The 72089-nt window shown below is 39.4% G+C and overlaps 1 protein-coding gene across 1 annotated transcript; it reads left to right on the plus strand.

The window, feature by feature from the left end:
* The first annotated feature begins 11048 nt into the window (after positions 1-11048).
* On the plus strand, positions 11049-50325 carry PPP1R3A (protein phosphatase 1 regulatory subunit 3A). The gene is given in 7 exon segments (XM_072872172.1): positions 11049-11147; positions 11149-11181; positions 11183-11208; positions 23664-24323; positions 45236-45294; positions 45403-45539; positions 47776-50325. Coding segments are annotated over 7 exon segments (3564 nt in total).
* Positions 50326-72089: the final 21764 nt, after the last annotated feature.

A 72089-nucleotide genomic window follows, 5' to 3' on the forward strand; every position in this document is an offset into this window, starting at 1 on the left:
CGCCCCCCCGCCCCGCACCCGTCCCGGTGTTCAATTACTCCTTGCCGTACTAGCGCAGCGGAGCAAGGACGTGTCGTTTCCAGGATGAGCCTGTGCGGGACGCCCAGGGAAAGATTCCAGGATTCAACAGCACTTCACAAGAAAATTCTTTGGGTTTTTTTTTTTTTGTGTGTGTAGAATTACATAAAACTTTGAAGAGCGGGGCCTGCTAATGCCCAAGGAGATGTGCTGGCTGCCGGTAATGGGATTGCAGCTTTGCTTCAGCGGTAGTTGAAGCGCAGGTTGGGTCATGGTGCAGCCCCGCAATAAGGCACCGCTCTGCACGCAGATGATCCATTACCAGCAGTCGCGGTTTCGAGTGGAGGTTTGGGCAGTCCGTGGTGCCTGGAGTGCAGCAGACTCCAGAAGAAAGTCTGGAGAAGTGCAGAAGAAAGTCATCTTCTTTGTCTACTTTTCTTTTTGCAAAGTACATATTCTCATTTTTTGCAAACTGTATATTCTCAGGGTGCATCTTTTAGAAGCATTGAGTGCAGTGTTTCTCTTAACATTGTGACAGAGGTCAGGGATTGCTTCTGAAATGTTACAAAACTAGAGAACCCGGAAGAAATCTCAGGGTAAATTTTGACTTCTGGAATTGGAAGAGTCTTGAGGTGAGTCAGGTGTGTGCCACCTCCTAAGTGTTTCATCTGGAAACCCGGAACCTAGTTCCGAGAGTGTGTTAAAGGTGGTGTAATTTGGGCTGTTTCTCTCCACTCCATTTATTGCGATAAACAATGTCTGAGTAAAGTCCAACAGAGAAACTAGGAGTAAGCATAATGCTTGCTGGGGAAAGAAGAGTGACCACTATTTTATGGTGCATCTGTACAGAGAGTAGCAAAAGCTTCTCATAGTGCAGCCATTTACCTATCCGGCCCAGCTCTTCCCCTTCCTTCGAGGCAATTAGTGTCTGAAGAGCAGTATCAACCTTCTCTTCGCAGTTAGGGCATGCAGAAAATCCTGTGGGCAACTGGTTAAAGGATTATGGGGGCCCTGAATCCTCTTTATTACAGACTCCATTCTTGGACCTTTAGAGTTGAAACTTAAAGTCTGAGTTCCTACTGCTGAAAGCATATTTCAAGTGTTACTTGCTGTGTGCAAATATTGAGGATGTTAAGTGTAACTCAAGGCTGCCTTTTCTGGATTTTTTAGGGGTTTTTTTCCCTTTTTTTTTTTTTTTTTGAAAAAATTCCTTTGTTTCTGAGCCATATTTTGTGACTATGATCTAAATTTAAGAAAACAGACTGTAAGGCTAAATCCAACAGTACAAAGTAAAACTTGCTGTAAGTTCAGTGGCGAATTTTGTTTGTGCCCCGGAAATTCTGGTCCTGTTGAAGGCAATGACAGAAGTTCTAGTGTTTTCAAGAGTGCAAGAATTTCCCGCTATCCTTTGTTTATATAAAACTGCCCAGAAAAAGTGACAAATATTGCAGAGTTTCAGAGTTATTTCTGGAAATAAATTCACCAGAAATTCACAGGTGTTATGTATACTCCTGTGTATTATTTCAACATATGAATCAGTTTGGGGACTGAAGAAAAAGACTCTATGTGCCTTATTCTAAGGTTACAGTTCACGTATAGTAGTGTAAAGGTTATATACTATCTATCTCAATCCCTGTGTACATCTTCTAGTTTATGAACAAAGCCACTTGTTCATAGCAATGGAAAAATGCATAAAAAGATTCATATTGGAACAAATGCAGACTGCAAGCCAAGAGAGAAAGATACAATGCTATGTATTGCCTCCAAGTGGAAAGCCAGGACCCATCGTATTCTGGAATTCAGCGATGACCCATCTTGCATATCTGAACATCTCCACACTACTTAGAGTTGGCACTAGCTGAGTCACTTGCTACTTTCAGTTATAGCTACCTCATAGAGAAGGTACATTAGAAAAATCGATAGAGAAATCAATAAATTTTACCCAGTTATCAGATGTGCTCCAGATGCTTAAGCTTCTAAATAGCATTTGATTCAAATAAAACGTATCTCACATCCTTTGTATTAAAGTGAGAGTTGGCATATATTTCTCTTCCCTCCCTCTCCATTCCCAGTTGAGTAGCATTTGCACTCTGGCACCAATTTCTGTGGAATTCAATGTGGTTTTGAAATAAAATTGATTAGCATTTTCTGTCCTGAAAAACTGTCTTAACATCATCCCAACAATTATGGGAAATTAGGTTGTATAAAAATACTTTTTAGTTTTATTTCCCAAATAAAGAAATAATGCAGCGTAATGAAGGGGCGTGCAAGAGAGCTCTAGGAGTACTTTGGAAAAGCAACAGTCAGTGAAGTGGAAAAATGAGGGAACAAAGACTGGATTTCACAGTAAGCTGTTTCCATTGGATTTCATCTCTAGGTATTACATTGATATTTTATGTGCATACAAATTATATTCCATAGGAACACTACAAGGTAAATTAACAGTGCATTGCACACAGATTAGACATGCAAATGACAAAAATGGGAGGTAAGTATGTAGAAAATGTATCCCTAAATCAGCATGTACTTAACTCATCGACAAACAGGAGCATCAGGAAAGCATCAGTAGCATTTTAAGACGTACGACATTTTGCAGGAAGGTGCATAGCGTTTGGTAGACGTTGGTAATGCTCTTCTCAAATTCTCTCACAACAGCATTAGTCTTTAATGCAAGACTGATAAGCACCTTTTTGGCAAGCTAATTCTTACAGTAAATCTATACAGAAAGCCAAATTCAGGGTTGCATGGTTCCATGGTAGTAATAGGACACAGGACCTCTCATCTGTAGGTTAGAATCACACCTTGGTACCCTGTTAGTGAACTTCCAGTGACATGGGAGTTTCAGTTGTTTCCAAAGGTTAATAACCATGTCACCAAAGAAACCCACCACTGCAATTTGCCCTGATGATAAGCCTTGCTGACAGGTCTAACCAAGTGACCAATATCTGAAGGAATGGGAACACTGACTCTGTGAAAGTCGGGGGGAAAGGAGGAGATTATCTACATGTGTAGTTCACCCATGCAGTATGAATTGCATCTGTTTAAATAGACTTGCATCAATGCACTATAATTGCAATGATGTAGCTATCAGATTACTCTGGTGGTTTTACTCCACTGGAGTCATCAGAGATTTCATCTTACAGTAAGTTAGCTAGTACTGATGATTTCTGAGGCTGGTATTCACTGTAAACTCTTGTCCTGTTTTGACCAGCTGGTCTGTTTACCTGAATGATCTTTACTACTCCATCATCATAGTGGCTAGAAGTTACATCTCATTAAGTGCTGGCTCATATCTGGATGTCATATCTACATTTGTGCTTCCAGTGAGAGCTCTGTGAGCATCTTGAAGCTCCTCAATTTCTTTGTAAAATTAGAGACAAGGAATTCATGGAGCTCAGAGGTAGTCGCTCAAACATTTTGGAGGAAGTTGCTAAGAAAACGGCAGTGCAAAGTCTTCACTGCAATGTCATACAGAGCTCTGCTGAAACAAAGGGTATGAAGATGTTCTCAGAGAAAGCTAAGGACTCGTCATGTTTGAGCAGTTAGTTAGACTGTTGTTGACACAGACTGCCAGCATCAGCCAGTATCTTGTTTCAGACACGGTCAATGCACAAAAGGATTGTGTCTCTTGTCTCAGTCTCTTGTGTCAGTCTTGTGTCACTTGCTTCCATGACGAAGACTGATATCAGGCACAACTTTGTACACCAGGATGCTATTGATTCACCCAGACCGAACTGGGACCTCAGAAAGATTGACCTAGCACCCTCCCTTCAGACCCATTGCCAACCAGTCTTCTGCCACTGGAAATATCTCATTTTGAGCTGAGTATCACTGCTGAGAGGACTGAAGAGCATGATTGCACATGCTTTAATTAAAGGTCACAGGTCTGACAGGCTGTGACATTATCTAATATCTAGCTTTTCCTTTAGAGCTGCAGATCACCGTTTTGTGAGCCAGTACTTTTTCTGAGCACTGTCCCCCATTCCCTGACTCACACCATTGATATGATGGACCCATAGTAGTGATGAAACTTTGTGAGAATGCAGTAGCTCAGCTCCTGCTTGTGCCAGGTCACTGCCACTCTTCTCTTTTCTCCTGTCCTTCTGACTGAACAAGGTTTTCGAGAGGCATCTGGAGTCTGTGATAAGCCAGAGAGTGAGCAAGCTCACTGATTCGGGAATGGACTTTCTGCCAGAGCCTATCCCTCTTCACCCCATTTTCTCTCTTCTCCCCACTGAACAAGTGTCCTTATCCCTGCCACAGGCTCAGTGCAGTGGCTCTATCTGTATAAAAGCTTGTTTGTCGGAAGTGCTGTTCTTGGTTCCCTCAATTCCCCTTACACTGACCATGCTGTACACCCATGTGATAACTGCAAAATATTAAAGAAGAAAAAAACAACAGAAGCTCGTGGAGGCTTCTGAATCCAAGTCCAAAGAGAAGAGAATTTCTCAAAGACAATAGTTCAAAGGAGACAGAAGGAGAAAGGGCTTTCCCCCCTCCCAGGGCCTCTTTGTGGACAGGTAGCTGCCAGGGAAAGGATGCACTGCAACCAGGACTGGAGTCCTGCCATGGCACAGGAAAATGCCATGAAAGGCCAGAAAGATGCTAAGGCAGCTGATGAAATAAAATACGGGGAAACTTTACTGAGGAACATGCAGCTGTGTGCTGCTGTTGTCCTCTGCATCCCTTCACTTCAGCATTCCTAGAAAGTCACATCAATCTCGACCCTCACTGGCTCCCTTTCTACAAACTTGGGAGCATTTCTTTTGTTATCAGCCTTCAGTGCACATGCTGTCCTTACTTCTGTTTCCCTCATGACATGCCTCCTTTTGACTCCTCCAATCAGTGTCATTCGGTGCCATTTCAAGATTCTGTCCAGATCTGAAATATCTCCAAGAGTCTGGGACAATAAACACCTGTGAGATGATCTGCACTGAACCAGGGCTAAAGCATTTTGAGTCCTTTTATTCAAAATGATGGTGTTGGCACTTTTAGGAAAATGGAGATGGTTTGTCTCAAGTGTCAGATCATATATTTGCCAAAAAGCCAGATATATTGAATATGTTGAATACATCTCTGCCACACAGTTAAGAAAGTATACAGTTCTACATAGCAGGTACAGCAAACCCTTCATTTAGTCTCCTCTTGTAAGTCACAGAACATAAAAATTAATAAAAGTATATTTGAAACTAATGTCTTCACTCACATAGCCGCGGAGGGCCGGACTTTGTGTCACTGGCATACACCCTTCAGTAAAATCCTGGACACCATTATTTTGCAAGAGGTTTGCATATGTACTTTGCCTGGAAGAGTGAATCCCTAATGTAGAAAAGTCTTAGGTATTTTGTTAAGATACTGTAGAGAAGTTTGCCATCCTGCAGACAAAGGGGTAGTTTTGCTTTTCAGAGTAGCTGCTGCAATAGTTTTCAGAAAAAAAATAATTTGCTTTTAAAAAACAAAGTTCTGTTTTCCAGTAGAATTGACATTTTATTTCTTCTTTTAGTATTTTTCCCCTGTAAGGTACTATTTAAATCACAGCATAAATTCACGGTAACATCCACTGGCTATGTTAGGCCATATTTCTTCTTTGGTCTTTTAAGTGAGAGTATTCTATTGAAGTACAGTTAGAAAAATTAGCCTTTCCAGTTGCTTTTCACATGTATACATCAAACTGCCATTCTAGGAAACAATTCATTGGCCTGGAATGTTGGATCTTGGAAACTTGTCTTTGCTTTTGTTTGCTAACAGATTACTTTGTTAATTCCAAAGATTTAGCAAGCACCTTGTTTTTTCCAGCAGAATTTCATTCATCTGTTCTTGTTCTATATGAATAGATGTCTTCTGGTCACTGAGAGATAGGAGTTTGCTTTCACACTCATACATTTTCCCCTGGCTAATTGTTTGAAACGTTTGATACCCCAGATGTACAAACAGTCATTGGCCTCTGTGGAGTTTGTCAGAGTGCACATTGGCAATGGATTTAAAAAATGCATTTAGACATGTTTTGAATCTGTAAAACAATGTGTTTACTGTAATACATTGGGCCTGTTCTCTACTGCCCTTCACAGTCATTCACATCGGCACAGATATCAGAGATGACTTCCGTGAGTTAAGGATCAGGCTGTTAAGGAAAAAAAAATCATAATATATATTTGACAAATGGAATCCTGGGTTGTATTCTCAGACTTAACATGACCAAAGTGGTTTTTTTTTTAATTTTCTGTTGCTCAGATTCTTTTCTTAACAAGCTACAGTGCTACTGGCAGTCTCAAACATTCACAAGTCAGGTCCCCAGAAGACCAGAAGATTATCTTGAATATGGTCCATTTTGACTATAGTCTGAAACAATCAAAGAGGAAAGAGAACTGGAGAAACTGTAAGAACAAGTGAGAATCTGGCTTTGTGAGTATGGTTATGAAAGTCCTTTGGGAGGCAGAGAAGATCTCTTCTCCAAATCCTGACCTAATGTGTGTTTGGAGTAAACAGGGGAGATGTACTGCAGCAGGGACTGCATCTCAGACTTCCCTCCTTGCAGGAAGCTGCTCCTTACCACTGGGCTGTGGGAATATAAAATACATAGTTAAGTTCTTAGTGACTGCGTGTTGCATAGCTTTGCAATGCAGAGAAACAGCTTCAGCAGGAAAATCAGTGTGCCTGGGAAAGTGTCCCATGACCTGTTGGGTGGTGCATGTTCCTCTAAACTGAGGTTCAGATCTTCTGGACATACTAGGAATGCAGTTAAATGCTTTGAAATTGGTAGAAACCAAATTTTGATTTGTAATTTAAATAAATACACACCAAAAAACCCCACTGTTTTCTCAGCTTTAAGGTATGGCAGGTTTACCTAAGTCTCTATGCTTGTGATGCACAGTAGTCATCAAGCTGGCTGCTGAATTATTTCCTTATAAGATCATTTAACTTCAAAACTTCGTATTATACAGGTCACATGTTCTGGTGATATTCAGAAGGGAATTGTCACTTTCAGACAACTAATATCAGTCATTCTTCTATCTATATTTGGATTGCAGGCTCAGGAAAGTGTGATGGCAGTTATTAACTGCTCTCAAGAAATCCACTTGCAAGATGGATTTATTTCTTGATTAATGATGGAGATTATTCAAGTATTAATTCCAGTTTTTTATATCGCAAACTTGATATCATCCTTGTTCTCTCCACCCTTAAAATTACTATGATTACTCTAATTGTTAGAAAGCTATTATTTGATTCAGATTTGCAAAGTAATTATCAGCTAGGAGCACATCTGCCATTTCTTACTAAATTTTGGTATGTATTGTTGTATCTCAATTAACAAAAGATCTACTAACTGAAGCTTTGCTGTATGAATTCTAGTAAGGCTTTCAAGCATGACATAAATTTTGTCCTGATTGATTCTGACTCTTACTGTGTGCTGTTTAATTTGTTGCTTTGCATTTCAGAATTGTTCTGTGAACGCAGTGCTTGATGTTTTATACAATGATTTCTTCGTCTGCAGCAAACAGATGTACATCTAGAGGTTTTAACTGATGGAGCATCCTTTATGACATTATTTTTACTTCTGCTTTGCGAGTTGTATTCTCATTACCTTTATTCTTTGATTGTGTCACAGGCTACAGGGATTAAATAGAATTACAGCTTTTAATCTCATCTTTGAGATGGTACTACTAACATAATGGGATAATTATCTCCACATGTTTAGCTTCTCTTTCATGAATATGAGGAGCAGTGAAGGCAGCGAATATACTAGCTATTAATACTGGAGCATCATTGATTTGCTTTTTACACCAGCTGTACTTCTTACATAAAGTTGTTCAACTTGTTGCAAAATTATAAACCATTTAAGAATGAGATTTTGAGCATTCATAAATATGCACACGTGCTTGTGTGCACACCCAGACACACACACACAGAGCAAACGTCTGTGAACATTTCTGTAGTAGATAAACAATTTCAACAACTTACTACTGAGCTGTTTGAAATGTGTCTTGTACAGAAAATATATGAATAGTTCAGTTCATGTGCAACGTTGCTTTCTTAACACTGTAAACTCTTCTGGATTATGAAGTTCAGCTTTTGTATGTTTTCTGTAAAAATCCTTTCACGACCTTTTTTAGAAGCTATTATCAGACAAAATCCATTTCAAAGTGTCTGCAGGCTTTTCTCAAACTCCTTCTACAGGCTCCAGATTTAGAACAATGTCTGATTACAATGGTTTTCCTTTACGAGTTCTTATTTCAGTAATTTTACTTACTGGTTTTACAAATAATGATAGCCATGAAAATATTAATAGGAAGTTGAAAGTTAGAAAGAAAATTAATTTAATTTGTGGAATCCGTATTTAGGTTGGGCAGAGTGGAATATATGCTGTTTCAGTTGCATTTAATGGCTGCTTTACTTGCTTATTTAGATAATTTTATTGTCCTTAGTGTTTACATGTATTACTGTCATACCAGGAACCCTAGCATGTTGCTTGTGTATTAGAATGACTAAACAATTCTGAAACCCTTGAACAGACTGGATTGTGATCCACAGCTTTAAAATTTTTATGGAAGAGGAGCAAAGAAGGATAGTAAAATTTTATCCTATAGTGGAGCTGTATATCCAAGGCTATAGAGATACTGATTTTTTTGAGTTGGTATTGAACGTTTTTATAATTTCTTGGCTTTTGAAACAGTACATATTCTAGTCATATATTTTGATTTTTAATATGCTTATTTTAAAAACTGAATTGCATATTCTCTTATTAAAAAATCCAGTCTGAGCACATATGGTTAAGTCTAATCTGTTTACGGTACAGAAATACATACATATCTGTCAACATCAACAATGGACGAGTGGAGTATTTGAATTGCTTGGAGTAGAATGCTGCAACACTAATTATTTCCTTTTAGACTCGCCGTGGAATTGGCTTCTACAACAGCAAAACACTTGAATTACATGTTAAATCAGTTTATTTAGGGTGAAATTCACTTATTATCACATGGGTGTTTCTCATGTCCAAAATTCTGGTGTGTAGCTGTTTGGAAGAGGAACTGTGTTCCCCTGGGCATGGGGAGCTGGGCTCTCCCAGGGAAGGCCAGCACGGGGGAGAGAGCTGAGGGTCAGGAGTCTTCGATTTCATAGTCCTGCATGACATTCAAGAGCTGCAGCTTCTGTTACAAGTTAGGTGGCCCTCTATTCCCTGCCCTCTCACAAGTTGGAAAATCAAGTATATACTAACTGATACATAGGGGTTTCCTTTTTTTTTTTTTGATTCTGGCTTTGTTAAGTGTTGTATCTTTACTAAAGCTTTCTCTTACACCCATTTGGACAGCATGGAAGCATGAAAACACTTTACCAGCAGGCAGATTAATGTCTTTTTTCTTACTAACGAAAGTGGGAAAGCTGTTCTGTTGCAACTCACTGCTTTAAAAGGCAAATGACTCCTTCTCCAAAACAAAACCAATATTCTCTAAAAGAAGCCTATTGTCAGGCTACTTTTCACTACAAGTTCAAATTTATCTAATGTTTTTTCCTGGTGCTGAGGATTCCCCCATTATTTTTCTACTCCTTCACCTGGGGAGAGGCAGCCATTTAACAATCCAGCAGGCCTGGCGCTTTGTCTTGTTTCTACCTGATCAGATGTTCATTAGATATCAGACCTTAGACGCACTAACACTCCCCAAGCGTAGTGTAAACCACGCACTGTCTTCAAAGGACACAAGTAGGTAAGCTCTATGTGCTGAAAAGGCAGTACTAAAAGGAATGTTAAAACAGTTAAATAAAAATGCTAAGTGTTGAAAGCTCCAAAGGGTTTTTGACAGCTCTGTCTGGAGACAAGAACTTCCCAGGAGCAAGTCCTTTAACTGAGACTTTGCTTGCTGAGCTATCAGGTTGAGTCAAGTCTACTAAAGATTGTGCTGAGAAATCTGTCAGGCACACAGGAAAATTAGTACAGTATGGTCTTATGATAGAAATAACGTCTGCAAGCCTGAGTTTTACTAACTTTATGCTCTTTTGCTTCCAATGAAATTAGTTCTTTTTTCCATGGTTGTTGGTAAGATCAGAATCAGGCCCTATATCATCTTTCTACATTGTTCTTACAGGAGTTGTTAGACTCTTATTCCAGTATGTTGACATAAGCTTAGTTCTATCTCTGATGAACTGGGAATATTGGGATCCAGGGTTCTGCTTTGACAATGTTGGCTGAGCCACACATAAGAAGGTAACAGAATAGGGCCACAGGAAAACTTGAAGTAGGAAATTCAGATTGGAATTGGAAGACAGCAAAGTGAATGCAGACACAGAAGGACAGAGTAGACGCTGGAGGAGGAGGATGAAATAATTAACGCAGCTGGCCAGGTCCTTAGTTGTACTGGGAACAGGTGAGATGCAGAGGAGCCATTCATGGACATTATATCCGATTTCCTACCTAAATACAGTGTAAACATAGACTAAAAGAGCCTTAAAGATCACAGGAGAGTCTGACCTCCAGCTTCTTTCAGCCACATCCTCTATGCCAATCTGCCGTTCAGGCAAGGTGGTACATGGGTGCTACGGTGGCTTTCTGCCATTTGAGGTGTCCCTTCCAGGGCATTTCTCAGGTGCTTGGATGTACCTGGTCAGGAGTCTGTGTTGGCAAAAAGGTTCAAAACTTGGTTTATGGTACAAAAATTGTGTAGTTTGACCCATGTCCACATGATCCATTTGGCACGACACTACACCTTACAACACAGATGGAATTACATTTGCGAGTAATTATCACTATTTGGCGTATAATATAGATTAGGGATGTTACAACTGTTGCATAGTTTTAACATGCACAGGCCAGATAATACAAACCTGGGAAGGTCCTGGTTAAAATTACACTTCAAAGACATTCAAAGGTTTAGGTACAGAAGGGCACATTTAAATCAATCAGCCATAGCTGTGTCCTATAGTGATGCTGTATTGTTCCCATGCGATTGGGGCGTTTTCATTTTCATAATCTCATTTCCAATTACATCAACTCTCAAAGAGGCTTTGAGTGTTTCCTTTTTTTCTTTTCTTCCCTCATGGTGTCACTACAGGCCAAACCTGACATGTCCTCATGCATCCATGTACACAAGCCTCACCAGGCTGGAAGAGGTATTTGTACTCTGCTGCCTCCTAAGGGGAGAGTTGTCTTCCATGACCTGTTGCAGGGAGTACGTACAAGAAATGGATAACCGTTGGGTTAGCATAAATTAGCGTGCATAAGTTTGAGTGGCTATACAGCTTGGAGGCGTCTTTTTCTACAAAGCTTTTATTTGTGCCCCTGGACAGTGGTTATTTTCAATATGAAAGAAGACAAGTCTCAGAGTCATCGGTTGTGCCGGGCAGCAAATGTACCAGAAATTAAACTGTATACTAACTTTCTGGGCTTTATAGGCTGAGACATTTTATTGAACTTTTAGAATAAATATTTGTATAAACTGGTGAAGGTCAACTGCAAAGGTAATGTTATTATCTGGCTTAAAATTATTACCTGTAAAGTGTTGTTAATAAAAGGTTCTCATGTTCAGGGCTAGTTCTCTTACTGCTCATCATTAAGATACAGTTTATTGAAAGTGTTAGCAAATGTATGGTTCAAACATAATTTCATTATGCAGAAGTCATTTTCTTTAGTGCAAAAAGAAGAGGAGAGCAATCGGCAGTATTTATTTATGAGAGCATACGTGACCTCCATTCCAGCTATTTATGTCATACACTGGCATTTCATCTGGGTACTCCCAAAGTAGATCAGCTGTAAAAAGATGACCTCTGTCTTATTTATGGGCAGAACAGAGGTGACAATGGCCAAAATGCTGAGATTCTGACTTCCTGACATTTTTATCAACCCTGGTAATGCATTTCGGCTGGCAAACGCTGAAGTTATCAACATGCAGGTTTTGGATATTGTATTTATGTCAGATTTTCTGTAATTCAGTATTTGTAACTGTTGTTTTTACTTCTCAGGAGTCTCTTACACCACATGTACTGCCTCAGACATTCCTGTACAAGCATGTAATTCATCCATTTAATTTTCAAGAACCTTTCTGTCTTCTCATTAAATGGTAATTTCCTGTATCAGAAATGTAATGTCCTCTCTAGTTGTAGGATGATATTTCAAGATCAGAAAATTATTTATTTTTACACGGTAAGTGGATTTGGGGGTTTGGAAATCAGGTAGAATACATAACCTGATTTGTTTCTTATTGCTTTTAAATTTTTACTTCAGATTGTTTGCAAATTAGTACTTTGACATTTTCATCACAAAATGACATACTAACCCTACCCCTTCAGCTGTGATGAAAAACATTATTAAGATTGCAATGTCAAGCTTTCAGAAGCTAGGGGGAAAAAATGGCATCTTTTCTAAATGGTGCATTCCTAACTTGGCCCTTACCTCTGTTGAAGGCATTACAATATTGCCTTTAATTATATGAAAAAGTCTATTTTCCCTTGCCTTATTTAATATCCAAAGTAGACCTGTTTTGTAGATTAATTAGAATTGTGTAATGATGAAATGCTGGGTTTTGTTGCAGAAGTTGGAAGGTATTTAGCGAACTCAGTTGGGGATTACAGGAAGAAAAAGGGTTGTCTATATTATGGCAGTTGAATTTTGCCTTGAAGAGATGGATTGCTCTCTTTCATTTGCTGCAGTATTTCTGGACAACTTGTTGAAATCAAACTTTTCACAGATGGTCACTGGTTTTCTTGTTGCTCGGGATCATTGGAAATGTTCTGAACACTCAGAGCTGAAAGCCAGGGCAATGGGAGCTGGGCTTTGAGCACATGAAATGCTACACAATGGTTTCACAAACCTGATGTCCAAAGTGAGCATGTAATTTTGACCTCCGTCTTTTTAAGCCTATGCTTCAAGATGTTCCTCATCTCTCAGGATATTTTGAAAGTAAATTATATTATGGCTTTCAAGGATAATAATAAAATAGTGATTGGGTAATTTTGTCTTCAGAGCAGTGTTTGAACTATGCACAGTAAGAAAGCCACAGATACCCACTGAATGACGAGGACAAAATAAATAGTTGCTCATTACATGAAAAAAATCCTCCTGCACTGCAGCATGCAGGTGCTGTACAAACAAACAGAAAGTTAAAACACATTGAAAAAAAACATCAGAAAGCATACTGACAGCTACATAATCAGACTGGCAGTTCTCAGGCTGTGGTATGTGTATCACTAGTGGTATGAAAACTATTTCAAAGTGGTCTTCAAATAAAATCTGAGCATCTGAGCAGAAGAATGTCTCCTCCTGCATGTGAGTTCCTCTTAGTGCATTCCCACAGGAAACTGGGACGAAGATCTGGAAGCATGCATATGGTTTGGTACATGCCACATTTCCACCACCGTCACAAATCTGGTAAAATGCAATTCTTTTTCCAGAGCAAAGTAACATGGTTACTCCAGGCTTAATGGATGTCCTGTTAAACGATAGGTCACATCATTACCTCAAACAAAGGGCCATGTCATACACTTGCTCCCCTCCTCGAACTTATTTAGCAGGGAAGATGAAGTCAAATGGTGGTGTGTCCTTCTAAGAATATCCTCAGGTGCACTTCACAAGCTTTTGCCAAGTAAGCTAATGGAACCAGTGAGAACAAACAGGAGTAACTTTTTGTCTTGTGTAATTTTAAAGTAATTTGCTGACAGCTAAAGAACTGTGAGTAATAAATTCTGTCCCAGGCATTCTAGTACATTAACAGGCAGAGACTTTTCCCACCTGCTACTCCTTAAACCTGACCTGACTCTTCTTATTCCTAGCTTTCATTTTCATCTGATTATAATTGCCTGGCATTCACAGTTTGTATTCCTCAGGCTTCTCATAGCTCCTTGCTCAGCACATCTGGGCTCCTTGTTCCAACCCCAGTTATCTCCGTCGTTTCCTCAGCCCAGGCTCCCCATCCAGCCGGGCCCTGAACCCCACCTTCCCCATCTTTGTCCAAGTCTCAAGTTTTGTCCACGTGCTAGGGCTCTTCGTGACTAAGGCACAGCAGAGTCTTTAGGGCTTCACTACTCAAATCTATATTTTCAGTGAGCAAATACTTCAAAGCAAGTTTTTCTGAAAGTTTATGACTTAGCAAAAGCTGGATGTTTTCACCGGAATGCTTGCTACACTTTCCTGATTAGAAGTTCCTGTTACAATGAGGTTGCTGGATAGATACATACATTTAACAAATATATTTGAGTGCTTTATATCATCATATACTCTATAACTATGTAAACAACCATGTACATACATATGAGTAAGTAAACTAAAAGCATACATATAAGCTTAAGCAATTTTGTGTGGGTGACATTATCTGAAAAATGAAAATTTCTTATACCCAGATTATACCCGACTAATGGATAAACTCGTAATTAGTCATGCTGTCATTAACTAATCATTTAAGTAGGTGAATTAATATGTGGGTGTGCATTTAAGAACCAGATTTGAACTCAAAAACATATTAAAGATAATATTGCAGTCCTATTTCACTTGAAACATTTATTCATCTGAACATTTATTCAAACAGAAGTAAGTATCCACTTAACTGCTAAAGATACACAAATGCACAGTGATTTTTGAATCAACACAATGCATCGGAATTAATAGTGCCAAGTGAGTCCTAACCAACATATAAAATTAAATTATTAGAAGAATAATTCACTTAGTATTTCCAACAGTACGGGAGGTGACAAGTAGCATTTCAAAGACACTTGCAACTGACAAAGGAAAAATGTATTACAGCTTCCTACTCAACAGAATATAAAAGTAAATATATGGGTGTACATGTTTGAATATATAGTTATAAATACACATACATGTGTATTAATTTGAATCTAATAGAGCAGTAGTATACAGTAATATGATTACTACAAGACAATTTAAAAATAATTTTACTGGGCATTCAGTGCTAATGGATTTACTCTTATACTAAATAATCTATGCTCTGCCATTGACTAGTAGACTTATTAAAACCAGTATTCATTGTTATAATTTCAAAGCTAATACACTTATGTAATCACTGGCTTACATAAGTAAATAAGCTCTTTTGCTGTCTTTAAACATATACAAAGGTTCAAAACTGAGCAATATATATTAATATATAGTATCTTGACGGAGTCCCAAACAGAGCTGCTTGCAAAGTTATTGCACTTCAAGTACTTTCTAGTACTTACAGATGTGTCTGAATGCTTCACTTTGCTGCTGCCTTTGAGAAGAGAAGAAAAGGGAATTAGGGAAAGCCTGTTGAATATTTAGGAAGATATTCTGCTGCATAACTGAAGTAGCAGCAGATCCATAAAACCAGTCCACAGAAATGCTCTGTGGTTTTTCAGTCTGTAGTGGAGATGAAAACTTCCCCATGATTAAATCACTGTTTACGTTCCATTTTTGGTATTCATGCACAAACTGCAGTCTGTCAGCATACAGCATTTTCCACAGAGGATCCATAAAATAATGTGTTTGGTAAAGCCAATTTGGTGTTGGGTAGGAAGGATAGTGTTCCCATGGCATGAAATAATTCACAGCAAGGCAATGCTCTAGCTCCTTTTGACACCTTCGCTTTCGTGACCTTCGATGTTGCCTGAAGTCCCCGTGAACAAAGTCATTTAAATTTGATGGGTGGATACTCCAGTAGTTTCCTTTTCCATCCTCACATCTTCCCACCTTGATGAAGCAATCATTTAGTGAAAGGTTGTGCCTTACACTGTTTCTCCAGCCTCGACCTTTGTTCCTGTAGAAAGGAAAATTATCTTCAATATATTTGTAGATAGCAGCTAAATTCAGTTTATTTGTAGGGGAAGAAAGAATTGCCTTTGCAATTAAGGCTATGTAAGATAGGGGTGGTTTTTCCAGAAATCTTGCTTCATCCACACTCACAGAAAGACCATTTCTGGCATCTATGTGAGAGCTGGGAATTCGGGGTGGAATCCTGTGAACCAGTTTTCCTTGTTCTCCTCCTCCTACTATATGGATGTCCGCATTTCCTTCATTGTTTTCAGAAAAGTCTTCACTCATTATAGCAGCATGAAGTCTAGCATTATTTTAAGCGTCCTGATATTTTACTGCAAGTAGTCAGTTGAATAATTGGTCCGCTGAATATAACCAGCAGGAGAAATGAAAGTTGGACTTTAAATGTGCTGCTCTCACGTACCCAGATTCCTATTTTATACTCTGTTAAGTCAACATCCTTAACAATGAAAACTGAACTGCCTATGTTTACAAAGTCAAGGTGCAAGTCCTAGCTGAATGAAAAAAAATACAGAATAATTATGCTATGTTAAGTATGAACATAAACAGACCATGACGTTAGCCTCTCACTTCATTATAATCTGAGAAAACACCCTTCAGTGTTCCCCATTGAAACATAATGATTAATGAAAAATTGATGGTGGCTAGATAGAATTGTGAAATGATTAGACTCTCCAGTGATATGCAGAACAAATTGAAACCAGCGTGTTGGTTCCTGTGTTCTACACTTAGTCAAACATGTTGTATTCAGTACAATAAACATTTGTTCTACACGCTAAAAGAAAGTACTGTGTGAAATGAAACTTGCTATCAAATTTTGTAGCTGCAAGGTACCTATTCTTGGTGAAATGGAATTAAAGCACAAAACCCCCACAAATTGCTCCCCATTTTTCTTATTAACTCTCTGATCCCAATTATGCAACTGGTTTTCATGCCGAGTATGCTTGTGACCGGTCCTGCTGACCCAGGAAACCACTTGAGGGAGCAAGTACCACTCAGAGGAAGTGAGCGTTGAGCTCTGCGACCCTCAAAGCATGAACTGTTGCTTGAACTTTGACATTGCCCCCAGCCTCCTGAGGTCTGACACTGTTAAGGACAAGATACTAATCTCATGTAATTAGTCAAGGAAGGTAATTAATATGTTTAAATGTGTTCTAAAGCAAAACAAAACAAAATGGTAGAAGCTTTGAAAGAGGATGTATTGTCTTCTTTTGGGTCACTTTGATGTTCAAAATATGTATTCCCAAATGAGATCCGTGTTTCGAGGCATCAACAACAGCCTTGAAGATTCAACCTTATGAGGCTGAAGTTGATGTTGTTGCTTAGGCTCTGATGGGTTCTGAAAATAACCCTTGGTTGCTTCCTCCAGATGCTAATTCTGGCAAAAAGAGAGAGAGAGAAAGAGAGAGGGACAAGGGCACCCATTAAACTGACCTCTTTCCCTCTGAGCTTGAAGTTCACATCCTGGCTGATCATCTTGATTGGGCACTTGCAAGCCTTTTCTCAGGCTTTCAAAACCACCAGCCTATGTTTCAGTTGGTAGTCACAATGTTTTTACATCAGGAAACAAGACTCATAATGTAATGCTATAGTTTACATGGGTTATCCAGCATTTCTGTGTCAGGGCAGAATTGCCATCTGCTTGCTTACAGGATTTAATAGCGGACTTTTCCACTAACCATTGTGAATGGGATGTACCTGGTATTTTAACAGCCTTGGCTGTTCAAAAGTCCTAGTGATGACACGGTGAACTACTAATTGTTTTTCCTGGGTCTGAAGTCTCATCAGTGACTTCTTTTGAAGGCATTCATTTGGCCTGCTCTATCCCTACCAGAAATTCCCTACCTGGCACATCCCAAAGTTCATGACTAATTTACCCAGTTTCTTCTCCTCCTCTCTTATCTGCAGCAGAACGGTTGCCAGATCATAGCAGAAATTATGGAGATTAGCTCTGAAATGTGTGATCTGGCACTTTAGACTATTTATTACAGATCATCCCATTTCTGTTGCTGCAACTGTAAGCAGGTCATGCCTAAAGGGGTTCCTACAATAATAACATCAAAAGTTTGATTTCAATTCAAAATACCAGATTCGCTATAGATTATTGGGTTATTTCTACTGAGATTTGTGTTTTTATGGAACACTGCAGTTGCAGTCTGGAGAATAAATGCCGCTCACTGTGACAAGGACTATATATTCCTTCCCTCATATCTCCAACAAAGAAACATAGAATCAACCACATGTTCTGGTACTTTAGTAGCGACTTTGTAAATGGAGAGGATTTTAAAGAAGGACTAGGCACAGAGACTAAGCTTTGAGTGCGTACAAATACCCAAATTAAATAAAAAATAAGCAAAACCATCTTATTAAGGCTTTAAATTTTAAGGGCAGATTTTCAGAAACTGAGGAAACTGAGATTATTAAAGGGAGCCAGACTGAAGAGTTCAGAAATTAAAACGTAGTAATGCCCAAAAGCTGAAAGCATGACATTTTGAACTCAAATCCTAAGCAAGAAGAAAAAATGTGTAGGCAAGGGCTCCATACTTGAACAGATGAACAATCCTTTCAATAATTAAAGGAAGATTCTACAGGGAATGAAAGATAAAAGAATGAGCAAAAAGAGCTACATTTGGAAGGGCTGAAAGCCCTGATCTCCGAGATAAAGATTATTTTTTTTTCAGATATGCCCTCAAGGAAAATATTCATCCCATACTTCTGGGCATCTTGCTTGTTCCTCCTTTCTCCGCATTATTTTTGGAATTAACTTTTGTTTTCCTCTGATTCCTATCTTTAAAGGTGAAAGAGTAAAAATCTCTCTCTTTCCCCAAATCAAGGTTCCTTCTAAAAAATGTAAGGCAAATTCCCTGTTTTATCCTTATTCTTTGTGGGAATCTTGTCACTGCTTGAAATGTCTGCAAAGCTTTCACATTAGAGGGAGAACCACCTTCACTGGCTCAATGTCCAGTTTTTTCTGAAAAGAAGAATCAGAGGCAGGGAAAGTGTACTGTCTACTCTTACTAGACAGACTTTTTCCAACCTGAGGAAGCAGATTCTTCTTCAAATATCTACACACACCTTGTTAAAGTAGCATTTTTGTTACTGCATTCTCTACAGTGCTGCTAAAACATTGGATGGTCAGAAATCTGAGATTACCCACAAAACACTATAACAAAGAAGGGGCTAGCTTTATCAGCCACACTAGTTAAATTGTTTATCATTTTGGTTTGTCAATAAATGAAATGTTCTTGAAAAGACGAATGGTGAAACCAGAGTATTTGGAGATTCTGTTGCAGTAATGTAATCTGTTCTGAATTTTCACTGTGCAAAGATTGTCTTTTCCTCTGTCAGTGTTTGGCGCTGTGATCAATTTAGGTTAAAGAGAGTTTTGTCAGTGACTTAGCTGTGATTGTATGAATGTGGGCTGTCCCCTTACAATAATTCTAACGTTTCTTCTTTTATATATTTACAAAGACTGCAATTTTTCTGCTTGACACTGTGAAAATAGCACAAATTTTAAAGAGTGAGCTGGTTTCTACTCTGGGTCACAGAGTAGACCAGTTGCAGTCATAGGACAAAGTTTGGTAAAAAAATTCTGATGGTGCATACAATTTGTAACTAAGAGCAGAAAACAATTGAGGGCAGCCTTTGTCCTCAGTCAGCCTTTATTACTGATATTTAACTTCAATCATGTGTAATTTAGAGAGAAACTCTTGCTTAAGTGAAGTACTGTGCTTTCTTCCTTAGCTGTACATACTTTAAGAATGAATTGCTGTTTCAAAATACCTCTCGCAATATGCCAGCAATGTTTTTTTCTAAAGGATATAACCTTTAAAATCTTTCTTCTACCTCTTGTTCAGCACTTTTGACCATTCAACAGTCAGCTAGAATAGTGTTCTCTGCAAGGAGAAAATGTTTTTATGCCTTATCCTAATAGATGTATTTAATAGCGGCGAAGTAAGTAATACATCTCATACTCTCAGCTGAAGAAGTGCAGTTTTCTAGGGCACTAGGGAATACACTGTTAGGAAGTCAAGTGGAACCAGATTTTATGCTGCTCATCTTTAGTCCATGCTTAAGACATAATTGTTTTTCAGTTGACACAGAAAGGTATATTCTCTCTCCTTCCAGTTAAGGCCAAGAAAGATCAGCTGGCCAGTGCTAATAATAGATATGCCAAAAACATGGGCAGGTGCAAGTATTTTTTAATTAAAGGTCTATTTAGCTATTGCTTTTGTTGCTCTGCTGGGAGTTTAATTAAGTCCCAAGCCTGCTAACTCTGTGACGTTCTTCCCTGTAATGTTTGCTATGCTGTTCAATAGAGAAGCATCTCATATAGAGCTGTCTTATTTTCTGCACAGTCTTCCTCAATTCTACCTGTTGTTTCCACTTTTACTTAAACAGTGTTTAAGAACACCTCAAAACCATTTGTCTTCATTCAACATTTGAATTTGGTGTGTTCAAAAACAGTAAGGAAGATGAGGCTTTAGAAAAGACATGATTAGAGAAGTTGTCCCATTAAAATGTTCTAAAATTACCTGTTGCTGTTACAGTCTGAAAGGAAATAGTTACTCTGTTGTCTCATTTAGATATTTTTGAGCACCATTTTGCAAAATATGGAGAACAAATGATATTATTTTTCATTACAATATTTTCACGGTGTTAATGCAATTCTTATATATATAAGTATGCTTGCTTTGGTGTAACTCTAGATACACTTTTGATAAAATACTTTCACTGTCATGAAAAGTTTAACCCAGTACAAACTGTCCAGGCACGTCCTAAATCAGATGGAGAAGAGACATAAACTTCTACCCCTCTGCACTGAAGAAGATGAAACTTGTGGGTAGGAAATTGCTTTCCACAAGAGTGTGGCTATCCTCTGTTCTCAGCTATGTTTGTTGGTCTTCACCCTTATAACCACTGATATTTCTTTTTTGTGTGAAGGCAGAATCTTTTCCCTCTTTTATATTGTTCATTTCTTATACAACATTTTTCTGTTTCTTATTTTAACTGACCTTACTAAGTACATGCTGCTTCTCTCACTAGATAATGGCATGAGACTGAAGACTTTGTCACTCGGTGGTAGCACTTAGGCTAAAGTGCTAAATAACCCTGTGTTTCCCAGCTCCCATGTTTCTTTACATCCAGGACAGAAGTAAAGAATTTGAACTCAATGAATGGCAAGACAGTTACAGGTGCACAGAATAATACGAGTCAGTTGAAGTCACTGATATTACTTGGTTTAAAAAAATAAATATTTGAATAAATCTTTGTTTTCAGAACATCCTGCAGCCCTTGTCATGGCATGTAGGGATTTGATGGCTTGGGCAGAATGTCTAACCTAGTACCTGCTGAAGCCAATGGAACGGATCTCCTTGACTGAACTGGTGCTGGACTACACCAAGACAAATCACTGTTTGGTTTCAGCAAGCATTAAGAAAACAAAAACTACAACAAAAAGTAATCAACAGGCCAAAACCCTCTTTAACTGGACTTTAACATATTTTCATACAGTCTAGCAGCAATACTAGTTTCCATGGTTTTTCTTTTTCTGCTTTTCTCCTTCCATTTTCAACTAGAAGTGAACCCATTCTCAAAGCATGCCTTGGTCTGAGATACACCTTCGTTCCCCTGACCGCAGTCGGTGAGCAGCCCTGCTCCTTCCTGCACCTCTTACTTCCATGACCCACCAGAGTTCACTGGGGAAGTTATCTTCCCATTTGCATTTGTCTATGCAGCTTTTTGTAAAGAAACATACAAAATGAAAAAGGGGAAATGGCTTTTCACAGAAATAGGTGTAACCATTAGGGTAACAGTGTCATAAATAAGTTCTCCTTGTTTGTGTAATTACTACAGTAGTATTTTCTTAGATTATGTTGACAGAAGAAATAGAGTTGCCATTAGAGCAAGAAACCTCATTTCCCATTTCCCAAACAGTACCTAATTCACACAGTACAAAGCCAAAACATGGATGTGGCAAAACAGCTCTGCAGCTATGTCCAGAGCAGTACGTGGGAGCAGGTAGAAGTGATGCTTCTAGGATCCCACTGAGAAAAACTCTGGATTCTTCTGTGGGGGGAGTTCTGGAGATTCTGGGAGTTCCTTTCTTAGACATGCATGAATACATGGCTAGATAGCACTATCATCTATCTATAAACAAGAAATCTTGAATGCTTTTACTGTTGGCCCTTGTTGAAAAATGCAGCATTGTACAGTAGTGGTTCAAAATCAGTAATATCCCAGAAGTTTATGGGCTGTGGTAGGGGTTATGTAGTTTATGGAGGAAAGCTATTTTGTAAATCTCTCCTTATATGCCATTGTCTCAAAGTATGATGGTGCTAGGGGAGTATGAATGTTTTTACAATAGCAGGTGGGATGGCTATTGAGAGGTTAAGATGAAGCATTGGTAAGACCTGGAGATGCTATCGTGGTGTGGGAGGATGCCTCATCAGAAAAGGGGATTCATGGTAAGATGTGGTTTACCTTGTTGTCTGGTAATAGACATATCCAGGTTAGTTTTAAAGTTACCAGTGACACTAACAACAGAAAGAAGGATTTGAAGTGGCCTGCAAGACCTGAGCTGTTTGGAAATGTGAATGAAGTTAGCTTTCTAGCCTGTGCTGAGCTCTGTGATGATGCCACTAATGCTGTCAATCTCCGACGTGGCTAATTCCAAGCAAGTCCTGTTATATTTATTAGCTCGTACTGCACCATTAGATTATAGTGTAGGCTTACCCTTTGAGACAGACACAGGAGAAAGAGTAGAGGTTAAGCAATATGAAGGAAAAAGGTGACATGTTGAGTTCATGATCTTTGTCCCATAAAGACTGCATGTTTCCATGCATGGAATGCCATAAAAGTAAAAGCCAAATGCTACCTGATTAAGCTAATTGAGAAGCCATGGTTTCATTTCATATCATGGGAAGATGTCCTGCACAAAGGTTGAAAACCCTTTAAAGAGTGTTTCTTCCTCCTGTTTATAGCTGTGTGGCACAGGGTTTGTGTTTCAGGGTTGGCTGCACAAGTTAATTCTGCAAGTTGCTTTTCTCTCTGTTTGGCTGGATGATGCTAAATGCAGTCTAGCACTAGATGATTTCATAATCTAATTGGTGGCAAATTCAGTCATATTTAGAATGGTGCATTACAAGTTTATCTTCAGTGTAGTCACGTCAATGTTTTATAGCGTTCCTGGTTCATTTAGGTTGTGATGGCTAATCCTTAGCTAGAAAAAGCTGGCATAGTCCTAGGATCTGGCCCACTGAGTTAGCATGGTATAAAGCCAGGACAGAATGTGACGTTGCACTTTTATATCTGAAAACATTGTAAAAAAATGGCCTTGAAAATATATGCAGGAATAGTTTACAATATAGAAACTATTTACCTGATGAAGTATACATCCTAATCAGAGATTAATAGCTCCTCATTTGTGCAATGTGATGAATTTGTTGTGCAACATAAGTTGATCATCTAAAAATATCTCCATTTGTGCCATTTAACAATGCAAAGAAGTTAGTTTTTAAATACTATTTTTCTTCTTAGCACGTAGAGCCACATAAAAATAGGGAATGCAATATTTGAAATGTGTCATTGAAATTGTAACACCTAATACTGTCAGATGGAGAGCAGGCCAACATAACTCACACACCATAGCATCTATTAATAGGCCTGACTCCCTTTTGCAATGTCAACTGTAACATTAATCCTTGTTTTAAATCACAGTGTCTCAAATATCAGCTGCTACTAGTTGTATAGTTCTCTTTCAGTTTATATCAGAGAGCCCAATGGAGTCTTTTGAAGGACCTAGTCAGGTTAGCAGGGCTAACTTATTAGAAGTCCCCACTGTAAATTATTTCTCTTCAGAGGACGAAGATGTTAAACCTGACATTAAACATCGTTTCTCTCCACTTCCCCGAAGGCGGAATTCTGCTTCTTCAGAGGAAGAGGAGGCAGATACCCCCACCACTATTGCAAGGAAAGTTTCATTTGCTGATGCATTTGGGTTTGATCTTGTGTCTGTTAAAGAGTTCGATACCTGGGAAGTTCCAAATACAGGACAAAACGATGACATAGAAGATGAAGTTTTCCCTCAGGAGGAATATTTTTTCTCTCAACTGTTTACGTTACCTGCTTCACAAGAAGAACTTTTGCAAAAAGTGCGAGAGCAGAAAGTACTGTTGGAGTCAATTGTGTTCCTGCCTGGGATTACCTGTATGAACGGCATTATACGTGTCCTCAATGTATCCTTTGAAAAACTGGTGTATGTTCGAATGACACTGAATAACTGGCTCAGTTATTACGATATCCTTGCAGAGTTCATGCCTAATTCTTGTGGTAGTGAAACTGATCAGTTCTGCTTTAAGATTTCTTTGGTGCCTCCTTACCAGAAAGATGGAGCTAAGGTGGAGTTCTGCATACGCTATGAGACATCGGTTGGTACCTTCTGGGCAAACAACGATGACAAAAATTACACACTGATTTGTCACAAGAAAGAAACTGTGCCCAAGGTGGATAACAAACCACACAAAGAGGTTACTGATAGACATCTTAAAGGCTGCTTAAAGACGACACAAAGCAGGTGAGGTTACACCTTAACTTTTGGTAATTTACCATGTAGCTGGCTAATGCTAACTTTCTAAGTGTGCTTGCTGGAGCTAAGACCACCCATGCTGTTTTCTTCTATTGTTTTTTTTAATGATAAATTGGACCAAGACTTGTTTTCAGTAAAAGTCTTATATATACCAGCCAGTAGTTTTCTGCAGACAGATTGGTTGGGATCATAATTTTAATACATGGCATGCATGCCACTCATTTGAAAAGTAGTGTGAGGGTCTATAAATTATGGGCTGGGTACCGATTTTGATCTCTGTAGGATATAAATTGAGCTGACATCAGTGAGAGCTTTGCTCCAGACTGAGGTAGCTGTACAGTTAAAACACTTTACATCCACTTCCTTGGTAAGTCAACAAAAATTTAAAAGCAAAACAAATCCTGGGTTTTCACATGATTTATTTCATATTTCATTCTCTACATGCAATTATTGAAACAGAAATGGCACTGCTGGTTCAGGAAGCTGATAACTCAGGGAAGGATCCTATTGCAATTAGAATAGCTGGTACAAACTTTTCTGCAAGCGGTTGGGCTATTCTGCAAGTTGTACATTAGGGTAATAATTCCTTTGTCCTGACACTGGTTGATGTTTCTGTTTCACAAATGGTGAAATAAATAATGATTTATAAGGCAGAATTGGTAATATATTAAAGAAAAAAGTCATATACAATTTATCTCATGTATATTATTCTAATTAAATGTAGGCAAGTACTATGTTAATTATAGAGTAAAGGGGCAGTGGTTAACTTATAACTTAACCCCATGTAAAGAGAGACACTCAGAAATAGTAACTTTTGGCTTTCTACTCTGTTTTTAACTCCTCTTCTTTCTGTAAGCAAAACAATTTTGCCCTCGAAAATCTAATTCTCAATTTTTTGCTCACCAAATTTGCTATAAATCAGTTGGAGTTCTGCAGAACCGAATCTGTATTTTACCTGCAGCATCCTTTTCAATACTTAGGTCCCAGAATTGAATTCATGTTGAGATTTTAGTTCCTATACTCTTTCCAAGTAAGGCAGTGCTGTTTGATTTCCCTGGTGCTCTTCCACTGGACTGAACTGGTGGGGAAGAGGGAACAAAACTGCAGCAGTGGTGGGAGCTTAAGGAGAAGGGAGACAGCCAGGCCTTTGCCTGTGCAGAACCCCCCTTCCCAAAACCCAGACTCGCCTCACTGAGAGCCTCTGCCAGCCCTAATTGCACGTCAGCCCTGTGCGGAGAGGTGCGCAACACGGCTTAGTGCCTGCATCAGCACCATGGTGTAAGAGCAGCCCTGGGGCTAACCCAAGGCCCGATTCATAGCCAGTCCACAAAGCTCTCCTGATAAGTGTTCCTTGGGCCAGCTCTGGGGCCACCACGATGATGCTTCCATGGGGGAACATCCTGGTATGTCAGAGCAGAGGGAATGATGACTTTACCTGATGTATGGTCAGATCCTGACATTTGTGCCTGGTTCTGTGTGTCATATCTGTCCTTCAAGAAGTGTCACATGGCCCATTCTGGGTAAATAAGATAGCCTGAGGTCCTCTGCCGAAGGGCCATGATATCAAATACCACAGGCATATGCAGGCAGTGTGACTTCAGCCTGAGTTCAGGTAGCCCACATGGAGCAGATGATGGACATGGAGAGCTGAGTCTTAATTTAGTGAGCCCTGGGCTTCCAGATGCTTTCAGGACTGACCGGCAAATTTAGATACAATTGGGCATCTGAGGTCGAAGGAATCCTAAGAGTTTAATTCCCTGAAGTCTCCTGTGACATAGCTAGTGCTAGCATAAGTTGTAGAAGCGTTTCTTCTGGGGGATCCTCTTTTACATCTATATGCTAAATGTATTATATGTAAGTCAGACAGAGAGGTATTTTAAAAAATGGGAAAGGAGATAACATGTCTACTCCTTAACATAAAATTTTCTTGTGTCTAATCAAAGTGTAAAGTTGCCTCCCTCCATATCAGGCTGCAGAGGAATGTATGTATGTATATATGTGTGTCTGTGTGTATACATATATATATGTATATGTGTATATGTATATATACATATATTTGTTCATATATATACATACACACACGTATATTTGTGATATTAAACCCAAAGTGGTCAGATTCTTGTTTACATTAAGATCTGTTACAGATTTTTGGCAAACTGTTCACTAATGTGCACTTTCAAGATCCTCTTTAGTGGCAGAAGGATGTAAAGAGACCTTACAGTAAATGCAAAAATGAGCTGAAAGTATTTTTGGAATACAGTTTCGGTGGTCGCCAAGGCTTCTGAAAGACAGTTCTGGCAGATTGTAATCCAGGACCAATTTTATGCTACAGGGACTTTGTTGACTTCACAGGAGTTACAGCTTTCACCAGTGTAAATGAGGTCAGCATCAGGGCCTTTCGTTTCAAAAGAACTAAGATGCCAACCTCCACTGCTCACTTGTTTTTCAAAGTGTCTTTGTACATGTTGCCCCTTTGAGTGAGGAGGAACACCCTGCAGACATCTGCAAAAGTACCTCATTATTCTCCTTCAGACCCTCATTAAAACTCCTTTGCTTTGATGTCTAGAAAAAAGCACAAGAAAAACAAACCCCCCAAAATTGGCAAAGTGAGGCTGCTGATGTGCTATGACTCCTTCATATCACGTTGAACAGTGCTGCCTCTTTCCCTGCTCTCCTCCACCAGCCCGTCTCTCTCTCACCTCTTGTTTTATGTTCAGATGATAAACTCTGCAGCATTTCTGTATGCTGTGCTGGATGTTTATAGAACATTTAGCAAAGTGGGGGTCCTGGACCATAACTAGCTTGTCTTAGGAGCTGCAGCAATGCAAACAGATATACACAGAAGCAATAACAATTTTACCTATGGTTCACACAATAAATACGCAGGTAATGAATATTGCTATCCATGCCCATGAGCCGGACATCTTAAATTAAAGATTTCTTTATAGCAATCTGAATAGAAGGATATTTTAACAGGACACTTATTTAGGCCCCTATTTCAAATTTAGAAACCTGTTATAGCTTTTTTAAAGAAATCTTGGCTCTGAGATATTTATACTTTCTCTTAAAATGTGCTATTTACCTCTTCAGTTAAAAAATAGGACTGTTAAACAATTATGTTTTTTAAGCAGAGGGTCTGATCCACTCTAGGGCATACTCGTGTGGCTCATTAAATGTCATTAGTGAGGATTAGTTGTGTTAGTTAACTGAAAGGAATAATATGCACTTTCAGAGGAAGTTACTGAGGAAACACACTATGACTGTATCATGTTACCCTTAAGAATATGAGCCAGGATAAAGTTGTGTGAATGAGGGCAATAGGGTGGCTTCTGACACCATTATTAAGAAATAAAATAAAAATGAACTTAACCCTCAAAAGTTGCACCTTAAAAAAATGATAGTGAAAAACCAAACTGCCTGGAATAATTAATGCTGAAAACTGTCTAGATTTGGATATTCAGAACCACATGACTTAAAATCCTGTCTATTCATTACGTTTCATTTGCTTTTGCTTCTATGTCTAGGCATGAACAAATAGTCTTCTCTTAATGTTTCATAAAGTATTTGCTTCTAACTGTATTTTTCCAAGCTAAAATTCTTTCCAATATACATTTTGACTATTCTTGTGTTTTTCAAAAATCTTGAAAAGATTAGCAGGCACAAAATATAGTTTGAAAAAATAACATTTCAATGAATTAGTTTATGTTTTTGGTCTATCTGGAAGTGTGCATTTAACTTACACATACTTATAAATATACTTTGGGGAAAAAATTTGACTTCCAAAATTCGAAGGCTGTCACTGGAAAAGAGAGAGCTTCTGCTAGTAAACGACCCTGATTGCTGTCATATATATACACACCTAAACATTCAGAAAAATATGAACTAATTGTATCAGCTCCACTCTTTTCTCTTTTTGTTTGACTCTCGTGCTTTTGGGACATGGATAATAATTCTGAACACAAATTTCTCCTGGTCCTCAGGTTTGGACCACATTTTGTTGTGGACCCCAGGCTCCTGCATCGGTCTGATCAGACAGGGACTGGTTTTGTCTTGCATGAGGCAAACTCCTGTAGATCACGCTGCACGGCGCAGTGATAACGACCTGCAAACCATTTCCCCCGTCACTGGTGAGGCTGCGCCCCATTTCTGTGCTTGGTCCTGCTTTGCCATCTGACAAGAGAGCAGCGGGAGCAAGAGCACAAGGAAAATGGCTGATAAGCATGAGAATTGTTTTACAAAAGGGTAAAATGTGTGTTTAGACTCCTGCCCTCTGACGAGGAAGGGCGAAGCTAGTATTTTTATCATAACTGGTAGAGTTATGCCCCTCTTACCTCTCTGAGCCCACAAACGTATCACTCTGAACTGATGTTGGTCCTGTGCTTTTTTTCGTAATTGCCAGACTGTACCTGTCTTTGAATGGTAGTACCTCAGGTCACTTCCCTCCGAGATGCCACTTTAAAACAGTGGCAAGTAGAAACAACTTTAAAACAAAGTAGAGCGATGTCTCATACAAGAGCTGCTCTATGTACAATGCGCGATGAGAAGGAAGAGATTAAAAACCCCGGGCCTGTGGGCCGCCAGTGCCAACTTCAGTAGCATAAATACTGAATGGTCTTAAAGCAATTGCCAGTGAGAAAATTTCTTCTGTGCATGAGTACTCTCCCGTCTTCAGCTGCTGTCTCGTCCCCTTTCTGGTGGAGGGCAAAGGAAGTGAGTTGCTGAAGATGCAGCCTGGCAGGACTGCACTGTACTCAGTCAGTCTTCCCGAGGCAGACAGCAGACCGGTGCCTGGGTTGCCTCGAGAAATGCAGTTCTGCATCAGCTCCTCTCGGCCTTTCCCACAAACCCTTGATGCGATTAAAAAATCAAAGACTTCTGAGGAAGATGTTTGGAAATAGCTTTGCGTATACTTTGCTATGAGGAAAAACTGTATTATTCCCAGCTGGTCCATTTGAAATATGGCATTTAAATTATGTTCCCTTTTAATCCTTGTTCTTTTGATTATTGCACATCATAATCGGAAAGGGAAAAGGAGAGCAGAAAAGGTGTTAAAACACACGTCTTCTTTCTGTACTGCTATTTAATCTCAAGGTTGTTTCTGGCATCTCAAGTCACAGGTTACACCTTGATCAGCATACAGATATGGGATTTGACTAAAGTTTCTTACTATTATTAGGAAGTGACTGCAGTCACTGTTTTTACCAGGAGAGCAGCTGCTAGAGAAGCTATCCATTCACAGGGAGCCAGCTAAAAGCAGCACTCCTCTGCTGTTCAGTCTGACCTAGTATTCCCAGCCCTTCTCTTGCCTCCTCGTCATTGCCAGTCTTTGCCAGCTGTAGAAGTAGGTAGCACTGGCACCAAAATAAGACTTCTCCAGGTACTTGAAGACCGTGATTACCAGGGACACAGGACAATTATTTAAGGTGGTCTAAAATATATTATTCAGACAAGTAAGGTAAAGCAAGCTGTGGAACTGAGGCTGAGTATTAGGACATACTTCTCAGTAGCGACTCGAGTTATCTTTTAAGGAAATTGCTGCAGCCTTACTCTCCAAAGTAATTTAAAATAAGTTAAGATAAACCACTTGAAAAATGTTCTACAGGGAACAATCCTACTTGGCCAGGAACTACGCTCAATGGTCTTTTTTCTATCTGTCTAATCATAATATTTCAAAATCCTGGCATACTTACTATTTGAATTATGAAATACATTAAAGACCCTAAAGATAGATATCTAAGTTAATGGCATAAGGTTTTGAATGCTATCACAGAAATGCTGAAGAAACAGGTGGAATTTATGGATGAGAATGGCATGCACAGAGCAAATAGACACCTGCTAGCCATACTTGTGGTCCCCAGATCGGAGAGTACCTGCAGACTGAAAAACTGTCTCAGTTTTGCTTTTGGTGATTGTGAACTGTGCTACCCATGTGCCATCCATTTATTGCACTGGAAATATTAAAATAAGCTTCTGAACTTTTAAGGGACAACATATGAAAACAACACATTGCTTTGCTGGCAATCCTAGCGTAGTATTTAAGCTGGATCTTATTAGTATCAGTGGTTTCTCACTCACTTCCATGAGGTACCTTAGAAACTGCTCTCACCAATGTTATAGAACAGAAATTTGTGCTCTAATGTATGGGAAATATTGGTTGCTATAAAGCTTTTTCGCTTGTTTGCATAAAACCATATAAAACTGATGCTTTGTAACCTGACTATCATTTCTCAACCATATGATAAGTGAGTACTTGTAATTATACATGCATTGCTTGGCTTTACACTTGTGAGATTTTTTTTGCGGTTGCTACAATTTCATCAGTTTATTTAAATATGACAATACTCTAACACTATTACAACTGACTCTTAGAGGTCTTTAAGGCAGCAGCTGGCTTGATCCTGCAATAGGCACAATAAATAATTTAATGAACATCAGGAGTCTCACTGAACTTTGTAGAACTCTGCCTGTGTAAGACTATCCTTGAATGTTAATATTTACAGGACCAGAGCTTATTTCTATGCTCTTTCAGATCACTGATTAAGGACAAATAGAAATATATTGCTAAAGAAACTCCTGTATTCCATTGTTCAGTGACTCTTTTGTTTAGTGAGATACCTGTTTTGCAAATCGAACCAGGCTGGTAATGACCATTTCAATACTCTGTCTCCTGTCCACTGTTCAGGTATCACAGTTCATAAATGTTCAGCTGGAAAAAAATTGTTCCATTACATTCACCTTGACTTGGCTAAATGTTAGTCCTGAAAAGATGTTTAAAGTCAGTGAAACATTAACTGAGAGCACTGGAGTCATATTTAATCAATGCATTCACTACCAGTGTCATTTGAGCTGTTTATTCTGATTATGAACTTTAAGCCATGATCCAGCCACAGCACTGCAGCTCTGAAATTGAAGCAATTGATTCAGCTACAATCTAAGTCCAGAGAACCAATCGCCCATCGTACTTTTAAGATAAAATGTGTATTATCTTCTCAGTTACAAAAGGTAGACAAAATGGTCCAAACAAATGCTTTGCAAGTTAAAATGCAGTCCCTGCCTTAGTGCAAAGGAAGGGATAAGAACTTTTGAATACCATGGGAGCATGTTAGAAGTGGCTATTTGATCCCTAGGCCTTCAGTAACACACAAGAAAATATTAGTTGATATGCCAAAGCATAATGGGGGGCTTGGTTTTCTGACTGGCTCTCCACTCTTCTCCCGACCTGTGGAACCAGCTGATACTCTGACACTAAACCCAAAGATTTATTACTGCTGGTTACTAAGAGCAGTCCTAAAGATCACTGAGCTACACAACTGAATGTGAACGAGGTAAAGCTGTCAGGTTTTTCTTACCTTGCACTTAGGTGCACCAAGTGGATTTGCATTTACATTTTGCTTTGATGCATAGTAATTGTCCCTGCAATAATGTTTATGGCTGCTGGACGATAAGCATAAGATGTTCAAGCCTGGATCACTTCATGTTGTGGTAGAGGGTTGGGGAGTTTGTCAGTCTTTCTCTCTCCCCAGCTACCCTAGTAAATCTGCACCAGTGTCTCCTAGGTTATATTCTAGGTCTTCTTGATAGAAATATTGATACGTATCATGCCGCTGCCTTCTTGCTGTGTGGTACTAAGACAGCATGTGAAAAAAAGCAGGTTATAAAAGTATCTTCTTGTCATGATAACACCTGGGAACTTTATCCTTTTGAGATACTTATTGAATTTACAATTACTTTCCAAGATTTAGATCATAGTTGTCCTCTCTCAAGAACGACTGGCTAAGGTTTTTTGTGGTTACCCATTCTGTTCTCCTCCCCAGGGGTGGTATCTGTGTCTTAGTCTCACCTGACTGCCATCTATCTATCTACAGTCTCTCTAAGGCATCTGTCACCTTCTTGCATACGTGCCTCAGCATACTGCAGTCAGCCTTTAGGAAATGACTGCCTTCTGACATGCCAGTAGGGGACTGCTCCTTCTCTACTTTTTTCCACATGAGATCCAGGGAAAGACAAGGTGCCACATAGGCTAAGGTCTCTTACCTCTCAGATGTATCCAAAATAGATACAACCTGGGAGAAGTGCAAGACGTGTTGGTACTTGGTTTACTCTCCTTCCATCTTTTAAAACAGTGGGAGAAAGAAGCAAGAGAACAACAGAGGGGCTCTACGCCCAACTCCTTTCTACAACACCATTTTGATATTTGACCATGGGCCTTCCAGAAAAAACAGCAACATAAGAAGTGTCTCCTCTGACCTCAGGCCAAGCTTAGCCCTTAGGAAACTTGACTCCTAACTCATCTTTTCTTCTTTTTCAGTAGCCTGGCCCTGGAGATAGGTATCCCAATAGTAAGGTGCTGCATTACTAATTCACAGTGGAGCTGTCAATAGATCTTCTGACCTTGTCCAGGGAAGTCTTTCCTAAAGAATTTCCTTGTTTCTCAAATAGTTAGCCCATTCTGTCGAGGGATTTATGCAATTTTCTGACCAATCTGTGTACAAAACAGCTGTGTAAAAAGACTGCTGAACTGGTTCATTTTCAACATTGTTACGTGCATATCATAATAAGGTACAACAATCATGACAGAGCTATAAAAGCCCTGATAAAAGTCGCAGTCTTCCTGTTCCTAGTTTCTGTAGCTTAATTTGAGATATAACTGACTTGTTATTCATGGGTTTTTCTGCAGTCTTCGTACCTATAGTCATGAGAATTAGGGATAGACAGGGCTATATCAAAGGTTTGAGCCTGGCACCAAATTGCTATTGGGCTCCTGATTCAGACAGTATGGAATTAAAATCTTCAAATGGACACATATACATCTATATTTTTTAAAAAAATTGTACGAATGTTTTGCCATTAAAACTCAAGGTCTTTTTTAATGAGCTAGAAAATAAAGACTAATTTCTTGGGACTCTGCTTGCTTTGAGGCTATGATTATTCTCATCCCAAACCAGGCCAATGCATTTTGTTCTGTGCCACCTATGTCCCTGCTTCAATCATAAACTAAGACTGAAAAATGAAAATATTAGTAATTGGAAAATATAATCCCCTGGATAGCACCAATCCAATAATCTTAATAAAAATAGGTTTATTACAAACATTGCCTAAACCCTACTGGGAATTATCTTTTCAGAAAAAACAGTCAAATTCCCTTACAGCTACTCTCTTGATCAATTGTCCCCCTCGATACTATTAATCATCATACTATATACCACTTATTCGGAGCATCTTTTTCCACTTTGCTTTCCAAAATTCCTTTCTATTTCTCCTTGTTTAGAAGGTACTGACAATCCTTTATTGTCCTTTTGCAGGCCCACCTTTTCTCCTCTTCTGGGGTCAGCCCCTTTTCTTAGATGAGATGATGAAAACTAAGGGGTATTTCTTTAAGGTGGGGAAATACCACAGATTAATATTCTTATCCTCAAATTTCAAATGTTTAAGTAGAGGTTCTTTGTGGCTCTGTTTTTGTGCATAATGCTTGTGAAGGTTGCTAGACTGGCTCTCCTGATAATGCAGTCTTCTATTCACAGCGTAGTTTCAAAATGGTAGCTGCAGTGCAAACCTCCATTGCCATGCCAGCATGTGAATATCCTCACCTACTGCCCTAATGATGTGTGGGTCACTGTCTCCATGCCTCTATCCTCTGTGTCCTGACTATCAACAAGGGAGCTAATTACTGTCAGTCCTGTTTGTTTGGTGACACCTATTTACTAAGGACTAGATTGAGCCTTCTCTAACACAGCTGGTAGTTGAAGGTCATATAAGAAAATCAATCTTGCCTAGATTTGTAATAAGAGCTCTGATTTTACAGAATCATAGAATCATAGAATCGTTTAGGTCAGAAAAGACCTGGAAGATCATCAAGTCCAAGTTAACCTAGTGCTGCCAAGTCCACCGCTAAACCATGTCCCTAAGCACCACATCTACAGGTCTTTTAAATGTACACGTCTTTTTATGTACAGCTTCATTCTAATAGGATCACTTGTAATAGCGTAATATTTTAAAATTTTTTCAATAATTTCTACTTAATGTTCACACAGCTATTCATTTATGGCTGTTGATTTTCTTTGCAGTTTTTGCTTTAATTTCAGAATCTTTTCCTGTATGGTCTCAATCGGTTTGGAATCTAAATATGTAATCTATTGTTTTCTGCATTGTTTAAATTAAATTATTTTTCTGTTGTGCTTCTATGTTTTAAATACCTCCTGAAAAAATTAAACATATAAACAGAAGGCAATGATACTGACACACGTGACACTCAATAGCAACATCATGGTTCAGGCACACATAACGTGACATCTCCACAAGGAGGGATCATTTGAGGCCGAAATGCTCTTAGGTAGGAATTGGCCATATTTTCAGGTAAAGCCATCTGGTAAGTAGAAATTTGTGTGTGTGTGTGTTAGGAGCCCAGAACTGAGGAACAGTGCTTGCTGAGCTTCGGTCGCCCTCTCTTTTGTTGTCAGCACGGACAGCAATGCTCCATGCCACGCTCACACCACTCTCTGCAGTTTCTTGGTCTATCTGTAATTTGTGCAGCTGTTGGTTTTTGCTCTACCTAAGGTCTAGTTCCCTGGACTCTGCCTCGAGTTTTCGTAGGAGGCAGTTATTTCAGCCTGAGGATGCAGCCAGCTGCCCAGGCCCACAGCCCAGCCACCTCCTTGAGTTCTGCTCCCCAACACCTCCCTGAACTTCAGTCCAGCGCCATCGGTTTCCAACAGAGCTGCGACGCCCCTACCTAGCATTAAGATCAGCTTCTCTTAACATTATGTAAAAGCCTGAAAACAACTCAGCATTTCCCTGAAAGGTGGTACAGCTGAGTACTTAGTTTCCTTGCAACTCTCAAAGACACTTTACTGCTTTTTTTTCCCCCTACTAATGGATTTGGTAATTCAGAGCTCACACATGCTGCAGTGTTGGCACTGCCTTTTGATGGTTGTTGTCTTTGCTCTGCTGCTCACTTTGTCCTCTCCTTGCAAACCCTGGGCAGACTGTCCCCAGTTCTGATTTTACGTGCCCAGCACCTCTCCCTTCTTGGCCAGTCATAATTCTGTGTCCAGTTGTTTAGTGCTTTCCCTAGGGTCTAATATTTGAATTTTATTTCATTGGGTTTTATCCCTATGTCCTATCTTAAAAGAGCAGAGGACAGTTTAATTTTCTCATGCAGTAATGTCACTTTTGTTGTATTTTCTTCATATCTACCATAGTCTATCACAACACGTCTTCTTGTAGGGTGCATGTCTTTTTTTATGCACCCTAATCTTCATATGCTGCAAATCTGGTTTGAATGAATGAAATTCTTTAGCAATCATAAAAAACCTTATTCTGTATTTAGATGATTCCTAAGAAAAAAATGTATTCCCTTAATTTCTAGCAAATTCTTATCAATACCTTTATATATAAATTGTTACAAAGATAAGCTATTCTTATCTAATTGTTTCTAGGAGTTTAAGACTGTCTCAGCAGGAGTTGCTGAGGGATGAAACTCTAATGATGATTTAAAGCAGTGAAGTGTGTAGGCTGAAACTGAAATAATTATTGCTGTAACCCTCTAAGCACTCTAAGTTCCTCAAGAGAAAATACTTTGTTCAGAACAGACCCTGAACAACAAAATGCTAAAAAAGTAAAATAATAATAATAAAAAACCTTGGAGCAGGATGATAATTTAGAACTAGAATCAGTATAATGTGAGGATGTTCTCAACAACTGCTCACAAATGCATCAGACATCACAATTAAAAAGGAATAATAATTATGGCCCCATCCTAAAGTATGTAATATTCTATTCCATTCAATAAGCCATGAACACTTTAAAACCATCAGTGTAATCCACAAACCTGTATTTACAACATTAAACTGGATGTTCTGCCTTTTCAATAACTGTCATCTCATCTCTATTATTTTCACCTCAGACTCTAATTGTTTCTTTTATAGGAGCTAACCTACCAGTGTCCTTGGCAGTACAGTTTATGGCTCATGCATTTACAGTAATTGTTTGGGCAATTTGCCACACAGTATAACAATCTTCACATCACAATCAGTTTTTATAATAAACAGCATTAGTTGTGAAAAATACAAGTGATGCATGATTCTTATGGTAGATAAAGGGCACTGAAGATGCCCTTTAGAAAAAGAAAGGAAAATGCTCAAGCCTTGAACTGCTTGAGAAAAATACTGATGTCACAATAGAGCTAATTAATTTGATGGTACAAACAAGAGGGGGAAAGGGCCTTGCATTCATTAGTGTCAACTCCAAACGAGAGCATACCGTTCATAAAAATAATATTCTGCCTTCGTTTAGACAAAATGTGCAGGTAAACAAATCAGAAATAAGCACCAGTTCCTGCAATAACAATGATTTCGCTCCTTAGCTTTATCAAGGCTCTTTCTCTTCTTCAGCCACAGGGATCTCAAAGCCTGGGTAGGTACAGTTTGCAGGTAGACCTCTGGACGAGGTCAAATCCTGTTGCCCACCAGCCTGGCTGGCTCCAGTGTGGCCAGCACTGCTGGGCACTACTGGGCACTAGAGCCTCTGTGCATGGTACTGGTCTGCTCCTGGGAAGCTGAGCACTTACTTAATGGCTTCTCTCCACAGCCCATAGGTGGTTGCACATAAAGATGTCCTAAATGGACATAAACATTTGGTGGATGCACATAAACATTTGGTGGATGCACATAAACATGCGGTTCTGCTGAAGACATTTTGTGGCCTCTCGATTTTCAAGCACCCAGAAATAACAGGTCAAGCGCTACTTGGTGGGGAGGCTGTTTGACACAGCTCTAGCAGGCACCGTCTCCCACGTTAGAAATTCTCCAGAGGAGAAATAAAGTATATGCCTTCTTATGGTGGTGCACAGGCAGGTAATCCTCAGCCTCCCTGTCATCTCCACACCACCTGACAGCCCTGTCTTGTGCTGAGGTACAGTGAAGAGAGGCCCCAGGAAGCACAAAGGTGGCTTCAAGCCAAGGCTGTACCTCCTGTTCTGGAGCTAGGTTGCGAATTCTCTGGCAGCACCAGGGCTTGAGACTAATATTTATAGGGTGCTGGCACCACAAGTGATAAGAAATCGTAGAGTGGTTGTATTATAAGACTATAATTTCAACAGTTGATAACATGGATATCAATTTAAATCAGTAGGAGACTTGTCCCTGTAGTGAGTTTTGGACTGAGCCTTATGGAGGCAAGGAATGAGTTTATCTTTACTTGTTAAATATTTAGTTCATATATTCAGTGAGGGAGATAGAATAGAATTACCTATGGACACCCCTTCACAAGAGAAGTCAAAGTCTGCACTTTGGAGATCCACACCAGGATCCTTGGTGGCTCCTGAACCCCTTTTGTGAGTTGTCGTACAAAGGCAGAGAGGCCAGGGCACGATTTGGATCTAGATCCCAGAGGGTGGGTGGGTTGTATCTTCAGTGGTAGTATCACCATGATAATGAGACCAGAATCAAGCTTATGTTTTTAACATTTTTTTATAGCACCAGTGTTTTTTCCCTTCTTGCATTTTCTTCTCTCCATGAACTGGTTTTGCTAATATTTTCTCCCCTGTCCCAATGGTATTTTAAGACCAGTATAAATAGAGCAATATTTTAAATGTAATTTGCCAGTAAGTCAACTGTTTAGGGGGGATTATGTTAGTAAAAAAAACGGGTTGAATTCTTACTCTACTGTGTCTTACGAGCAATTTAATAGAACTTTAAAGCTCTGTTTAGAACTTTACACATACACAGCCTTTCCTACAGCTTTCCAAAATTCCTTCTTCCTTAGAAATTTTTCTTTGTTGTGTGTTCGTGGGTTTTGAATGACATTGCATACAATACTACTGAAGTTCAGAATTACATGTGGAAAATCCTTTATTCAGTTTCTCATAAATGTTCTTTTAACCCAGCTGCTCCAAACCTTTTACAGGCTTTCTGCTTCCAATGTGCACGTAAAGTTTTTAAAATAATTTTTATTTGTTTTTTTTTAAATACATGTAGTTATTTCCTTTTCTACTTCCTTTTGACATGACATCTGCTGCTAATGATACAAAAATAACCAAACCAAACTACCAGCCCTTCCCTCCCCATATGCCCCTCCTCTCCCCAGCTTCGTGGGGTTACAGTTCTGTGTAGGATGCCTGTTTGGCTCCTGCGACATCTCAAACCTGAGCACTTACCTGCACTAATTTACTTTTTGCTCTTCTGCTTCTCAGTAAAACATTGCTGACACATTTAACTACTTCTTTTCAAGGATCTTGTATGTTGTTTACATCCCAGTGGCATCATTCTTCAGCAATGCTGCCTATTTTCGGCACTAGATCCAAAAGCACTAGTTGTATTGAAGGTTGCTGCTGTATTAGGCTCCTCTTAGGTTTAGAAATCTGACCTGAAATTAAAATAGAATTACTGTTTGGTTACCAACTTCAGTCTTGCCAGCTCCTTTCATGAGGACATTTTAGCTTCACCTCTACTTCAGGGTAGAAGATTGTTTTGATTTTGAATCCACCTTGAAGAAACCAGAAGATTCTGTGAGAGCCTAAAGCTATCTGGATTTTTAAATAAAATTGTATTGAAAACTTTTTTCCCTCTTACATGTTTTTAACTAAATATTTGAGAAATATATTCTTTAAATACTTTAACATCCCCATACCTCTTTAAATTTCAGACTAAGTAATATATTCCCACATTTTCTTTTAAATATGAGATAGTATAAAATTCTTCGGGTTGCATTAATTTCAAGAGTTTTACAGGTACATTTTCATCTTTCCATAGTCTGTACTCCAACAATTTTAGCCTTTTCCCACATTCTGTAAAACAAATATCTTGTGATTTAGGTATTAAGATCTAGCATAAGTGGATATAACACAGAACAACGTGAACGGTGCTGCAGGTTTTACGAACATACAGACACAACTTCTGCCAAATATTGGTATGTGAATTAAAACCACGACAAGCTATAACAACCTCACCCATTATGAAGAGATTAGTAGCTCCTGGCTATAGTCCCAAACCTATTTCAGACCAGACCAAAGCACCTGCTGTTCCACAGTGAAATGTGTGCTCCTGAAAGCATAACTCTCAGGGCATATAGCTGCATAGGAACATTTGAAATAGGGCTGGACTGGGACTATGGGACCATGAAGTCTTATCCCTTGGGAAATGTGTTGCATAATCCTGTTCACAAAAATATATCCATGTTTCCATACCGAGACCTTCTCAGTTTCTTGTGCCCGGTACTTGCACTGAAAAATTACAGGATATACTTTCCTAACACTTACAGTTCTTCTTTTAAGTTTCCACAACAAATGTTTTTGTGAACTCTTTCTATAAATACATTAACAGAGTCTTGCTGCTTAATACCTTTTCTGCCTTCTCAGTGTTTACCCCTTTGCTATATTAATAGAGGGCATTTATTTCTCTTCTCAGGCTTTATTTTGCTAGGCTGAAAATAGAAATACTCAATTTATCTCCTCAGTTAGTATAGATTTTTCATCCAGACAATCTTCTCGTAGTCCTCTTCTGCACCTGTTCCAGTTTGAATTAATCTTTCTTGAACATTGTATACAAATGTTCCAGAGGAGTTCTTACTAGTGCCTGGTGCCACGACATGAATATTCCTTGGAAATCTTCTTTACTGGAAATACCTTCTCTGACACATTACTGCAGAACTCTGTTTGCCTTGTTGCCACGGCCATCTTGCACTGGTGGCTTGGAAAAGTTTTCTGCCAAAAACAAACTCAGATTTTTCTTGTTCAGCTCTTTCTTACGATTTCTGAGCTCTCATTTTGTGGCAGAAACTCTTTCTAGTCCCTAAATGTATAACCTGGCACTTTATAATTTTGAATTTCATCCCTTATCTATTATTCTGATCCTCCAGGCCACCCATTTCTTTCAATCCTCCTCTGTGTTGATGATGTCTCCCAACTTCCTATCTGCCACGGATTTAATTTAACTTTGACTTTTTGTGTCTTGGTCTGTAATAACATGACTGAGTAAGTCTGATCACACGACCGGTCCTCTCCAATTCCCCAGCGACGTCTGCCAGCTCCGCTTGGCACCAAGCCCCTCTGCCACCACCCAGCTCTTTTACTCAACTCCCTCTTCTCCAGTTTAATTAATAAATTTCCCATGTGGCTGCACAACAAATGCTTTAATGAAGTCCAGATAGATTAGATAACTGATTTTTAGACAAGGGAAATATAGTAATCTTATCAAAGACAGAAATTATCAGGTGAGTCTGGCATTTTTATGCCATTTTCCATTCATCTGTATTTATTCTCTCATTTAAGTTTTGTCCTAAATCTATTGTGAAAACTTTTTGAGGACACCTGGGCCTGTAGTTGCCCTGACACTACTTCTCTTCTTTTTCCTAAATACAGATACTACTTTTCCTACTCTTCCGATACTGTTACAGTAGTATCAGGACCAATTTGATATATTTGAATAGCAAAGATTTTAAACCAATGTGTGATTTCCTCTGTTGGGTCTCTCAGTATTTTGGATTGGAGATTATCTGCTCCCCTTCATTGGAGCATATTTAAACACCAAGTTCTGCTCCCAGACTGGATGAAATAATATCATTTTCTAAATCTCTGCTCCTATCAGTTATGCCCTGTAAGATCTCTGTTCCTATAAGATTCTGCCCTACTACTAGCATTGTGGTAGAAAAGTTTAGGAGAAGTCTTTTGATTGTGGGGTTATACATAGATTATCTGAAATCTTAATCAAACCTCACTTATAAAAAAAATCCCAATTTAACTTAAAAGGACTAAGTCCAAAGCCTTGACATGTCTTGCTTTATCCCAGCCCTTTCTGAAGTCAAAGCAATATTGTTTATTGGCTAATTAAGTTTTTTTCCTCATCACTTATATGTTGTCTATCTACTCCTCACATCTTTAGGCTTCAAGTTTAACATTTTTTCTCTGTTTGGGATGCCAATTCCACATAATTTTGGGACTTCTGAACTCCTTCACATAATGTCCATCAACTTTTCAGTCTTCTCAGTCCTACTAACTAGTCCCTGAACTTCCCATTTGTTCTTTCTAAATGCAAAATTATAGTGATAACCTGTTTTCATTCCTGCTTTCTTTTTATCACTCAGTCCAAGTGAATGATAATTCCATCAAGAATGAATCATATGAGCATAAGTATTTTTTTTGAAGCTGGTAGAAATTCTTAAGTTCCTGATGTACTTTATGAAGATGCGCCCCCATTCAGCTGAAGGAGAAAAAGCAACTGAGCTTCTGCAGGTATACAGGTACTTATGTTGGAGGGGAACTGCATCAGCTGATATAATGGATTTTTCTAGCTCATATTGTTGTCAGAATGCCTGGATCACTTAAAAATAAAATTAAACATTTTTAAACAGAACACAAATTTTGTGTCTCTCACTACACAATATACGCACATTTAGACCACCCTCCACAACACAGTGAGATAATTAATTTAGAAAACAAAAACTTAATGAATATTATAATTAAAAAATCTGCTCATGGAATTCTGATAGTGAGCTAGGAACTTTTCAGAGAAATATGGAGAAAAAACAGTCAGTCAGAAAGCTTACTAACTAGACAAACACCTTCTAATTGCCACTGTTTGATGAAGGGGCTAATTTTCATTGGCTTTTGGGAAGTATTTCAGTCTTTAGGGTGTACATATATGTTTGAGATTGTTCTGTAGTTGTATGCACCCGTAGTCTCAGCATCTTCATACCACTTCTTAGACTGAAGTAGTGCTGTTAAATGACTATTGTTTTATGCTCCTTGTGATCCTCAAAGACTGCAGTATCAATATCCTCAATTCAGGTTAATTTTAGATTTCCCACTAGAATAATTATATGAGGACAGATATTTCTGATGTAGAAGTAAAATAAGGAAAATATACACTGACTTTCCCTGTACTCGGGTATTTGCAGCACGGGTGTGCACAAATAATGGGCTATAAACCAGCAATCTTTCTAAAATTCAGTGCAACATGCAAGAAGTTATGTTACAAGCCCTGCAGTGTGGATCCAGGCTGTGAGGCTATTTATTACCTATGTTGCAGTTGTGAAAAGAAACTTGTGGACCAGGGCTCCAGATGCTACTAGAACAAGAGTTAAGGACAAATTCAACTCTAATCACAACAAAAGTAAAACAGAGGAGCTCAGGTCACACACTGTGTGTTACAGCCCCAGCCACTAAAACTCAATAGCTACACTCCAGTTTGAATTTAGAGTTACAAGACAAGATTCACTCAGATAATTTCAGTTATCTAAAACTTATGGTTCCAGCCTGTAGGTTCCCTTTATGGTCAGTCTCTTCCAGAGGCAGAGAAGCTCCTTCGAAGGATATGTCACTCCATCTCACTCGTGACGTCCATGACAGAGGGAACGAACGTCCCTTCGGAAGTGTTAATCTCTCACTGATGATGATAGGGATGATGTACACGACTGCCTGAGCATAGGTGCTTAGAAAATTAAGGCTAGATAAGGTAAACCCCATCCTGGCACATGCCCATAAGCATCCAGCTTGAAGCAGCTTTATACTTGTTCGTTTAAAGGTTCAGAAAATAGGTACTCCTCCTTAGTATACTTATTTAAAGACTGTGTCTATATTTTACACTGAAAAGTTGTTAATCAAAACCAAAAATAATCACTGGATAGGGAACACAAGGAACAGGAGACAGAATCCAGTTTCTCTTTTCTCCCAGGAATGAAGAGTAAGCTAAAGAGTAAGCATCCTGCTTGTACATCCAGCTTCAAGAGCAGTAGACAAATCTGCCCTCCAGTTTCTCCCCAGATGGTCTGCATCCTGGTAATTTGGGTATTTTTTAGATGTATGTGCAGTGGGGTTTTTAATCTCATCAGGGTGATAGAAGCTGAAAGTGCCATTGCATCTTGGATGCGAGCTCTGGCTGCCAGTAGACTATTATGTCAGATGCGGGCATGAACACCTCTCCTTCTTCTGGGAATGCTTCTTGAAAGCAAAAAACGTGTCAAACTCCATTCCTTTAAGAAGTAGATGAGGGCCCCTTCTAGCAGCAAAGGATGCCATCCTTGCTTCCCGAGAGTTGCATCCACATGGCTGAACGCTGCAGGTAGCCAGCTATGTTCAAAGAAAGCTTTGAGACACCCTTTTTTCCCACTGGATAGCAGTAGAAGGTTCCCTGCTGTGCCCATGTGGTTTTAGGATCATTATTTTGGGGTGACTGACTCAGCTCATGCGCTATACATGTCTTGGCTCCTAATTCGGGGCTTTTGCAGACACCCTATTAGCACCTAAATGCTTTAATGCATCTGTCTCATGGTTAAGCTCCAACCTACACAGTGTCTTGGCTTATGGAAGCAGGTGGGTGAAAAAGATGCAAAAGGGCAGAAAAAAACTGGGAACTAAACATAACACTGAGACAAGCATTTGAACAATAAAAAAAGAAAAGACTAATCATGTATAAATAATAAGCAGTAATGATTTACCTTAAAAACCCCACAGATCTACTGAAAATAAGGGCCTGGCTCTGCCAGCCTTTTCAGGATGAAATGCAGATTATAGCAACTGCTGGCAGGGGAAAGTACAACTCGGTGTGAGTAGGAGAGTGAGAAATGTGCGGAGGCTATGCATGTGTCAGAATTCAAGAGTGACATGACATTCATATGGATAGCAAGAATGTTCAGCATTATTGCAATTAACGGTGAAAAGAACTGTTGAGAGAGTTCTGTTAAAACTTGTGCTTCAAGGACAGCTTCTAACAACAAAAGGCCAAGAGGAAATTTAATAGGTTAGTGCAAATTACTCCAAGTATTTTCCTACAAGAACCTTACATCTTCCCCTGAAGTTTCTGATGGTGGCCAATGTGAGAGATCAGATGCTAGGCTGGCAGGATCTTCCATCTGCTTTAGTCTGGCAATCCCTATAAAGGCTGGATTTAAAAAAGTTGGTGACAGTCGATGTCTAGGTTCTTTTAACAGAGTATAAATTTAGCATCCTCCTTCTGAATTAAGCATTTAGGTGGCAGAGTTAATGTTATATCAATTCAAATGAAAGATGCTAGGAGAAAATAGAAGGGGAAAAGATTAATATTTGAAAATTAGAAAGTAATTTTCAGTAACAGAGGTGGATGGCTGGTTGAAAAACGCATAAATTAAGACCTACAGAAAAAAATTGCTCCTCATAGAGAAGTCATTAAGAGTGATATAATAATTTACATTTCACATAAGTGACGTTCTTTTTACATTTTTTTTCCCTTTCCCACTAAAGGTTACATCCCTATAAGCACGCAATTCAAACTGCTATCACTTTGCATTGATATTGATGAGGACTGCAGGCACTCAGCATCTCCCTGTAGGTGTTTGTTGTGTTGGACCTGGCCTTTGTTTTCACAGCCAGCAAAGCAACAGCAAAAATTGCACCGGCTGAGGGGAAGCAGAATTCATTCCTGCCAGCCAGGCACAGCTTAGCAACAGGATTTATACTGTATGCACGCAGGGAGAATCTTTTGATTTATTTCAGGTAACAAAGATGTCTTTTTCCAGTGATCTCTGTATACATACAAATATTTGAAAAATACAAGCAAGAGAGAGCCCCAGTCTCCTGAACACATATATCCTTCCAGACCCTTGCCTGACCCCGAAGTTACGCTCTCCTGTCACTGACCCATCTAATCACCTTTGTGCTGCTTTCTCAGAAAAGGCCTGGGAAAACCCATCAGCTTTGCAATGTAATCTGAAGGTCAACACATTTTCATTTTCTTGGCCAATTCTTTCTTTGACCAAGACTTAATACCAGGTCACTCAAAAAAAGCTACATTTTATAAAGCTGTTATTTTCAGAACTTCAAAGAGCATTCAAAATTTTATGTAATTAACTAGCCGTCTTTATAGCTGAGTCTAAGAGGAATTAGAACAATAATTTTTGCAGAATAAGACAGGAAGTTTCTTTTTGTTTAACAGCAAAGAAGAAATATTGGCAACGTCTGACGATGACACATGGAATAATTCAAGGACTTCAGGTACAACACCCGGTTTAATTAGTTCTTCCTTACTGCACGTTAATTAAAAAATAGTGTAACAAACAACCTCATGGAAATTATTCAAGTATGTTTTTGTTAACTCTTCAGACACAAACGTCCCAGAGATTGTTTATTCACAAGCAGAAGACAAAGACACCAAACCAGCTAATGAAAATATAAAAGATAAAAATGCAGAATACAACCAGAGTGATCACGAAGATGATGAAAAAGAATTAGAGTTGCTGGTAAGTGTTCTACAATTATATCTACAGTATTAAATGATATGAATCCATTTACGCTTCAAAGCTGGTGAAATGCCCCCTTTTAACAGAGCTGACTGATGTCCTAATTTACAAATGTAAAGCCTTGGTCTGTACTTTCATTGACTCTAACTGATTCAACAATAGAAGGTGCTTTGATTTCAGTATAGTGCAGCAACTTTTTCTGCTCTTAAATTAATGACTTCTCTCTTTTACTTCTTTACCAGAGGCTCTAAACAACAGTTTGAAGGAATTAGAAGAGTAGCATTTCAAAAATCTCCCCTCCTAGTCTCTAGGATGGGAAAATTCTTAAATAAATGCTTTCTATTTGGTAAAATTCTTATATTTATGGTACTGTTTGCTTTTGGGGTTTATCAAAGGATAACTATGTAACATGCTATATGAGCAAAATAAATAAATATATTTATATTAGCAATTTTTTCTATATCAGTATTTGACATTAAATTTTTTATAATAAATTTCACACTCAGTGAACATTCAATCTATTTGGATTTGTGTGTGTGCATGTGTGTGCATGTGTGTGTGTGGTTTGGCTTGCATTTTTCAGTATGAAAGAAAAAATGGCAATAAATGAGACACGTACAGCAATCTATTATTCTCAGTGTCTGTTCTCAGCTCATATCATTTGGGTGCATAGATTCATAATCATAGATTATAATAGCTATCACCTGTGAAAATGTGAATGCTGAATCAGACAGGAGAGGAAGATGAGAACCAGTCTTTTTTCTTTCTTATTGATAGAGAGAGAATAAATTCCTCTTATTTGAATATAAATTTCTCTTGTCTTTTACTTAAAAAAAGTTGAAAATTGTTGCCTATTGTGGGACCTTTCACTGCCTGAAAGTCAACGTCTTTTTTTTTTTTTTTATGGTGAAACATAAAAAGGAGGACCTCTAAAATCCCTTGTTGTTCTCAGTCCACCTTGTTACAAAAAGCAGGATCAAATATAACTGTTTGTTTATCAATTGCCAGGATTGTCCATACAATAAATGAAGGGGGAACTATAATTTAGATGTTAATTTGCGCTATGAGCTCTTTAATGAATTAAACAATGAAGGCTTATAATAGATGGAAATACAACCAAATCTTTGAAATGCACAGGCATTGGCTCACAAGACAGCTGTGCAGTTGACAAGTAGCATGAGCCTTATGTGAGAAGAAGGGGAAATCGTAAGATTTGCATATAATTATTGAGATCATGCAAATGTCAGTTATGAGGAGGGGAAAAAAACACAGGCATCTCACTGTTAAATCCTGACAGTTGGCATCACCGAAGAACTCAAATACACTTGAGCACTGGTTGGCAGAGGGTCATTAAAACAGAATTTGCAGAGACATTAGCTCCCTCACTTTTCTTTGAGTGACGTTTTACTATTAATAGTTTGCAGAGGCTTTGCAGAAAACATATTAATAAGAGAAACTGTAATGGGGGTATCTACAGCAAGTGCAAATGCATAAAGGGGTGCCCAAGAAGCTAGCCTCTAATTGATCAGCTAGTGCTATCACTGTGACTATGCTAAAGTGAGAAGAGAGTGCAATGACAAGCAGGCATGGCTGAATAATACAATATGATATTTGGAAGCTAGGAGGGAGAGTGATTAGTTTCTGGCCTTTTACTTCGCTAATCTCATTTCCAACTCATGTCTTACCAGATTGTCTAAAAACAGTCTGGTTTGAAGCCTGTAAAATGGTCCCTGAGAGAAATGAAGCAGAGATAATCCTTACAGTATTTGTCAGTGTGAAATGTGTCTTTGTTTTACTGGACAATACTGTACATTACCAGGCTTTGATGTACTGTATCAATGCCCTCATTTAAGCGCCAATCCTCCCCCCTCGCCCCACGCCTCCCTCTCTCCAAACCTAGAACCGAATGTATAGAGAATGAATTAGCCTCCCTTTAAGGGCATATTCTCTTCAGATTTAATTTGTATAAAATGCACTAGCAGCTTACTGAACTCATGAATAAAGAGAGAGGGTTCTGAATGCTACTTTATTTCCTGCTCCTTTCAGCACCTCCATAAAGCTCATTACCTATGTTAAAAAATACATACAATGCAAATTTTGCAAATCGTTTGGAACACGTTTCCATAAAAGCTTTGTTACTGAAAACAAAACTTTCCATAACGAAATCCTGCCTCCTTTATTTGGCATATTTTTGCAAAGTGCTTTTTGATCGTTCTTTTCTATTCTATTGTTTCAGGTAAATCAGCACTTCACAGGAGCTACAGGTACCTCTTCCAGAGATGAAAGGAATTTATACCCAACAGAACCAGTTAATTTTCCCAGTGAAACTGAAAGATTGGAGAAAAGGCTAACCTGTATAGAAAGAAGCAGTGACTTGCTAAGGCACCCGGTGCCTATCAGTTCCTCATCTGAAAACACTTCACAAGAGATAGGAGGAGAATTAAAAGATGAAGTTAAGTATTCCCTAAGAGATTATAATAGTCAGCCATCACGGAAAGATGTCATTGCTGGCTTGGTAAACAGTGGTGAGTGGTCTTTGGAACACACCAGTACCAGCGAAAGCCTTTTATCGGAAAAATGTTTTCCTGGGACAAAGCAGAATGAGGCTATCGATATTACGGCTACTGTCTCAAGCCGACAAGGAGAAAGCCACACAGATATTTCAAAAGGTGAGACAGATAGTGCCTCAGGAAGTAAGATGATGGAGAGGTTATTCATCAGTGAGGATGCTGCTGATACCTCGAAAGGGGCCTGTGAAATGAGACCAGAAACCATTTCTCCAGAGCATGATGAATCCATGCAATTAAATGCATGCATAGCAGGAACGCTGGATGGCAATGCTAATCCAGCTCCGGAGCACCAGGCGCCGCAAATGTCTCACCAAACTCTGGATTCATTGTTGTCAGACGCTGACAAAAATGAAGGAAAAATCAAGATGATTGAAAGCAAAGTTCAGGTACATTTAAGAGGAGATTTATATGCCGACACTTTTGCACATGCTGATGTCTCAATAGATTCCACAAAAAGCCAATATACGCAAAAAAAAGGAGTTGGTGAAGTGTCAGGAAAGAACTATAACACTGATGCAGGGAAAGAGAAGAAAGTCATCGAAGTAGCAGACTTAGCCCTAATCGGTGAGGAGGAAGCACCCAAGTCTTTCAAGTCATATAGAAAACACGCCGCCAAAGCGTTGAACGCAACACCTCTGCCAGCCGAAGACAACAAACAGGCACCCAGGCCTGCAGAGGCAGGTCCCCCGCCATCCTCGCCAGGGGATGAAAGGAGAGCTGAAGACACTCGGGAACACAGGGGATTCACGAGGTTAAAAGACAGAGGAAAGTCAGACAACACAAATAAAGGAAGACTGATAGGAAAGCAAAGCAAAGCGAACCCCGCAGAAGAGTTGTGGCAAGAATCGGGTAGCGAGGGTTGGTGGGGAGCGAGGGGGAACGCAGGGCCTCGCAGTATGGCTTCCACAAAGGAGTTGTTTACCTGCCAGGAGGCAGAGAGTTGTGAAAAGTCTTCTGTCTCTGAGCAGGGTATTACAGAGGAAGCAGAGGCAGGTACAGCTTATATAATTAAAACAACATCAGAAAGTGCTCCAGAAAAAATGTCTGCCAGTGAAAAAGCGGTAATTGCTAAGCTACCTCAAGAGACTGCACTAAGTGACAGGCCCACAGAGGAAAAGGAAACAGCGTTTGATACACATGAAGGGAGAAATGATGGTTCACATTATGCTCTTTGTCAACTCAACACAGTGGGTGTATTATATGACACCGAATTTGAAAAGGAATCAGTTTTAGATATTTATAATGCACGCGTACATGAAACACTGCAAGGAGAAACGATGTCTGTATGCAATAGCAGGGAAAAACGTGCCAAAGCACAACCAGACATCGGCAATATTCTACCTGTAGAAGAAGCAGTAAAGGCTTCTGCTACAGGAAAGAAAGGAGATTTGCAGCAGGGTTTATATTCAGAAGTATCTAAATGTCCCCCGAGCGCCCAGAAGCACCTATACAGTGAGGAAGCAGAAGCACTCTGCAGGGAAGAAAGCCTTGTTGGTGCACTTTCCTATTTACGTGCTGAAGCTGAAACAAAAATGCCACCTTCTGGTACAAATGCTGTGCCCAGTTACCATTATAAAAGCTCTTCAGTGACATCTTCTGAAGGGTCCACTGTGGCAGGAGATATGGAGCATCTGTATAGACACTTTGAATTCAAAGTCATTGACAAGGTTACTGCTGAGTCAGGGTACGATTTAAGTCTACCGAATGAAATGACATGTATTAATAAAAACCTCTCTCCTGAAGCTGAAAAAAAAGAAGTACCTTCCACTTCAGACATAGTGATTTCTAGAGAAGGAAGAGGAAGGAATATAGGTCAATGTTTCCATCAAGCAGAGTTCAAACAAGAGAAGTCATCGAGGCCAGAGGTTTTAATTAGTAAGCCTACCGAAGAAGTTGGAGGGACAGGCTCTCAATCTGACCATTTAATAACTGAGGGGAAAACGCTAAACTGGCTTGATGACTCACAGAAGGAAAGCCAGCACATTTCTGATTCTGCAGATATTTCTAACCAGAAGAGTGAAGCACTTAAGTTACCTAGTGAGTCTCCAGGTTTAAAACATATTGCTTGCAAAATCTTTTCTTTCTTCTTCTTTCTTTTATTTGCTGCAACACTCTACCACTATGATTTGATGGTTTGTCTTGCACTCTACCTGTTCTCCTTGTATTGGCTATACTGCGAAGGAGGAAGAAACAAGGAATCTGTCAAGAAGGAATAACATTGATTGTCAACTGTGCTCAAGATCCATGGTCAATAGCCTCCAACCCCTCCAAAGCATTTTCACTGTTAAAGAGCTTATTCCTTGTTAGAACCAAAGCAAGTTTTCCACTGAAGCATCTTTTTTAAAAGATTACATATGAAGTTGAGCCTTCATATAAGTAATTATACTATATAGGACCATTATGTTTGGATCATTAAATACCTATATGAATATGAGTTCTGAAGCACATCAAGTTAAAATGAAGTACAGCTGTTGCTCCTTAGCAGGATATGAAGAAGCAATGCTTCATATCTCTTTAGCACTTAAACCCACCATTTTCTTGCATTAATTTCTTTTGCAGTAAAGCTTCATACTTTTCTGTGAGTTTTTTCCAAGGCTTTGTGTAGTACATAACAACACAAGGAATGGTATAAAAACCAACTCAGTATTTTGGTACTGACATTGCAGTTGATAATCTGCTAGTGTAATTAGTCAATGCTCTAGGAAATATGACATCCGTTGATAGGTTAATATTTTTTCCAAATTTTTATTTCATTGTTTTGACTTAGAGCTCCAGTGGTACCCCTGTTTGAAAAATGTAAGGCTTTGACTTCAGTAACATCATGTAACTTTCAGGATGTAACTGCGTAGCAGAATAGATGTGCTGTTTCCACCCTGAAGAGATTGAAGGCCACAGCCACAGGCCTCCTACTGTTCACTCACATGCACGAATGTTTGTGGTTTTTGTAAATGAGGACTGTGTGACATGACTGAGAATTTCAGTGGACTAAGTGTTATTCCAGACAAGGCCTTTGAATGACATTTTTTCATCAGTGTTGCTTGAGCATAGCTACAAAGCATTAAATAAATTTTACAAAGGAGTTCTATGACTGTGTTGAGCATGTCTGAATTAGCTTTACTGCTTTTTTCTATGGCTTATTACCTAGAGCTAATCAAACAACAGGGCATAGCCCTGGCATTCAGTGAGGCTGCTTTGTGTGGTTTGGGTGAGGCAGAAAAGCCTGGTATCTGCCCTAAGGAGAGCCCAGATTGATCCCGCGCAGCAGGAGTCCCACAGGGAAGGCACGCTGGCGGCTCCACTGCTCCAACATCACAGGTGTCCCACATAGGGTCATGCCCAAAATTTGTCCGGAAAGAAAAGGATGGACAGATTATGTTGCACTTCAGCCATTTTCCAGCTGATGGTCACAAATGCTGTCATAGGTAGTATGTTAAAAGAAGCACCAAGGCTACATAATGTTACTAGAGTCCTACAATTTAAGAAGGAAAAAGAGTTGTTTTTAAACTGTGTTTGTTTTCCTCTCCTCACTACCACTGTGAAATACCACATCAGCTGTGAAAGGCTTGGTTGCAATATATGGCTGAAACAATAGTGAAGTTACTTAGTTGTTAGCTTAGCTCTGAAATAAATCTTTTTAAAGTCCATTTAAAACTTATTCACATGTTTCAGGATGTTAGGAGACTCTGCTACAGGAGGCACCTTGACATTCCTGTTCTCCATGGGGGCAAAACTTTAGAACATTGTGGGAGCGGTGCATTCAGTGGGGTGAGCAAATGTGTGGGTGATGTATTGCTGATGTGCATGCTGATGGCTGGATACCTTGACAACTTTTGACAACAATCCATGAATGAGTTATAGCAATGGGCTAGAGGCATTAAGGAGCGATGCAGAAGGCTGTGATACTGATCCAGATGTTCAAAGGTATATAGGAGCTAAATGTTAATTGAGATAAAGAAATTAATTCAATAGGCATTAGGAGCTAGATCCAATAAAAAGCTTAGGTTTAGACTTAAATCAGGATTGAGGTTGAATCTGTGTAAGTCCAAAATAATGATCGTAAACCCTTTTTTACCTGGAGACCACAAATGCTGAAAGAACCTAGCCTTTTCATGATGTTTATAGGCACTTTTTTAAAAAGCATGACATTCCCTTACTTTTGGTGGTTCACCCTCTGAAGTGTGACAAGCCCCTGGTCTAAGTGGTTCAGAATTTCAGCCTGGGATAGAGACATCAGGTATTCCTTTGCTTCCCAGTACAGTCGGAGCTCTCAAATAGCATCTAATATATTCTGACAGAATCAAGGTCCTCAGTTAGAAGGATAAAAAGGTGAAGAAAGCACCCTGCATCTATCCTGCTGAAACTGTCACCGTGCAGTCAAGTACCAGGCTCCGGAGGCCAGAGAGAACAAGCACATAGGACACATTTTAGTCTAATAGTTAAAACCACCATGCCAGAAAGAAGAATCTTTGGATTCAGTTCCCAGTTCAAAGCCTTCTTCAATCATCTAATTTACTCTGTAACTGTTTAAAGCAAAATTCATAAAATTCAGAGCAAGGACCAAAACACAGGTTCCTGTCTTGTAAATGCTCTATTCACTAAACCACAGGATTCAAACCCATGTTTGAATATCTTCAGCTTTACCAAACCTGGGCCTTCCATCCAGCAGGATGTACTTTAACCATTGGACTACTATTGTTGTCAGGAGGATTCTGGTCCCCAAAGTTCAGAATTACCTCTGTGCATAGGTAGGTTCCTACTTTCTCAATTCAGTTAAGCTGAAAGTGGTTCTCTGCTCAAAATAATAGCTGCTTTGCTTTCCATTTGAGGGTAGAGAGTTTCATTTGCAGCTCACATCCCAGGGGAGTTTTCTTCTCCCAGACCTTTGGTCCTAAAAAAGACATGTAATGTCTATTTCTTAGAGCAATCTAAATCAGATGTAGTCCAAATGCTTAAGCATCTGAGATAGCTAAATAGTTTTAAATATCTTGGGCACAGGCCTTATTGCAAGCAGAGCTGAACAGTTCAGCCACCATGGAAGTGGGAAAGCCTGGCTGCGTTTTTTATTGAATCCTGGGGACTCCATGGAGTGTGCACTTTGGGAAATCTTTTGCTCTTTTACCTGGGAGCCATGACATCCTGGAGCCATGGGAACCTCTGTGTGGTGGTTCTCCGTATGTAATGTGCAAGCTGAAAGTGGTTTCTCTCATTTATTTCAACCCAAAGTATTTGGTTGGTTGTCAAAGATTCAGCTAAGCTGATTAGACAGCAAGAAAAGGGGTCAGGGATAATTGATGGGCCCAGGACTATGGGTAGAAGAAAGTCATTGGATTGAATCAGTCTCTGGAGAACAGCAGAAAAATGTTACGGAGAGCCCAGGAGAGTCAATATGACCTGCAAAAAGAATGCAGGGGATAAATAGAGAGGATCTATTAATACAGACATTCATTAAAAATTAGTGGGCTTTTAGTGTGTGTCATAATATATTTAAACCAGTTGCTAAATATCAGCTAAAATTTAGCTAAGTTACTTCAACCTCTACAGAAAGCTAGCTTCAAACAGCTGTATTCCTGTGTCCAACAGGTTAAACATCTGGGTCTGCCATTTTAACACGTACAGTCATTCAGAGTTGGAATTTAGGGTAAATATTTGAATGTTAGAATAAGCATATTTAATCTACATACAAGTGGAATACTGTTAGCATTTCTCAGATTTGGAATGGGATTTTATGTTCTATATTTAAGGTATTTAGTCAGCGTATCGTACCTTATGATTGCAAAACAGGACTCTAGACTGATCTGTGAACACAGGTGCCCGAACTTTTAAGTACTTATGTACTTAAAACAACAAAGCAAGTAATTTTATCTTTCTTATTTATTGTTTGATAAGCTATCTTTAAAAAATCCTCTTATTTTTGTTTGTAGTATGAAAACAACACCTTTATAACATTGGCAAAATATTCAGCTTTTACTTATTTCAGGGAATAAGTGATGTGTTGTCTTTTTGCAATGATTCATATTTACCTTGCCTACTAGGCCTCAGTAACATATTTCTAGTTAATACTTTCCTTTCTAGTAGTTTCTAGTTATTTCTTTAGGCTATGCAACAGAAAGAAGGTACGATCCTATGTGGCAGGCCCACGGTCGTGAAAGGTTCAACTGATATAATACAGAGATTAAAAATAATATAGCGGGAAAAAGCTTTCTTGCATTACTACAGGTGTATGAAGTATACACATCCCGTACCATGGGAGGTGTGTAACATGGCTATTATCTGAACTGTAAGTGTAACAAATACATTAATTTTCATATTGTGCAATCTATAATCTATTGAATTTATGCAAATCTAAATTCAGGGCAGCAGGGAGAGGAGTGGGAGGAAGCTCTGTATCCAGATACCTTGCTAGCAGATAGTGACAACAAGCCACATCATTAATGCCTCAAATATTTGTTGTTGCTAATTGCATGTTGCTTTTTATCCATCAGTGACTGTTGGCTCAACAGTAGATAGGCTACAGAAAAAAGTTACAGGCTTTAAAGGTCTATTTAATACTGGAGATGAAACATAAGGAGGACAGAGTATGAACTAGATCCCTAAAGGAAGGTTAATATGGTAATATTTGGAGTCACTATACTAAATTTTAGGTGCCTAAGTGATATCTGCACCCCTGAATAAAACACCTAAGCTCTCTAGTCATCGAACCTATGAATGAGAATCAAAATAGACAATGTGTTGAATAGGGAGCTGCCAAAGTTATCTATAATAGGAAACCCTGGTGGCAGAGTTGGGTCTTATACCCTTGTCCTGTCAGAGGGACTAGATACTTAATGCTGGGTTGCAGGGACACGTTTTTATCAGATCAGGTTTCACATCCTGCAGCCCCCTTGTGCACTGAGGTACCTAAGCTGCTGCTTTCAGAAACAGAACACTTTGCAGAAAACAATCCCAGAGTTCTGGGATTGGAGAAAGGAAAAGTTTAACCCCTTAAAGCATGATTGGGACATTCATCTAAGAGGGGATATTTGGATATAATCCCTGCTCCAAGAACAACTTGTGCATTTTATGTGAAATTCTAGTTAGATAAAATACAAAACTGACACCAAGACCTTCATGTCTCCTCAGTGGGGTCAACTTCTTCCTCAGTCTATAAAGTCACTCTTCCAGGCCTACACCAGTGCCTCACAAACTGGGACTAGAGAATTGTTCTAGCCATGAAGATATCATATGAAAAGGGGTAACATCTCCAATGGCTGAGTTCACTGTACTTTTTGAAGAGCTTGATCTTATAAAACTGTACTTTAAGGTCAGGCTCCCTGATCAAGCACAGTCAGGATTGCTCTGCTCAGTTACATAGACTGGACCAAGGAACTGGACTGGTAAAATGTGTAAATGTCTAAAGATAGCTGGAATTTGTGGGTTTCTCTCTTAGATCTACAAATGTGCTTAAATCCCAACACAGTCCCACTTCAGGCAACCATGTCCTTTTGTGAATCTGAGCTGAGCTTTCTAAGATGTGCAGCTCTTCTGTGAGCACTGTCTGTAAAGGAGACCATAGAGGTACATGGATAATGAGACTCAAGATGCTTTGGTGATCTAGGAGGTCTTGATGCTGCTGAGGATTCAGAATTGAGGTGGTAATCCAGAACTCTGTTTTTCTTTGGGTATCAGGGGAGATTTTTTTGACCAAAACTACATATGCCTGAGTGAGGACAATATTTGTGAAACAGGGTGGGTAGGTTGAAGGGAACTGATAATTACTGTGTTCTGAGAAGGCATGAACTAGGTGAAGTGAGTCATTTAACGAGTGAGGTATGTATAACTTGGGGGTACATATGAAAGGTGTGTGTGCATATGTGTGTGGGTGGCACTAGGACAAGTGGGTGGAAAGGTGAGAACTAGATTTCATGGGTGAACAGAGAAGAAATAATAAACAGAATGGCTAATTGGAAAGTTTCTGAACAGCCTTCTCTAGAGATGTGAAAGTTTAATAAGTTCTGAGTAGGTTGGACAGATAACACAAATACGGTATTAGCTATATAAAGTAGTAAAAATTAAAGTATATGCTAACTTCTTTTTGTAACATCAATTACCACTTAATGGAATTATAGTGGAGAATATCTTGCCCTTGACCTTAATAGTCAATGATTCAAGATTAGAGCATAGCTCTGAGGACCAGAAACACAGGCTCCTTCTCAGGATGCTATAGCCCTCCAGGGAGGGACAGCCTCCAGCTGCAGCCACGAACCCCTTGTGGCCATTTACTCAGGTCAGTCCCCAATGACATGAAGCTAATGTGCATCAGGAGAAAACAAAAGTATATGGCAGCCTGTGGTTATTAGTGCAGAAATAGAAAACTATCTGTAAATAGTTAAGCTCCTGCAATCCCTGTGTTGTCTAGGATAGTTCAGAGCCACCTAGGAGCTTCTTTAATTTCTTTCTAGTATACATGGCTGCAGGAGGACATTCAGATTCCCAGGGACCACAGGGCATGAGCGTGCCTCGCATATGTGTGATGGCAGAGAGATCATAGGACATATATGAGCCAGTATACTGGTTGTATTTATGTGGAAATTTCTTCTCCTCTCCACCAGGGGATCTTTCTGGGGCTGAGTGTGCCAACAGCTTGTGCTCCTGGCACCGCCTTCTCCAGGGGAAGACAGAAGACTGCTCCATACTGCCATACTTCTCTGGTGTCTCTGAAGGGGGAATGAGAACTGCCAAGGGATAGACAGTGAAAGAGCCAGCTTTTATTAGGGAGGAATACCTTATACTCCCAGGGCAATCAGGGACACTTAGGAGCAGCCTGAACTCTAAATACAACAACAGTGACCTGTTTGAGGGAAAGTCCTGATTAAGCTCTTCAGAAACTCCGTATTTCTTCATACAACTGACATGCTTGTCTGTCCCTCTGCGTTATGGATGAGCCAAGATCCATGACTGACAGATGACAAGGACAGGAGGCCTCTCTCGTGTAGGTTTCTTACCTCCTTGAATGGTTTAGGCTGTTGAATGGCTTGGGGCAGTTAGAAACACTAAGCAATGCTTTGACTGTCCTCAGAACTAGGCAAACCTATGGGAAATGAGCCAGCAGTCACAGAGGCACTTGGCTTGTACCCATCATAATTTCATGTTATGAAGGCCAGAAGTCAAGCTTTCCTAAGAGATTATGCGTGAAGGAGAAATACTGGTTGACAAACTACTGGTTTATCCGTAGCAAAGTATTTGACTAATACAAGGACCTTCTAAATACTAACTAGAACTCTTTTACACAATTTTGTGATGTAATTTTAGTGTATAATCCTTTTATATAATGCAGTATTTTTGTAGAATTATGGCAGAATTATTAATAAACCTTTAAAAACCAGAGGGAAGAAAGGAAAAGAGAGCGAGCTGGAAAAGAGAGACAAAAAGCAAGCAAGCATGTGTCTGCATTGTTCCATAGCAGGCTAGAGATTCAGAAATAGGAAAATTGTGTTCTTCTAAGTTCAGGTTGAGCTTGTGATCAATACATCACTATTCTTTAAGACATGCTGCACTCCAGAAAAGGGCACAAACCGAGACAAGCCTTTTCACTTCCCCCCCTCCTTGTATGTTAGTAATAACAACAACAGCAGTAATAGCAAGCCGATTGACGAAGGTTGTGTTCCTGAGGGCAAAGGCAATGCCTCTGTTAGCCTTGCAGGCGAGGTGGGCAGGCTGCTGTAAATGCAGTTTGAATGGTGTGGCCGGGACGTGCCATCGCCCCGCTTTGCTGGGACTCTGCTTCCACGTTTCGTGTATACCCATTCATGTGACCATTAGCAATCAGCTAAGCCACCAATGTCCTGGAGCATGGACACTTGCCTTCAATTTTATGCTAATGGGCATGGTAAACTGCACGTACAGTAATGCACTGTTTTATTCATTGCACGACTTATAATTTGGTATAAAGAAATGTTTAAATAAGCTGTTGTTATCTTGAAATTATCAAACATTGCAAGACATAAAGTGCAAGAAACTCAACACTAGCAACTGCGGCTGCGACCTTTTAGACTAGCTGATCTGGACAGACTTACACCTGTAGCTGTACATCATCTTTTAGCGTAGGCATATCAAGTGAGAAGCAAACATTGTGATTTTTCAAAAGTGTGTTGTCTGATACAACATACGGCAATAGCATGACTTGCCATGTACTTTCCTTTTAATTCTACAAAGTTCAAGAACTTACACATTCAATAAACATTGATTATAAATTAGATTAATGACAACTGTAATCTCATTAATTGTATTTTTAATAAACCTGTGCTACACCATGTTCTATTGTGTGGATACAAAGCTACATTTTTTGCTATGCATTAGGCATCACAATTTTCATGTTTATTTGCTCTGTGGGGTATTTAAGTCAGTCATACTGTTGTGGGCAAGGTTTCTTCACAGTCCACAGGGCTTGGCCCAGGGGAGGGCTCAGGTGCCCACCAGCTGGGAGTGCAACTCAGAGCCCTGAGTAAGGCTTCTGTGCTTGCTATCCAGTGCAATGGAAAATGAGCTACTTCCGAATAACATCTCAGAAACCCACTGAATAAGGTCTCATCTCTCTTTTGAACAGAAAGGCCCCTGGTGAGTCTAAATAAATCCAGAATTAGGTGGGAGCCACAGTCAAGTGTACACAGTGGGGAAGAGGTGCCAATACTCTGGAGGGTCTTACCCCCAGACAGCTTCCTGCTGCAAACTCCAGGTTGGGGAAGACTGGGCTGCCCCACCACTCTTCTGCACATCTGCGTTTCTTTCTCCAGGGTTACTGAGAGGAGGAGACATCAGGTATATGTCAGGTCTCCTGATGGGGATGACCAGGAGACCATAACTTGGGGCACACTGTGGACCCTGCCTTACAATGAAAAGCCATCATGAGTCACTGGATTACAATTTTGGCTTTACATATCTCAGCTCCATCTAATTCTTGTTTTAAGCACCCAAGACCTTTATTGAATACAGGCTAACATTATCCAGCCTCTTCGGTGCATCAGAAGAGACAGTATTTTGGAATAGAATTTAATGTTACTCTTAATTAAATTAGTAATAAAAGCTTGCAGTTCCCCTTCAATACCTGCCTTGTTTCTTTCTTGACAATATTTTGCCTCCTGTCTGGCATCATAGCTGTAGTTAAGAGAACTTCTTTTTTAGGTGCCCAGTTCTTTAATACTTACGTCCTTTTAAATGTTCGTATTCCACAAGCACTCCCATTAAATGTGACATTATGGAGACTGCATTTGTCTTTTTATAGTTCCGCTTAACACAAAGGCATATTTATGCAGATATTTTACTCATATGCAAATAAAACCCATAGGATTATTTAATTTATTACCATTACATTAATGGTAAGCAAATCGTGTCCCAAAACAGACTGATGCCAGATAGGCTGACTGCTATGGCGAGTCTAGAGAAAAGTGACTGCAAGAGCAGAGAAGTCAAACTCCTGACCCTGCAAAGTCCATTGAATGGCTTCTCTTCTAAAAGGATGGGAGCTCTTCCACTACTACAGATGCTGAAGAATTCAGGGAGAACCTCTCTAACCACATCATTAAAAATTGCCATCCCCCTTCAAATACCCACCTTGATGTCTTCACAATATTTTTCCTCCTATTTGGCATCAATGGCAAAGCTGTTTATTAATCATGCTCTAATTCCCCCTCCTGGCATGAAGGCTCCTGCAGAAGCTCTGCTGTGACTGTAGGTATCCCTAAATGGTGCGTTGCAGGCAGGTGGAGGCTTGGTCAGCTCGTACTCTGGGTCAGCATGGGGCTGCTCTCCTGCTGGGCAAAAATGGTTAAGCACGCTGCCAAGTGTGATTGGTGAGCTCTGCCTGGGATGAACTACTCTGAACTACTGAGATGGGAAAGTGGTCTTTGGTTGGCGCAAAGTATGGCATAAGGAGCCCACATCTGCTTGGAAGAAAGGAAGAAATAGCTCATATATTGACTGGGTAAGGCTGAAGATGCTGAGGAACAGAAGGTGCCTGGAGAGTCTTAAAGTCATGCCAAGCAAATTATTCCACAAATCCCAATCTGAAATACATGAACTTTAGACAAATTCTCCACATGGATTTTCTCATAAAATCTTATTGACTTCATATAAATAAAAAAATGTACAAATTATAAGATTAATTGTCTCATTTTGCAATGACACAATTGCAATTTCAAGAAATTGATGAAAATTTCACAGTGATAGAATTAATTCTCTCAAAGTACTAGTGGAAAATCTTTCCAGTAAAAATCTGAGCACTGGACAGCACTGACAAAAAAATTCTTATTTAAAAACTACATGCCTAGGACAGAACCTGTGGAGCAGGTCTGTGTTGCCTGAGGGTGACTGGAAGGTCTAACAAATCAAACTGTATGACTTTTGGGGCAATTTTGGCTACAGTCTTTGTTATATGCTACAGTGATAATCTATTTCCTTACACCATATTAACAGCACCTCCTTGCTATTATTACTTGTGCTCTGTATTATGAAGACTGTGTATTTTGGGCTAAACATTTTCCCATAACAAGATACTTAAGACCACAGCTACATGTTCATTCCTTGAAACTGAGTGGAAATTAAAAACACTGAATAAAATTACAGATACAACAAGGACATTTTCTGAGGATCCTGCCTGCTGCCTGGGAGCTGCAGACACCTCCACTGAGCTGCGAAATGAGAAGAAAGCAGGAGAGAGGACAGAGAAAAAGCAGAAAGAAACCATCATAGTGCAATCCCGTTGTGCTTGGGTGGATTCCCCAACAGAAATCCCTACCTGACTTAGGTACTGCTTAGGCCAGCAATAGCTCCCCTACTTAGGATCTATCCTCCTGCAGTGCCTGCAGGACAGGACTAAGGTAGGCTGGATTTGGGTGACGAATCCTCAAGCGTCTGGCTCTGTCCCTTAGTGAGCGGAGGGACATCCCCTGGGCTCCTAGATCCTCTGGTTATTTAAGTGAGGGGCAGGTCTAGTCTGCACCCCCAGCCAGAGCAGCAGGGGTGGGAAATACTTAGGGTAGAAATGGGGAAAATTCTGCGTTGGAGTGGAATTTGGCTCACTGCTTTGCAGCAGGTATGTAAGCTATTCATGTCTGGGACAGCATTTAATTCAGTGTTTGAACAACTCTTGGCACAACAGGGTCCAAATATTTAAGTCTAAGAAGTAACAGCTGTGTTTTTAAAGGTATTAGGGTAGTGAAATCAAGGAAAGATGGCTAAAACACCTCTTAATTGGGCCCTTACATCTTAATAAAAGATGCGGGATAACTTTTTCTTTTGTAAAATATTTTCAGAGCAATTACTATATTATTTTTATTCTAACAAGTAAAGAGATTTCAAGGCCAGGTGGAGGGGTGTACTAGGGGCAATGTGAGAGATGCAGACGAAGTGGGGACAAATATCTGTAAAACTTGCTGGCTGTTTCATCTGCAGGAAAGAGGGATTGCAGGCTGATGGCAGCTGACAGGAGCCAGAGCTCAGGGATGTGGTATGTGAGTGTCCCAGGAGCCAAAATGTTCTTTGACATCTCTGGCAAAAAATGACCATCATTATTACGATCTCCTGCATAGCACAGGTCATGGAACTTCAAATAAACGATCCCAGGATAAGAGACAGTGTCTTTTAAAAACAGACCTACTCTTGATTTAAAGAGGGGGAATGAGAATGTATTGTATCCTTTGATAGTCTGTTCCAGCGGTTAATTATTCTCACTGTCAAAAATGCATGTCTTTTTTTCTTGTTTGGATGTATGCTAATTTCAAACAGGTGTTTGGTTTTGATTGTGCAATTAAAAAACTGTGGAGAAATCTACAAGGCACTTTAGACAAATGGAAATTCTGAAATACTTCTTTATTATAAAACTTCGCATTTGTATAATTATGATAAAACTGCTTTTCACCTCTCCCTTTAGCTGGCTTGTAATGATTTTTGAAAGAATTTGGCACTTTAAAGCTATAATTAGGAAGTAAAGTTGTAAGACATTTTTATATCTATAAAACAAATGTAGATTTTATTTTAATTGGGAAAAACACTTTAAGTTAGTAGTTTATTACGAGCTTAACTGTTATACGGACACAGCTTTTGCCAATCAAAATGGGACTGCACTATGTGTGAGATAAACCATTCTGAGCCAGCCCCAAAATAAAGCTAGTCTCAGAGCCTCACTTCTCAGAGAATAAAATGGGGAAAAAATGAAGTTATAACATGTTAAGACCCATGTGCTGTTGCTGCACTGAGTACAGAGCCATGGTACGGGCCTGACCCACTTCTCTGTGGCCCGCGATACCCTTTCCCCACATCCACGACCCTACAGCACATCGCTGGCCATCTGAGAGTGTGCCCTGTGAGCTCCTGGCAGGGATGCTGCCGCCTGCCAGCACACACCACACACAGCCCATAGCCCCACATGTGGCTGCATCCAGCTCTAGGAAAAGCAGCAGTTTGTAGGGACACTACTTAAGGGCCAGAAGAAGGTGTGGAGATGAGCCAATGCGCGGTGGTGGTGGTGATGCTTCAGACCAGTGCCTGCACGAAGCTGGAGTAATGTGGGCCCACGTGATGGGAAATACATCTGCCGGCAGTGGCACGGCATGGGAGGGCAGCGCTACAGCATCGGCCCTTGCCTTCTGCGGGTTGCAGCTGGGGAGATGCTGAAGTTCGGTGTGCTGTTTGGTGTCTTTGTTATTATGGCTTCTCTCACCAAAGCCCATCCTTATGTCCTCAAGTGTATATCCTAGCATATCTCACATGAAAGGTCTGTGTGTATTTCCTTTGCTCTTCACACGCATTATTAGTAATGAGAGGTTGCAGCATCTCCGAGAGCAGAGCAGAACTCTGTGAATGTAGCAGAATCTTCCTCTCTGGATTAACATCAGCTCTGGACAAATAGGACACGTAGTTTGGACTAAATATAGTTTGTACTGCTCACCTCTTTCCTGCCCAAGAGGTAGCAGAGAAACAAGCAGCAGAATGGGAAGCAAATGGACGTATTTCTTTAGTGAACCTAAAGAGCTCCCGTGGTGGCTAAGACACGCTGTAGCACAAGCTCTTCCGGCAAGCTGTCAGGTCAAGATGTGACTTTAAGCTGGCCAGTGGGAAAAAATGATAGGGGAACTAGCAAGTGAAATGTCAGGAAAGAGGTATAACATTTGGCACATTTATGAAGGTGCCTTGTGATTTTGGCTGAAATAGAATATGGGCCAGGCATCTTTGATGGGCACAGGAGCTGCTTTTGGAAATATTATCTGTGATGTCTCACACATGATGTAGTCACGTCGTAGTCAACAGGGCACTGTGGGTCATGACATAGCACAGAATTTGCACCTGCAGTGTTTGCACAGAAGGGCCCGCTGCTGCTCTCACACCTGTGTAAATCAAGATCCTTGATCCAAGAGTTAGGGTGTTGACTTGTATAAAATTAGGACAAATAAGATTATGTACTGAATAGTGATTGTAAAATTCTTGAATTACTACAGTTTACACTAAGACATAACAGCATAAATTGAAGTTTGCATCACTGTTTTCAAAGCAGTTTGATCTTAGATATTGTAATTGCTACTAATTCCACAGTAAACCAAGCCAAATGAGAATAAGATTTACAGATGGTTTGTTTAAAAGTTAATTTTCATTTATTGTTATTTTTATTTCACAAATTATTGTTGCATCCTGCAGTGCTCAGAAACTTATTTTATAAAAGTATTATCTTGTTACTGTGAGATGTGCTTGTGAGTCACACCGCAGGGAGGAAAAATGCTATATTTGTCAGCCCAGCAGCACTGATGTAGCTATAGGACAGAGCTGTGTCCCAGGCACTGCATGAATCTTTAACAAGGCTATCAGTACTCCACCTAGATGCTATAGTTATGGTCATATAAGGAATAACAGCTAAAACTATACAGATATGTGGCTTCTAAATCATTATTGCTCATGCTTACATACTAGATTTGGCAGAAAGAACACAAATTGAATTTTAAATGTCCAACATGGTCAAGCTGAGTTGTCAGTGAAAAAAAAATTGCTTTTGACCTTGTAAAGTGAGCACATAATTTTCTTATGTGAATTTATTCAAATTCTGCATTTTAAAGTAGCGTATGTGCACCTATGGTTGACTGTAATCTCACCTAAAGGTAAGATTGTAAGAGGAAACTAAGAATGCCTGGTATGTTAAATGACACAGGTTTCTTAGGTCTCATATATTACTTTCACAGTCTCACTACCATTAGCCTCAATCCTTTTTAGTCCACCATGCCAGAGAAGTGAGCTAGACAAAGTAAGTGAATTCTCCATCATTCACTTCTTTATGTTATTGTGAGGATCAATAAATGCCCATTCAAAGGAACTGAGGTTAAGCCACTCATTAATCCTGCCTCTCAGAGATTCTAAAATATGATTTTCTTTTCTTTGTCATCACCTTTAAAGCATGCAAAATGCAGTTTATGGAAAGTGGGAATAATATAGAAAAGAACTTGATGGAAGATTAAGCAAGTATTTGTATGGGGAAAACTCAGTATTCATTGAACAGGTCCTCTTGTAATCTGTTGTTGGGCCACTTGTAGCACTTTTTTTCTTGGCAACTTTCTTGCTCTAGGACCTGATTTCTCTCTGTATTTTTTTTTTTTCAAAAGATTTGTGTTGCTTCACAGACAAAAAAAGTGTATTTTTGAATGTAAATGGCATTTGACGACATTTTTAAATAATAAACTTGGAATATAAACAAAGGAGTTGTCAATGCATGAGTCCAAATTCAATGAAAAGCTGCTCAGGACTGTCGGACAGCTCAGAATGGCTTTGCTTATGCATCCCTATATTTTTCACTTTATAGTTTTGATTTTCTTTTAGCTATCTTTTCAGTAAATAGGGAATTGCTCGCATTAGGCTCTAAGGTCCTTGAATACACCAAGCCACAGAGTGACTGTTGCAACTCTTTTGTCACCTGTAACCAAAATGCTTTACCTTGTGATGCATAATGCAATCTATTTATGCTTTCCCACCCAGACTTTCAGCGCTGGGACTCCAGCAGCAGGTGCTCCAGCTGTTTGAACAGTACCGTACAGACCAGCTATCAGGAAGGTCTGCTTCTGTTTGATTTTGTGTTTATTTTGGCGAAACCCCTAGAGTTAATGTTTGTTACTCTAAAACAACTTTAAAACTTGCTTGGGAGTGAACCATTCAAGGTATGTACAAACAGATATTTATCTAAGCTGGAATACAACTCTGGCTGGGACACAGGGTAACTACATATGCCTGAGCTTATAACTTACCTTGGAATATGAATAAAGCAAACTTGATTTGGTTTCCACCCATCTATTTAGACATGACATAAATTGTCACTCAGACCAGGTCCACCTAGGGTCCACCTAGGTCTAGGATCCACCTAGAATGCCAGAAAAATAAATAAGTTGCTAACTGAACCCAGCTCACCACACAAAAGGATGCTCCAGTATGAAGAGGGGAAGGAAGCATGCAGCTGGGGCTGTGGGGAGAAGGCAGCCTGCCTTTCCAGCAGCAGCTTGCTCTAAAATCAACTGTCAGCATGCATCCCAACAATAAAGGGAGAGATTTAGTACAATGTAACATTATAAACCAAACATTTAAAAAAAAATACCTAAAAGGCCTTAATGAGAAATTATTTTACTTTCCTCAAAATGGGTATTTTTAAAACCTTCAGGATTCTAGCTTTCCTAGAGAAAGAATTTACAGGAGTAGCCATGCTTTATTTCTGTGAAAAGTTGGTGAATTTGTATGAAAGTCTAGTCACATACCCTGCATGAGTGATAGAGAAGTATGTATCGAGCTTCTTGTCTAGATAATTCATTGCAGTACCAATCCTATTCTGTAATGTTAATGGGATACTGTACAAGACTACCACTATATAGGAAACCACTCTTAAATCCATTCATCTCCTTTCCATCACAACCACAGCAAGAGAAAGACAATGGCAGGATGGATTTTATGTCTATTCAGTTACATTTTGTACACAAAGAGAATACAAATATATTGTTAGTCTTGCTCTTTATTAATTGCCTCACTGGCTATTGACTCAAGCTCAGGTGGGATATTTTTCAAAAGCATTAATAACCTCTTTGTGTTCTAGGCCAGTGTTCCTCAGTCTTTTCAGGATGATGATTCCTTATTTCAAGTCAATACTACAACCACCCTTCCAACATTTATTGTAGAGTAAGAGTAAAAAATATTTACACATGGTAACAGCAATGAGCTGGTTTAATCCAGTGTGTTTTGAAAGAATAACTCCATCCATGTCTAAAAATCAACTATAAATGGCACGCCTGGGACCTCCGTACCCTGACTGCCCCCATCTAGGACGTGACCCACCTGTGCCTAGGAGGTGCCCAGCTTCCCTACCCACACAGGAGACCAAGACAGGTGCCATGCACCCAGCTTTTGTCCCAGTTGAGACAAAAGAAGAGATTTGCACCCAGACCAGAGAGCTAGGAAGCACTGCACAGTCCAGCATTTTGGCTGTAGCCAGGAAACACTGGTCTTTTAAAGCTGAAGTCCTATGGGGACTGAAATAGCAAGGAAGGGTCACCTGTGGTGGTTGAGAGGAGCAGATCTCAGGCACCTTGATGGTTTTGACATCCTGAGAGTTATTCTGGGAATTCTTTTCTTTGACATGGATTCTACACATACTTTCAGCTCTTTGCAAACCCACTAATTTTGCAGTCACAGAGTACCATAGGGTAATGATGATACAGCACTGCTGCTCCAGGAGGATGGTGGCTGCTGGCTGAGGAGGTGTCTGATGTCTTATTCTATAGTTCTCCCCCTACTCACAGAGCCCAGCATTTTCTTTGGAAACCACACACACATGCAGATTCAGTCACGACTGCAGTGCCTTGGTTCTTTGCACCTCAGGCTTCAACTGGCCTTTTGATTTTGTGGAACCCCATAAATTCTCTTCCTCCAGGCCAATACTTCTGGCACCAATTCACTGCAGCCACCTCGGCAAGCCAGAATGTATTTCTGCACTTGAATCCTTCTCTCTTTGAAGCCATTACAGGGCAGCTCAGTCACCTGCCAGCCTTTTAAAAGCACAGTAGCATTAATTCAGCACAAAAGCATATCACAGAAGTAACAGCTTTCCATATCTGAAATAATGGGCAGCCAGTGCTGCAGGTTGTATTAAAACTCAGATAAAATAGCTGAAGAGACTACAGACTGTAGTCTGTCTGTGCAAGAAGGGAGTTGGGTCCAGCTGGGCTTACCACTTTTGTTCATGTTTCTGGACCTTCTCTGGTACCCACGGAGCTAGGATGGAGCTCTGTGCTGTCACTGTGCATTCAACAAAACTCTCCAGGCTGGGCAAACTGCTGTTCCTGAGATGGTTCCTGTGTCCTAATAGTACTGGGCCCAAATTAAAAGTGTCCTTGCAGGGTAACTAGAAAGTACTGTGGAGCATGAGAAAAGTTAGTAGAGCAACATGGAATCAGTTCAGGTCCTACCTGGCCAGAGCAAATAAGTGTGGCAGGAGCCAGCTTGATTCCAGGGGGATTGTCTGGGTGTTTCTGTGATGTTTCTAAGTGCTTCCAGCTCTGAAGGTGCCTTGCAGGTTTGCATGAGCTCATTCTCCATGGAGCCAGCTGGGTTTGTTCATTCCATCTCCGAGCCATATGGAAAGGAGTCAAACCCTTCCCGAACCTGCAAGCCAGGGCTGGGAAGGGATGCTCTCACACACCTGCTGGACCTAAACTGTCATCTGCATCTGGGGCATGGATAATCCACAGACAAAATCATATCATCACGGATACAACTATCTCAAAACAGTTTCTACACAAACATAATTTACTAAATTGTCTTTTATCTGAACGTGACTGTTCTGATATGTCTAAAGGACTTCAGGTGTGACTGCATGGCCTGTTTCAGTCTAGTGTTTGCTAGTTTTCATGCAGCATATCTGTGGGGCAGAATATAATTTAATGGCTCCTTAGGCCTTCACCTAGGTAAATGTAGGTGCTTCCTCTTCAGGAAGGGGAGTTTCTGTGACCTGTCAAAATTCTCATTATCATCTATCTTTGGCTGCTGGGGATTTGCCTTTATTTACCTCCTGCTGCCTTTAGAAATGGCAGGCAGTGCTCCTTGTTGTGGCCAGTCAGACAGCAATGTTAGAATTTGCAAGCCTCTAATGGTACATTTGTAATGCTGTGCTCATGGCGTGTTGAAGTAGTCTTGGGTTCTGTAACACACAGGTTCAACATGTATTCAGGAACATTTCACCCAGGCATCCATGGACTTCAAACATCTGCTTTAAATTGGAAATACAAGTCATGGGGTGTGGCTTTGAAGGTAATTCCAGTTTTTATTAAGTCAGATGTTTAGTTTAGCACTGTATTACTCTCTGTAAGGGAAACCTAATATGGCACTGTGTAAAACAAATTCAGATATGGTGGAAAAGTATATCAGCGTTCCCAAGATAAGGAAAAGTACAGTTTCATGTGCAATATTTGTACTCAGAATTATTTTCTGCCTATGAAATAGCAGTGGGTCAAAAGACAGATAAAATCACTTGAAGTGGATAAGTCACAGTTCCCTCTTGATTGTTATCGTCTGTGCGGAAACACCACCTAAAGTCCATGGTATAATGTTACATTATTATGGTGTTTTTGGATGAAAATTGTGCTGCATTAGACTGAATGAAAATACTGAAAATATCCCTTATTGAATTTCTTACTCTCTGTAACTAGTACCTACTGAAGAATGGAGTACCAAAAAATAAAATAGAATTGTATACTACAGAAAATTGCTTGTCTGAAACCAGTTTACTACTATAAAGTGTATTATTCTAGCAGAGTTTGCATAGTTGCCATGTCACAGAGTGACACATTTCGGAAAACATCAACAAAGCTGGAGTTTGCAGGATGTCTCAAGGGAATTTTAGGAAAGGAAAATAAAAGTAGATGTATTTTTTTTTCTATTTGATAGGCTTCTTCACATTAGCTGATTGAGGCATTTTGAAGTAATGGCGAAAAAACCAAAACTTATTATTTTTGTCAGTAATCTTTAAGGATCTTTGTCTTAATTAGGCTAGTAGAAGCTTTATCATGACATATTTTCGGTATCCAAAAGGCCTTCAGAATATTTAAAGTCATAATGCAACAAAATAAGAAACTGGACCATAAAATATAAATACAGTATGTACAGATGAAACAGTAATATACATGAATAGAAGGGACATAAAATTCACCATAAAATATGATTAACCCAGTTCCAAGGAAAGACTCACAAGTGGTGATCTCATTAGTGAGTTATGGGGGTTTCCACATGAGTGAGGAAATCATGTATAATGGTTGCTCATTACATACCCTATTTATTCATAGGGCATCTTTAGAAAAGGTTTTCTCCCTGATTAGGTTGGGACTAGTGGGGAAAAAAAAAAAAAAAAAAAAAAAAGACAAACAGGAGATTCCCCAGAACTTCAATTTCTTTGATTATATGAGTTCTTCTCATTAAAATTAAAGTTTGTCAATGCAAAAGTAAGAAAACCAACCAACAACAAAAATTCCTAAAACCCCAACTCTTCTCTTTTTTAACAGATAAATAGAAAGTATGCTGATTTTAGAAGCTATTTGATAAGGACAAAACCAACATGTCTGCATAATGTCTCTGCAAGCTTTTTCAGCATCAAGGTTTCAACTTCAAAGATAGACATTTATGGCAGTAAGACCAGGGTATGAATCTACAGTATCATTATGTGGGCAAAACTGAACACCCCCCCCCCCCCGCCATTTTATATGTACTAAGAAATATTTTCCAATCAGTGAAACTAAATAAAGAATTAGATCTATTATTGCTTTGGAACTGAAGAAGACAAAGGTACAAAATACCTGGGAAGAGTTGTAGGCTGTGAAAGCATCTCCTACCTGTCCTCAAACTCTGCTGAGTAAGGGCAGCTTAAGAACACAAATGTTGAGTTCACAGATAATAAGATGCTGTGAGATACTCCATTAGCCTACTCTCATCCGATTAACACCTAACATCTGAAGTTGACTTCTCCCTCCTAGGTTTAGTAGGAATATTTACAAACAAAAAAGGGGAATCTTGATTTTTTGTTTCTTTAATTTTCTATTCCATGGCATTTTTGTGCCATGAAAAGCACTAAATGAAACCAGTCAAATGTGGACACTCACACTCTTATAATAGAATAAAAATGGAATATCAAGAGCTGAATTAGCATTTTTGGTACAATTCAGAGCAAGAGACTATTTATGAAATAGTGAGACTCTTTTTGGAAACATACAGTTTTGAATATTGCTGATGTTCCATGTTTCATTGTTCTAAGAATTTCTAAAAAATGTCAGGGTACCTTTTTAATATATGCTGGGACAATTTTTCTCTGAATACAGTTTTCCTTTTACTAATAATATCAATTTGAATATTTTCAAACAATTTTCACTGCATTAATATTTTGTTTTCCCTCAGTCTGAGTTCTAACAAAATCTAACAAAATCCATAGATTTTGTTTTTAATGTTTTGTTTTTAATGTTTTTTAAACTCAAAATAGAGAGAAACCTTTCATAATAAATCTCACATTATACCTTCAGCAGACACGATACAGTTTGGGCTAGCTTGCTCTACTCCTAATTGAGGGAAATGCTTTCTCTGTGTAGTCCCTCTTCTCACATATCCGTCTTAAAAATAACAGCAATAAAGATGTGATATGCCAGTAATACTCATTAGGCCAGACCTGGAGCAATTCATACTGTGGATTAAATTTCTAGATATTGAAAATTAATCTAAAATTCTGACACTAAGTAACACTCACAATATTTGTATCTGAAATGTCCCAACTAGAAGAAGTGATGTGATTCACCGGCTGCCCCCCATCCTGATGGACAACACGTAAGCCTTTCTGATCCGTCCAACAGGTAACTCAGCTACCTGTTTCAGGGAATGTGGCTGGCTGCTTACATTTCACATTTTCCAGGCATGGAAAGCCGAAAACTTGATGAAGAAATTCATTCCTAAGTGAAAAAAAGGAACGTGCCTGCTTTCTGCATGCCACTTTTTATATGAACAGTCTGGCACATTTTTTAAATTTTAGTGACATTTTCTGCACTACAGCATGTACTACAGGGAAAGTAACAGCCTTTTTCATATATAATCGATACTGTACCAACCTGGTTCAAAGACAAGTCAGACTAACAATACTTTCAGATGGCTGGCACATTATGCATTCTGGAAATTCTAATTTTATGTAAATTTGGAAAATGTATGCATGTGCCAGAGTTGCTCTTTGTTCATGCACTGTTTTAGCATGTCTAAGTAGGAGAGGCTGCCATACAACATGGGTTGCAAAACAGCAGATGGGGGTGATTTAGTCTCTGAGGAACTCTAATTTCCTCTGAAAAAGTACTCAGGTTTGTTATTTTATTACTATGGGGAAATATATATTTTAAAATATATTAACAGTTAGTGCTTGTCTAGTTGGAAAATATCTCAGAATACCTTTAAGAAAGAGTTCTCTATGTGGACACTAATTCCTCTGTAGGAGTCCACTGTGAAAATGGATTAAGTTAAACTGGAAAAAAACCCCAAAGTCTTAGTGATGAAGAGCATCTACATAGAGACTTAGAGCACAGCAGTTATTGTGCTTGAAATTCATGCCCTGACATATTTTGTTGTAACTTCCCCATACAGACAGACCCACATTTTATGACCTCCAGATGGAGTTATGAAATGCTACTATTTCTTTCTGCATTTACTGATAAAATTCTACACTGAAGACTGATTAGGGGTGACAAAACTTTGCAGTCAGAGGTTGAATAGCACGTCCCTGAAATACTCATTTTATGCAGATTTAGAAAATAAATAAATTTACAATGGTTTCCTCTTTGTTCTGCTACTGTTCTGGCATGTCAGATTAGTGGTAGATGCCACACAGCAGGAGCTAGGAAATTCTGTCTGAAAAAGAGATGAGGTTTAGAGTCATTTTAGTCCCTGTCAAGACCAGAGTTCCCAAGCAAAGGGACTC

Source organism: Ciconia boyciana, chromosome 1 (assembly GCF_034638445.1).
Source record: "Ciconia boyciana chromosome 1, ASM3463844v1, whole genome shotgun sequence".
Classification (NCBI taxonomy): domain Eukaryota; kingdom Metazoa; phylum Chordata; class Aves; order Ciconiiformes; family Ciconiidae; genus Ciconia; species Ciconia boyciana.